Below are 72,089 nucleotides of genomic sequence, written 5' to 3' on the forward strand. Positions count from 1 at the left end.
ACTAGCACTCTCTGATGCGATCGAATAAGGAAGACCGAGAAACCACACAAGCTAGGACCGGACTGGGCTCTGAAATATCCAATCTCACAAACTAATTGGCCAAGTCCTGAACATCAGCTGCAATGGGTCTCTCACCAACAGGGAAGGAATGCAAGACTACCCATACTCACTACCTTTCTACTTAATGCATCGGTCACCACATTGGCCTTTCCTGAATGGTATAAAAGGGTAATATCATAGTCCTTTAGTAGCTCCAACCATCTCTGTTGCATCAAATTGATATCCTTCTGCTTGAACAAGTGCTAGAGGCTACAATTATCAGTAAACACCTCACAAGACACACCATAGAGATAATACCTCCAAAGCTTCAACGCGTGAACAATGGCAACCAACTCCAAATCATGATCAGGGTAGTTCTTTTCATGGGACTTCAACTGACGTGAAGCATAAGAAATCACTCTACCCTCTTGCACCAAAACACACCCAATGTCGATCCGAGAAGTATCACAATATACGGTATGAGAACCAGAAGCTGATGGCAAAACTAACACTGGAGTCGTGGTCAAGGTAGTCTTAAGCTTTTGAAAGCTCGCCTCACACTCATCTGAACACCTGAAAGGAGCACCCTTTTAGGTCAATTTGGTCAAGGGCGATGTAATAGATGAGAAATCCTGAACGAACTGACGGTAGTAACTAGCCAACCCAAGAAAGCTCTAAATCTCTATGGTTGGGGACGATATGGGACAACTCTAAACCGCCTCTATCTTCTTCAGGTCAACCTGAATACCCTCATTGGATACTGCGTGTCCCAAGAATGCTTCTGAACTGAGCCAAAACTCATACTTCGAGAACTTGGCATAAAGTTTCTCCTTCCTCAACTGCTGCAATACAACCCTCAAATGCTCGGCATGCTCCTCCTGGCTACGAGAGTACACTAGGATATCATCAATGAATACAATAACGAACGAATCGAGATAAGGCCAAAACACGTTGTTCATCAAATGCATGAACGTTGTTGGGGCATTGGTCAGCCTAAAAGACATCTCAAGGAACTCATAATGACCATATCGGGTCCTGAAAGTTGTCTTAAGAATGTTCGAGTCCCTAATCTTCAACTGGTGATACCTTGACCTCAGATCAATCTTGGAGAACACCCTCACTCCCTGAAGCTAGTCAAATAAATCATCAATAAGAAGCAAATGATACTTGTTCTTGATCGTGACTTCGTTCAACTGCCTGTAATCAATGCACATTCTCATATTGCCATCCTTCTTCTTCACAAATAGAACTAGTGCACTCCAAGGTGATACACTAGGGCGAATAAACTCCCTATCAAGGAGTTCCTGAAGCTACTCCTTCAATTCTTTTAACTCCTCCGGTGCTATACGATACGGTGGAATAAAAATAGGTTGAGTGCCCGACACCAAATTAATACTAAAGTCAATATCCCTGTCCGGCAGCATGCCCGGCAGATCTGCAGGAAGCACATCCGAAAAATCTCGCACCACCGTGACTGATTCTATAGTAGGAATCTCTATACTGATATCCCTCACAAAGGCCAAATAAGAAAGACAACACTTCCCAACCATCCGATGGGCCTTCAAGAATGAAATTATCCTACTAGGAACATAATCTAACGAACCTCACCACTCAATCCATGGCAACCCCAGCATAGCCAACGTCGTTGTCTTGGCGTGACAGTCCAGAATAGCATGACACAGAGACAACCAATCCATGCCCAATATCACATCAAAGTCAACCATACTAAGCAGCAACAGATCAACTCTAGTCTTTAATCCCCTAATAGTCACTACACACGACCGGTATACATGGTCCACAATAATAATATCGCCCTCCGGCGTAGATACAAGAACAGATGAAACTAGAGACTCACGGGGCATGTCCATATAAGGAGCAAAATATGACGACACATATGAATAGGTGGAACCAGGGTCAAATAATACAGAAGCATCTCGATGACATATGGAGATAATACCTGTGATCACTATGTCTGAAGCAATGGCATCTGGTCTGGCAGGGAGTACATAGAATCGGACTTGATCGACACCTGATCGGCCTCCCCCTCTAGGTCGTCCCTTAGCTGACTGACTTCCACTCGAGCTAGCTGGGTAGGTGGCGAAGTAACTGGTGCTGAAGTCGAAAGCTGACTCCTCTACTGAGATGAACCTCCTGTAAGGCGGGGACAATACCTCTTGATTTGACCCAAATCTCCACACTCAAACAACCTCTACCAGCCACTGGAGACTGAAGGGAGCCTCAAGCACGGGGATACCCGCTAGAAGGCTCTGACATAGATAAACCCTGAGCTGATGGTGCATGAGACGAAATTTGAGCTAGAAGGGCACTAAGAGATGAGTGGCCCTGCTGAGAACCGTTAAAACCATGGCCAGATGCTTCACCATGGTGAACTAGGTGGGTCATCTGAGCATGTTTGTAAGGACGACCTCTACCGAGGTGAAACTAACCCGTAGAAGGAACACCACCAAAGCTACCTGATCCACGAGACCTCTTGGCCTCCCTCTCAATCCGCTCTTGACTGCGGACCGACTCTATCTCCCGAGCAATGTCAACAACCTCATCAAAGGTAGCACCAGACACCCTCTCTCTGGTTATAAGCACCCGCAATTGAAATGTGAAGCCATCAATGAACCTCCTGATCCTCTCCTTGTCTGTGGGAACCAACCAAACAGCATGGCAGGCTAACTCAGAAAATGTCATCTCGTACTGCATCACAGTCATGTCATCCTGACGCAACCTCTCAAACTACTTGTGCAGCTCCTCTCTACGGGACTGCGACACATACTGCTCCAGGAAAAGAACGGAGAATTGCTTTCATGTAAGTGGCGCTACACCAACCGGCCTACGCCTCTCATAAGCCTCCCACCAAGTGAAGGCATCTCTAGTAAACTGAAAAGTAGTAAACGAGACCCCATTGGTCTCGAGAATACCTGTTGTATGGAGGATCCTCTAACACCTGTCCTAGAAACCCTGGGCATCCTCGCTGTGAGCACGTAATTTTTGCCCGGCTAGAAATACTCCTACAAAATAAAATAAAAATAGGTTTTTCTAAATTATTTTCATTTTATAGATTTTTGTTAATTGTTTTGCATTTAGTTGCATTTTTGTGTACATTCAATATTTTAAAATAAGGGAAAATACCCTAAAAATGTTTAAAATTTCATGCATTGCATTTTAGGTTGTTATTTATTTTTTTAAGGTTAAGACGCTAATTAGTTATTATTAAAAAAATCACAAAAAATAATGTTTATTTTAACATTTTTAGCTTTTAGTGTTAAATTAGTAATTTTCTTTCATTAATTAATTTGGTAAATAGTATAAATGGATAATCAGCTTAATTTTACAAATTAGAATGATTTAGGATTTTATTTAATTTAATTAGATTTTAAATCAAATTAATGCAAAACCGGACTAGGCCAGTGTTTAAACCAATCCCAATCCCAAAAATTCAATTCAAAAATACCCAAGCCCAATACCCTCTAAACCAGTCCAGCTCGCCACTTAATTAAACGACATTATTTAAGAGCCAGGGATCCTGGCCGTTGATCTTCAATAGATCCAAAGATCTAGAACTAGCCTGGCATTTGACATATATATGTCCTAACCCTTTCTTACCCCCCTCATTTCAAACCCCTCACTCTTTCATAGCTCTCTCTCTCTCTCTCTCAGCCGCCCCCAAAAACTTAGCCGCCCTAACACCCTCATCCCAAACCCTAGCCGCCTCTCCGCCCTCCGCCTAGAGCCGTCGCCGGAAATCGCCTACGGCGGCGGCGACAACTAAAACCACCCCAAATCCACCCTATATTCTCTCTTCACTCTTCCTAAACCTCACCCCAACAATCAAACCCCAAAAAAACCCATAAATTAGTGAATTTCAAACCTAAAACACCCCCAGAAATCCTAGCCCCGCCATACACCGCCACCGGAAATTGTCTATGACGGCGGCGGAACCCAAAAACCACCCAAACTTACCCCATACACTCCATTACCCTCCTAAATTCTACCATACCAACCGATCAACCAAAAACCCCTACCGAAATCCCCAAATCATAAATCTAAAAATCCAAAAACCCTAGAGCTGCTACCGAAAATCGCCTATGGCGCCGGCAAAACCCTAAATTCGCCTAAACTTCTACCAGACAACCACCACATACCCCAAAACCCCAATCTACCTATAAATCCCAAAAGTACCCCACTGAAAACTCCAGATCTAAGATTTTCAAAACCTGACATGTTGAGGTTCTTCAGGTTCATTCTTCATGTTCTCTTTCTCGGAAATGGTTCTTGGCCCGATCGCTTAGAAATTCACAAAGATGCCCCTCGTTGAACAACTAGGCTACCTCTTCTCTAAGTTCCCTGCAATCCTCGGTCATATGCCCATATGTACCATGATACTTGCACATCAAGTTGGGGTTCCTCTAAGAAGGATCGGTCTATATATGTTTGGGCCATCTAGTATCTCTAATTTTGCGAATGGTTGAGACGATACCTGAGGCATCGACGCTGAAGTTGTACTCTGATAATCGGGGTGCCTCCATCGGTCCCAAGTGCCTATCAAACCCGGTTTTGCTAATGAGTCCCCGGGAACTTAGACCTCGATCTGTTCTTCGATCATTCTGAGGTATGTTACGCATTGAAATGTTCCTTCCATCTTCAACGTATGGATAATATCTTTCCTTATTCGACCTTGACGCCCTGTCTGCATTTCCTGACTCCTTTGCTAGTAACCTGCTTAGATAAACTAAGCCCGAGGGGCCTCCCAATTGATCATCCTCGACTCTAATTTTTGATTGGTACCTATTATGCACACCTGCCCAAGTCATGGCGGGATACTCGATCAAGTTCTGATTCAGTTGCTTCAAAGTTATCGAACTTCGTTCATTTAGCCCCTGAATGAAGGCTTGTACGGCCCAGTCATCGGAGACTGGTGGTAACTCCATTCGTTCTTACTGGAAACAGGATACAAACTCTCTCAGCATCTCATTCTCCCTTTGCTTTATTTTGAATACATCGGACTTTCTTGTTGTAACTTTTATGGCACCGACATGTGCTTTTACAAATGAGTCTGCCAACATTGCAAATGATTCAATAGATTTCGGGGGTAAGTTATGGTACCAAATCATGGCACCCTTAGACAGAGTTTCCCCAAATTTTTTTAGTAAAACAGACTCAATCCCACCGTCTTCCAAATCATTTCCTTTTATGCCACAAGTACATGTGGTGATGTGCTCGTTGGGATCAGTGGTCCCGTTGTATTTTGGGATATCTGTCATCCGAAACTTCTTCGGGATGGGCTTCGGAGCCGCACTCTGGGGGAATGGTTTTTGCACGAACTTTTTCAAGTCCAGTCCTTTCAAAATCGGAGGTGCTCCCGGTATCTAGTCGACCCTTAAGTTGTATGTCTCCACCTTTTTGTCATTTTCTTCAATCTTCTTTTCTTCGGTCTCGATCCTTTTGGTGAGCTCTTCGAGCATCCTCATGATGGTGGGGTCATTCCTGGAGTTATTTCCGTTTGATCTCTCCGGTTCTGGTTCTGGTTCAGCAGGTCGAGTATTCTCATGTTCATCTACGCTCGGGGTCCTATTTTGACTCTGAAGTTGAGCGATGGCGATTTGTTGAGCCTGCAACATCTCAAATATCACTTGGAGGTTGATCCCCTCATCTCCCATTCCTTATGCTCTTTGGTCATCAGATCGAGCTTCCCTGCGTTCATTCCCTACGGGATCTGTGCCTGAGTCCGCGTTTAGAGCATTATCTGAACTGATATCAACTGGCTCCAAATTTGGCACTTTCTCAAGGTTGATTGGTGGTACACCAACCCTATCCGAGACCGTCGTTTCCATGCACATGTGTGTTTGCTGAGCTAGACATATCTTAGCCTGAAATTAAAGAATCTTTGACCAGAAAAAGTGTGAAGAATAACGTATGTTATCAAAAAACTAGCACTAAAATAATCGCTATTATCTTTAGTCCTATGGTGGGCGTCAAACTATTTACCTCGAAAAATATGAGTAACAATTAAAGGTGATTTGTGGCTTTAAACATATGTGATTTATTCCAATACTAGTGAATATATAAGTAATATTAGGGTTAAGTAAGAAGAATTGATGAACCAAACCAGTGTTATTAGAGCAACGGGGACCTCGAGCTTGATTATCTCGAGTGCCTCGAGGTGAGTTAAGAGCAAATAAAGTATGAACAATAAAGTAAAAACAATAAAGTTGAAGAACAATTGTGGAGCGCAGTAAATAAGAAAAGCACAGTAGAATGTTTTATTACAGTGAATGAGATGATCTTTACAAATGATTGGGGTCCCCTTTATATAGGAGGGAAAACCCTAATATGGTACATTTCCAATTATGGTAAAGAATTTTATTGGTACAGTTGTATAACAACATAGTACGGACTCGTACTATTTCGTACAAATCTTATCCCTTAATTTATGCCCTAATCCACATGTCCTTGAGAAATTCCCGCTCTTTCTTGAGTGTCATCGAAATTGTACTGTCTTCAAGGCAGATCATGACGGGTCTCCGATTTGCTTCTCAAGGTGCGTATATTCCGGCCAGGCTCGATTCTTACTTCGAGCTTCCGAACTCGAGCTCAGGGTATGATCAAGTCTTCGAAATCGAGCTCTCCGATTTAGACCGTATACAGCAGCTAACCCCTCTCATATTTTGTCCATGTCAGCTTTCTAGTCAGCAAGTCCTACTAAATTAGTAAGACACATCTCCATAAACTTGACCCATTCTACCCAATTGACCCAAGTGTAGGTGGTGGACATGCCTTAAACTACCATTTCCACTACTAGAATAGCTAGCTAATTCGTCCTCAATGGGCAACTTATGAAAAGATGAGCTATTAAAAATTGCAGCAACTAAGTACGGGGTCTCTGATGTTACTTAGTAGAAGAACTCAAAAAAAAGTGACAAATAGGCAATACTAACTGATTCCTCTTATTATTTTGAAAATAATGTAAAGATTCTCATTATTCTCTAGATTTTCAGAGATCCTAAATATATCTATCAGCTTACGGAAGAAATTAACTCAGTTTGATTCACCTATCAAAAGAGCAAAACGCTTCTCTTGTTCCCCTTTTTTGGGATTCTTCATTCTTTTTCTGGGGGGTTGGGTAGGGGTGTCAATGGTTCGGTTCAGCCTGGTTATTTTATAAAATTTGTACCATACCAATTTTTCGGTTATTCTATTATGTATAACCAAAATTAGACTTTTCGAAACCGTCTCAATCATGTCGGTTTCTCTTCGGTATCGGTACGGTTCGGTTAATTTTCGGTATTTTTTTAGTATCATGTAAAATTCACCAGTAGAAGTAGAATGCAATAACATACATTCTTTTAGCAAAACTCTCTAGATATTTTTACTGTTTAAAGGGTAATGAGTTAAAAAAGAAAAAAGAAAGATGGCTAGAGTATAGATCCATCAACTATTCTACAACAATGTAAAAGAAACCAAACAAAGCAAAGAAAATATAAATCACACGGGTTGAAAGATATACCAAGTTGGGACTCAAGAATAAAGTCTATAGAAGATTAAATATTCAAAAAGATAAGTCTAAATTATATGAAAGAAAACATATTCAATACATTGTAGTTTGTTACTCATAATCGCTAGAATACTTTGTGTCTTTCTAATAGAGATACTTGAAATAACTTAGTTTAAGTAGAAGTAGCATAATAGGTTTTAGGAATTAATATTTTGAGTTTAATTAATTATTGGCTTGTAATAGTTTTTATAATTCCAAGGTCCAAAGAAAATTTAATGCATTATTATTTTTAAACTTACTAAATAAATATATTTTTCACATGTAAAATTTATTCGGTACGGTTTGGTATTTTTTCGGTTTATTTTTATAAAATAAAAAACTTACTCTAATTATCGACGCGATTATAGATCTATATAAAAACCTATGGTTTCTTAAAAAGAAACCTAAAAATCGATTTGGTGCGGTACGATTCGGTCAGTTTTTAGTCGATTTTCGAATATCCATCGAGGAACGCCTTTTTCTTTCGTCCTACATATATCATATATTCCTTAAGAGTGCACCACCAACTTGAATACAGTATTGCACTTTGCATAAAGAATATCACAAATAGTAGAAAGGACTCGAAGGCCTCCGGTTATCCCAAGACAGTTATATGGATGAAAGAGGTAGTGAGGGAAACTGAGGGGGTCACTAGAGATAATGCCAAAGTTTCGAGGGGCATAGGCGGATGAGGCGGTGCTACGGCGGAAATAGGTTTTGAGGTTAAAGGGCTCATGCGATGAGTAGTTGGGTGGTGAAAATGGTGGTGTAAAGCAGGTCCAATGGATCAAGTTTATGGAGATGGATCTTATTAAGTTGCTAGGACCTGCTGACATGGACAAAATATTACAGGGGTTTGACTGCCACAGTAGAAGGCCAACCCCGGTGGCAAATGGGGCAAATGTAAATAATATACAAAAAAGTATAATGGGGCAAATGTAAATAATATATCATAGTAAATGGGTTATTCCGGACCTTTTCCCTATGTTTTAATCATCCATAAGATATAAAATTTCAAATAAAATAGGAGTCTTTTAATAAAAGAAAGTGGTGCATAATTTGGTAGGTTGACATCAGACAGTCTTGTTCTTACTTTCCCTTTTCCACGACAGTCTTCAAATCTGTACAGAAATCTCCCTCCAATTGCTCCGCCCTACTATATCCATACATGCTGTATGCGTACTCATTGATGCTTGGTGTGTAGCAGAATTCGCTAGTAAAGATTCAAGATTTACGTGGTGAAATGAGAGGCGCAGATTTTAAGTGGTAAGTTCTAAAATATTTTACCTTTTTCACTGTAAAATCATAATTCAAGATTTCTGTTTTATTATATGTGTAATATGATATTCTGCCGTATCAAATTCTTACTTTATTGAGTATATTTGGTGTTGAATTACGATTTTGCAGGTATGATGGGTTTTTCTTGTCAATGTTAGCAACTAGTATGTATCCTTTCAATATTTAAATTGTCGAAATTGGAATTACCACAGTTGCTGAATTGGGTTCTCATCTTTAGTTTCATTGACTAGTATCTTGGTGTTCTTGTTTTTGAATTGTTTATCTGGAGTCTTTTTTTTGTTCTTTAACTGTTTGTTTATTAGAATCATTGTGGCGATAAATTGGAAGCGGTACCATCTTTGTATATACCCTTTGCACATTTGGATTGTGGTGAGTATCAAGACGTTTAATTGAATAACTATTGAATCAATGATTTGTTTATCTGATATTTGGTTTAGTAGTATATTTGGGAATACTCAGTTTTTCCCTTTTCCTGATCCAGGTTGACTACACAACGGTATTTCTTTTCCGGCTCTTGATGTTTGTTGATAATGGACTTGCTGCTGGAATGGGATTGTAAGGCCTCCTCTCTAGGATATATATATTTTAATTTTTCTTTGGAAAAATCAATTCTAGTCTTCTCCTTCAATCTGAGCTAATTTTAGGAGTTTTTATTTTAAATTTTCTTTGGAAAAATCAATTCTTGTCTTCTCCTTCAATCTGAGCTAATTTTAGGAGTTTTGCTTCACTAGGAGGCCTCCAATTTTGTTATCAGTGACTTAGCGTTACTGAGGTGGTTGATGATGTTCTCTTTTGTGCATATAATATGAATATCACCTAGAGTTGTTACTCTGATTGCGTCTAGTATCCTTTTTGAAGAAAAATAATTACATTTGATGTCCAATTCTTGCACCTTTTAGTCAAAAGCTCAGATTAATGGATGGAGTAAATTAGTTAGTGGTGTTTTATTAAATCCTTTTCGGGCAATATATGGATCTTATGGTCATTTCCTCGCCTCATATTAGTCATGGTTTCAGATAACAAGGACTGAATTCTAGGTGTTATTAAAATTTTAGGGATTTGGGTTGGCAGCAGAGATATACTCGCTTTCGTGGAAGAATAGTTGTTCTTTCACTTCTTGCCCTGTTCCTGTATCCCTTTCTTTGGGCTTGGACCATTATTGGGACTTTATGGTTCACTAGTGCGAGAAACTGTGTAAGTTCACGTAAGATTTCATTGACTTTAGGTGTTCCGGTCTGAAATCTTAAAACTGAATAATGTTGAATTCTTTCAGTTGCCAGAAGAAGGTCAAAAATGGGGTTTCCTTATTTGGTTGCTATTCAGCTACTGCGGACTCCTTGGCATAGCTTGCATATCAACTGGGAAGGTTAGTTTCCTAAACTACAAACTGTTTCAAGAAGTTTAACCAATTACCCGATTCAGTTTGGACAACTATGTTGCCTACCTCTTCCCAAGAAACAGATAAGCTCTAACAAGGACAGTAACGTTTAACACACCCCAATTTCTAATTCTTTCTTGAGGCAATCTTGTCGTCTGTACACAAATAGAAGTACAGTTTAACAAATGACACACATGCATTTGTATTGATATCGATACTATATCTATTAAGTTTCAAGTTTCTCTCTGCAGTGGTTAACTAGAAGACAAGCCCATTCATTACGTGCTCAACAAGGAATTCCTACTTCTGAATTCGGGGTATGCTTTAGAATCTATGTTGTATCAAAGCAACTATTTTGACATGCATATACATACAGGTTGTTCTTTCTTTATTTTATTATCACTTTTATTTTTTGCTACAATTTTGTTGTGACTCTTACAATCTGTCCATATTAACTTAATTTTGCCTTTAAGGTTCTTGAAGTTCCATTTTCTTGTCTGGATGTGAGAAAACAATGATTGTGGAATGCATTGATAGCATTGCTTTTGTACTTGTATGGGTGCTCCCATTTGATTTCAGAATTGTGGGCAGTGAAGTTTCCTAAACCGCCTTCCACCGGCCCCCTCACGTAAGCTATTAATAATTCAAAGGAAAAAGGAAATCAAAGGGGTATACATTTTTCTTATATCTCATGGGGATTAATGCACTTCAATGATATTCAAATTTATTTTGGTTTCTGAGTCTACTTATCTATGATTTGACCTGGGTCGGTAAAATTAGGTGTCGTCCAATACAAGGGAGAGATAACATGGATCTTTCTTGGTGCTTCCGTTGAAGTTTTGAGCTAGCTACTGTCTCAAAGAGCCACTTAAGTTGATGGATTCATATAGCTGACCCAACTAGTTCGGGATTAAGGCGTAGTTGATTGATTGAAATTTGTTGCAATTAATCTTATTAAGGTGCAAATGTAGACCTACTAAAAGAATGTGTCTGCAAGTAGTGCCTCTTTTTGAAGAAAATTTTAATGCACAAATGATTCAAGAATATGATGCATAAACTTAATCATGCCATAACTGATTTGAGCAAGAAATCAGAGTGCTTTTGGAAAATAGATTTATGGAAAGATCCTAGTACTTGTGCCACAAGAACTGCTACTGCACCTGTCTGTCCGTTCAACACATTAATGGTTGTGCTCTGTAGTTGTCGCTTTTATATTTCTACCGTTTTGGTTATGATGTCATGGTCTTGTGGATCTTGTTGTACAGTATCGATCTTGATAAGCATGTGACATTCTTGGTTAACTAATGGTCTCCTCTTAAGGTTCAGATGGCCATTGCGTTTCAAGTCTTCTTAGGACTAGGATGATAAAATTCTGAGTGGCCTTACACTTTTACCTCAAAAAAAAAAAAAAAAAAAAAAAAAAAAACAATTCTGGTTGAATGGACTGGATAGTCACTATTTCCACTGGGAGATTTACAATTAAATAGAAGTGCTAGTTGTAAGATCTTTGGCATGATAAAATCTAATAAATCTTCACTCATTGGCAGTGCTAATAATTTTGTTTCGGTTAACTAATTTTAGGAAGACTTTTACAACGACATCAAGAATGAATTCAAATAATTTAAGCTATTCCGAATTTCCGATTGGCTTTATTTCTTCTTCTATACGCTAAGTGCAACTGGACTTTATGACTAACTTTAGGTTTGGTTTTGAACTTTGTAGTGTTGTCCCACATTGGTTGAGGGTATAGGCTGTAATCTCTTTGCATCGTCTTGGACATTCCTCACCTCATGAGCTTACTGCTGGGGTTGAGTTAGGTCCAAGATCCATTTTTTCTTAAAATTGGATTATCCAATGTTGGGCTCCCAGACCCATCCTTAATGTTTTGTTCTTATGTTATATTATCCACGCTCTAGACGCCCAAGCATGAGATAGTCCCACATTGGTTGAGGATATAAATTGTTGTCTCTTTATCGGCTTGGGACAATCCTCACCTCATGGAACTAACTTTTGGAATTGAGTTGGGACCAAGGTCAACTTTTCTTATTAACATAGTTTGACATCAATAATAGATTTGTTGATTTGCTTTTCATAAAATGATTTAGTAATTAGATATTTTTTTCTACTGACATGCTTAACATTTGTCTCAACACAGGTGTTGGTTGACATGATCAGAGTGCCAGATTGGACGTTTGCAGCAGCAGGCCAGGAGATGAGAGGAATGGGCCAAGATGCTACTTCATACCATCCAGGAGTTTATTTAACCCAAGCTCAGGTAATAACAATTTACTATCAACAGCTGGAACAAGCGCTCTTCATAAATATCCGTGCTACACTTGGTCAACAGAAGACCTTTTGTCTCCTCTTAAACTGGTGTTGTTTCTCTATTCGGCACATAGAGAGAAGCAGTGGAAGCACTTATTCAGGAACTACCAAAGTTCAGGCTGAAGGCTGTTCCTACTGACTGTAGTGAGTGCCCTATCTGTTTGGAAGAGTTTCGCGTGGGAAACGAGGTAACTGTGTCTTTTTTGTGTAAATACTACTTCATTGTACTTCCCTTTTAAAAAAATAAAATTTATGGTACACCCTTTTTCTTTCTTCATGTCCTTAAACATATTGCTCCTACAGAAGTTATTAACATTTTGTATATCATTCTCAAGGGTTTTCAAATCCATACCATGATGTATATCTAGCAAATTTAAAATTTACCACCTAGCCAATGATCTAGCCCTCTAATATATATGGAAGTCAAATTATTTCCGTAATATCCTTATGGAGTGGATTATATGTCATTGTGTGGGACTACTAGAGAAATGAACTAAAGGTACCTCATTTTCATTTAATAGTCAACTGATGAGAAAGGACGATTTGTTTAGGTTCATTGTAAGGTTGTCCCTGCTCTATTCGCTGATTTTTAGGTTTTGTGACTTAACAAAATTGCCTGTTCTTTATCGAAAACAGAATTGATTATTTAATAACTCGGCCTGCAGTTGATTATACTCGAGTAAGGGATCTCGAATATTGTGGTGGTTGAATGAATGCTGATTTAAGTTATAACTTATAAGCATAAATAGAGACATGTTTATTTCATGTTTCAATATGCTATCCCTATTTCCCTTTTAGCCCTTCTTGCGGTGTCAGAGAGATGGTAGCTCTCCTAGAAAGTCAACGCCATACCAGCATGATATTTTATGCTTACACAGCTTACATCCGTGCTCAGTTTAGGTGCTAGTGCCACCTTTTCTTACTACAAGATCATATGCAGGTTCGTGGTCTGCCTTGTGCTCACAACTTCCACGTGGAATGCATTGATGAGTGGCTTCGGCTAAACGTGAAGTGCCCTAGATGCCGCTCTTCTGTTTTCCCAAATCTTGATCTAAGTGCTTTATCAAATATCCGAGCTGACTTAGAGAATTCAACAGCCAACGTTGTGACAGAAGCTCGGTATATGAGATCTCAACCCTCCAGCCAGAGCTACCTGCTGAGATTGCAAGGTTTGCTCCGCCCAGTGCGCACGCAGGACGCTGGGGTGGGCAGTGAGGTAGATGCAACTTCAGGAACAGCTGAAAGCAGAAACCAAGCATTGACACCTCATCATCAGGGAAACATGGAGCCTGTACAAGTTGTGGTAGAACAGTCCCCAAGGGAGTAATAACCATTTCTTCTTTGGAGGTCCCTAACAGGCTGAAATGTCCAACTTGGTGATTTGTGGTAACTCCTAGCCATTGTTTTCTCATTGTAATCAAAATTCATGGATTGAAAAGCTAAAAATGCATTTGATGGAAGGAAATGTGTTGGCAATGATTTATACTCGTGGCGAGTTTGTTCTAGTATGAGCAAGTTTAACTGTGGCAATAATCTCCCGAACTCTCACTCCTATATGTTTGTTCACAACGAGTTTGATCCATATTAGCTTAAAAAATCTTGCGTAGGGTTTGTTCTGTGTTTTTTCTGTCAATGCTTAATTGTAGGATTTTATGTGTTGTACGGAAAACAGCTGGCTGCATGTTGATAATCAGCTCGATGCTATAAGAATATTGGATGTCCATTTGAAAATCGAATCTTAGTGATTACCCTTTGAAAGCACTTTTGGATGGTACTGAATTTACGAGGATCGTGGAAATCAATGTAGGGCCTCTGGCGTAGGATAAGTTAACATTGATAAGGCCATGGACTACAAGTAAATTGACACATGGTTGAGTATATGGTCCCACTAAAGCCATGGTTTCCGTTTAAATATAAATCTAAGCCACTCAGTATGATGTGTGTTCAAGTGTCGACAACTAATTTTGCATTTGCCATGACTGTACTGGAATTCAGATTATACTAAAATCCAGTGAATTTCTAATACTAAATGGTTTAACAAAATTAAAGTGAAATAAAAAAATATATATTATATATACACACACACACAGTGACGGTGAATAAAACAAGATTTATTTTGTACTCTAAAAATAATTGGGGTCACTGATTATTCTTCGGCAAGAGTAGGTGGCAGATACGGGGGGTTTATAAAAACACTTGTCTCCTGTTATTCTTTCTTTTATTTTGGATGCCTAGTAACAGAGAGAAATGCATCCTAAAATAAAATTTCTATTTCAACTCCAATCTTGTTCTTCGTATGAAGATGATGTTTATTTTCTTATAAGACATAGTACCTTTTAAATTATTTATAATCTATGACAAGTTGTGTGAATGCACATTCATATTCTTTATAACCAAAAGATCAACGTAGAGCCAAATGTTCTAACAACTTACAATTTAGAATTATACTATAATGGTTTTATACATCTATTCAATCGCTCTTCCCTTATTCACTAGACCACCTTTCTTCCAAACATTTTTCAAAAAAATAATTATTCTTAATATAAATATGAAGTTGAAATAAAAGTTATTTAATCATATATAGTATTTTTTTTCTCTCCACTTAATCATGTATAGTATTTTTTTTCTCCTCCCCCTCCAGCCAAGGGGCCAAATATGTCTTCAAATAAAGGAAGTATTGACAGGCTTCATGCCTGCCAATTTTCTATAAAACGCATGCTTATCTGCAACCACTGCTTTTGTCAGCTTATCCGAAGGATTTTCATCAGTGTGTATCTTCTCAACCTCAAATAATTTCTCTTCCACGATCATTCTTATTCAATGATGCTTTCTATTTATATGTTTGGTCTTAGAATGAAAAGTGGAGTGCTTGGTGAGACAGATGGCAATCTGGTTACCACATAATAAGATATATCTTGGTTGCTCAAAGTCAAGAGTATTAATAAACTCCTTCATCCATAATAGTTCTTTGGCACCTTCTTTGACAGCAATATATTCGGCTTCTGTAGTGGATAGAGTTATGCACTTCTGTAGTCTACCAAGAAACAGTCCCCCTGCAAAAGTGATCAAATAACCGAAAGTGGGTCTTAAATTATCAAGATTGCCTCCTAAATCAGAGTTTGTGTAACAAATAAGTTCAGGCTTGCCACTACCAAAGCACAGCTTCAAATCCGTAGTACCTTTCAAATACCTTATTATCCATTTTTTGCTTCCCAATGTTCCTTTCCAAGATTAGAAAGGAATCTACTAACAGTACCAACGGCATGTGCAATATCCGATCTAGTGCAAACCATAGCATACATCAAGCTACCAATGGCAGAAGAGTAAGGAATACAAGACATCTCCTTTTTATCTTTATCATTACATGGACTCTGACTAATACTCAGTTAAAAGTGTTTAGCAAGAGGAGTACTAACCACTTTTACATCTGTCATATTGAACCTCTTGAGTACCTTCTCAATGTATTATTTTTGGGGAAAAAATAACTCCTTTCTATCGATGTGTCGGTGGATTTGAATGCCCAAAATTTTCTTAGTTGGCCCCAAGTCCTTCATCACAAATGATTTGCTCAACTGCTTCTTAAGGACAGCAATTCTAGATTTATTCTTGCTAATAATAAGCATGTCATCCACATAAAGCAATAAAATAAAATCATCATCAGAGAACCTCTAGAAGAATACACAGTGGTCTGAAGAAGTTTTCTTGTACCCTTGTTTTTTTATGACAGATTCAAACTCCAAATACCATTGCCTTGGAGCTTGTTTCAATCCACACATGTTTTTTTTCAATTTGCAGACATAGTTTTCTTTTCCCTTAATTACAAAACCATCAGGCTGCTCCATATAAATCTCCTCATCTAAATCACCATGAAACATCTACACGGTGATGATCATTTTGGTCTAGATCATTATCTTCATTATTGTCTTGGGTTCCTTTATGTGCAATAGGTGCCTTAGCAATATAAACTGGATCAATATCAACTAAGCTCTTATTACTCTGAGAATCTATCTTCTCAACTTTGTCAATATCTTCAACAGTCTGGTCTTCAAAGAATATTGCATCACAACTTCTAATAAGTTTATTGTCAATTGGGATCATCAAAATGATGCCCAAACTCATATTGACCATAAATGATAAAGATGCACTGCTTAGTTTTGATATTCAGTTTCGATCTCTCATCTTTAGGAACATGCACACAAGCTTTACACCCAAAAACTCTCGGGTGATTATAAGAAACTTATTTGGCAAACCAAACTCTTTCTGGGACATCACCATTCAAAGCAACAATAGGAACAAGAGACAAATTGATAACATAAGCAACAGTATTAAGTGTTTTCGCCCAAAATGTATTTGGAACTTTAGTCTCTGAAAGCAAGCATCTAACTCTCTCAACTAGAGTTCTATTCATCCTATATACCAAACCATTCAATTGAGGAATCTTGGGCTGAGTTTTCTGATAACGAATTTCTTTTTTTTAATAGTTATCAAAAGGACCGCAATATTCACCACCATTGTCAATACAAATAATTTTAATTTCTTTTATGTCTGTCTCTCGTCTAAGGCTGAAATTCCTTAAACACACCAAGTGCTTGATCTTTAGATTTCAAAGGATATACCAAGAGCTTACGAGAATGATCATTAATGAATGTCACAAAATAAAGAGCACCACCTTTTGACTTTACTTTAAAAGGATCACAGAAATGAGAGTGTACTAGCTTTAATATTCGGGCTTTTTTGAAGGAGGATGGCTATAAAAAGAAACACTTTTCTGTTTGCCAGCAAAACAATGGGTGCACCTTTTCATCTTTGTTTGTTTCACTCCAGAAAGCAAACTTTTCTTAGCCAAATACGTAATCTCCTTCTCGCTTATATGACTCAATCTTTTGTGCCACAATTCTGATAAAGTATCACTTTCTACCAGATTTATGGAGTCATTAAGAATAGAGCTTATGTCATATATAATTGAGAAGACTTGACTCCTCGAGGCACTACTAATGAACCCTTGGTAAGCTTTCATAAGACATTAAAAAGGGCATTATATAACCTTCGTCGTCTAATCTTCATGCGGAGATCAAATTGAAAGGAAAGTTGGGAGCATGCTTGACATTTTGAAGAACTAACGTTGAACCATTATTAGTTTTCAAACAAATTGTATCAACACCAAACACCTTAACTTTACTGGCATTACCCATCTTTAACACTCCAGAATCAAAAGGAGTATAAGATGAGAAAAAGTCTTTCCTTAGTGTGGCATGTAAAGTAGCTCTAGAATCTACTATCTAGCTCATCTCACGGGATACCAAATTGATGACGTTTCATCATAAGCAAAAAGAAGGTCATCTCGAACAATAGCAACAACATTGTTCTCGTTATTTTCAACTTTCTTTCCTTCTCTAACGTCTTGCATCAACTTGTGGCAAAATCTTTTGATATGCCCTTTCTTTCCACAATGGTTATACGTAATATTATGGTATTTGAAACGTGACTTACTTCTGTTTTACCTCTGCTCCTCAAACCTCTTGTTCTATCTCTCCCCAGTATTCTATAATCAAAACATCTGCTTGTGAGGAAGAACACTGAGATTTTCCCCTTACTTTCTCATTCAATACACCACTCTTGGCATATTCTATGGTCACCTTACCACCAAGAGCTAGATTTGTCAAAGAACATGAAGATTTTCTCAAAAATCTGGCAGAGTATTAAGAAGCCAAAATCCTCGTATCTCATTATCAAAATTAACTTCCATTCCAGACAGCTGATCAAGGATGCCCTGAAAATCATTTATGTGATAAAGGATATGGCTGTCCTCCTTGTATTTAAAGGTCATCAATTACTTTAGCAAGAACAACTTGTTGTCCTAGTTTTTGAAGCATAAAGAGGCTCTAGCTTTTCCTACAATAATCTCGCATGTGTTTCATTCACAATATGGTTGCAAACATTATCTTCAACCCACTTTCACATATATCCACATACTTGCTGGTGCTGGAAATTCCAATTTTTATCCGATATGCTCTCGGGTTTATGAGCTGCAAAAAACGGGTAGATGTATCTTCTTCACGAACAACAAGTCTTTCATCTTGCTTCTCCAAACATTATAATTTCTCCCATTTAAACATTTCATCTTACTCATATTCGCCTTCATTCCGTAAAAGTCCTATATAAATAACTAAAGCTCTGATACCATTGTATGTCGAGGAAGAGGTAAATTCGAAAATAAAGAAGATAAAGAACACCAAAAATTAACATGAAAAAACCTTCAATTCACCAAGATCCAAAAAGCTCCACTATAACAATAAGATAGTTACAAAGTTCTTCAAATTAGCTACATAACAAGTTTCAAATATGGAGCAACAAAAGCAAGAAGAAATCAATTGAAGAAAGAGAAAAGGCCACAAAAATGGAGCTGTTGTTTGGGCCTCAAAATTGGATGCTACGAGTCTCTAAATCCAATCTCCATCGTTTCAGCCTGATCCAACGATTAATGAATCGGAAAACACGATTTAAATTGGCTGGTCGAAATAAAAAATTGCAACAAAACAAATACTTTTTCTTCTTTCTTGATGAAAGCTCTCTCAAAAATCACTCTTATGTGCTAAAGTCATTCAAAAACTTATACCAATGAGCCTAGAACAATTTTCCAAGCTTGTCTTATTTATAGATAATGAGTGGTGCTTTCTGTTAAAACCAAAACCAACTCTAAATATAATAAAAACCGTATCCAATTCTGAATAAAAGTGGAAACAAAAAAGAGAATAAGATTGGAAAAATGACATTATAGCCGCTGTAAAAATAATAGTCGAAAAATGTATAAAATTTGTATATTTTTTGTGTTATATACAAAAATTATATAAATTTTATACATTTTTTCGGCTACCAGATGTAAATAGTTTCTGGCGCGAGCTAAAAATAATAATACCGAGAATAGGATTAGGCCATTGGCCCTTTGGCCGGACAACATGAGCATGGCCCAAACACTGGCAACTTACAATTTATAATTATACTATAATGGTGTTATACATTTATTCAATCGATCTTCCCTTACTCACTAGACCACCATTCTTCCAAATATTTTTCAAAAAATAATTATTCTTAATATAATATCTATATATTATTAAAAGGAGAGGAAAAAGTCCTCTCCTTAAGCCAAGTGGCAGCATAAAAAAAGCAACATGGTATAAGTAGTTAATAATTAGTTATTGATTATTATTTTTAAATTTAAATATCCATAAAATAATAAAATAAAACATTTTATAATAATAAAATTAATTATTTTTAAAAAACTTATTCATACAAATTGGAGAGTAGTTTCAAGTTAGAATTTTTAAATTATTTTAAATAAAAACCTAAAATTACATAAATAAAAAATAGGCACTTTAAAATTTCTTTGTTTTTTAATAATTTTTATTTTTCTTTTTAAAAATAAAAAGTTTATTTATTTAGAAAATATTATTAAGAATAATAGAATAAAAGTAAAAAATATATATGTATCTTCTATTATATTATAAAAAGAAAGTTACAAAAATTTAAATAAAGTAATATGCTAATAAAAGTTTCTATTAACAATAATACTAAATATTATATAATATCTACATATTATTAAAAGAAGACGAAAAAGCCATTTCCATAAGCCAAATGGCAGCCTAGAAAAAAGCTACATGACATAAGTAGTTAATAATTAGTTATTTAGTTAATAATTAAATGCCTAGATAGGTCTCATTAATTTAATAGAGATTTTATTCATAAAATTTCAGATAATATTATTGAGAACAATCGGATAAAATTTAAAATTAAAAAAATATTTCAAGAGTATTAAAATATATATCTTCTATTACATTAACGAATAAGATGACAATTGAAATTTATTAAATCAATACGATCTAATTTGTTCAAACAATAATTTAATTAATATTTTTAAATATTGGTGCGTATCGCGCGGTACGACTACTAGTATGAAGTTAAAATAGAAGTTATTTAATCATGTATAGTATTTTTTTTTTCTCTCCATTTAATCATGTACAGTGAAATTGAGACATTGAATGGAAGATTAATACGCCGTAAAATCAGAAATCAGAAAATATACAAAAAGAGTAGGCCCCATTGGTCCTTGTCTTCCCCAAGTGCAAAACCACGTATTCCTCTTTGCTCTTATCAGCCGAGAATTATCCCTCTCATCTTCTATCCACAAACAAACTCCATTGAATAGAAACCCAAATCTCCAAGTCAAATACACACAGCGCAAAAGGAAGAAGAAGAAGAAGAGATATGGCTGTGGCCAACGCTTGGGCTGCGGCTGGACACGCCACCGTCCGTATACCTCCGTCGAGGCCTTCCCTCTCTTCTTCTTCATCAGCTTCTTTCGTTAATTTCCCGAATATATTATTTCTTAAGAACAGCAAAAATTCGAGGCTTTGTTGCCGATGCGTCAATGTCAACAGCACTTCCTCAACTCCCTCTGCTGATGAAAATTGCAACAATAGCTGCTTCGCTACTTCTTCATCCGATTGGGATTGGAACCGCTGGACCCGCTATTTCTCTGAAATTGAACAAGCTGAGAGCTATGCCTCTGTGCTCAAGGTACTTTATTCCTCTCTCTCTCTATCTCTCTCTCTCCGCCCCCCCCCCCCCTCTCTGATTTGACGTGGATTTGGTTGATGTATTTTGTATGAATCGGTAATATCTGTTGCTATTATTCAGAATCCATGTGGACTTAAGTCCGTATAGGATAGGTTTAGTTGTTGTTGCTACCAGTCCTTTTAGTTTAGTTAGCAATCTGTATATAAGAAGTGTAAGATTTGGAGAATTGATAAAATAGAATTCGTCCTAAAAGGCGCAAATTCTTGAGTATTGGAATCAAATAGGTCCAAATATAATGGTATAGATATAGAGGATTCATATAGTTGACTGTAAAAGACAGAGCTCCTAGGCAAGGAGGGACCTATCCTTATGTCAAAACCTATTTGCCCCATGCCTTTTAATTAATCCCTTTTTACTTATAGTTAGATGCTCAATTAGCCTCTTCGATTGTTGTTAAGAGACTAAGACCCCTCTATTCCCAAAAGCTGATGAAATAAATAAGAGGTGATTTATTATAGAATTTGTATGCTTGGGGTAGTTGTTGTGTCCTACTTAATTTGACATCTCTCATTGACTAACGGATCTATAAACAGCAAGAGTCTCCATGAGGTATTCTCCTGTCTAAAGTCGTAGTTTTGGTATCTCAACTGTTCATGCAAGAATTATAGGAAGTCTTTTCCAGAATAAGTGCCTCAAGGAGTTAAACAGGGGTATGTGCATATAATTATCCAAAGGCTGTGGTCTTCTTCGAATGTGGGACATGAGGCAAGGTCCCATTGTACCATTTGAGTCTCTTTAGATGAAAGACTTGAAAAGAGGTATAACCATCTTCTATGCAGATGGCACAAATTGTGACTGCCAGATTCTTCAACATCAAGAGTCTTGGTAGGTGTTGTCCTATCTACACACACCATGTCGCGGCATTTTACGTGAGATGTGGTGGGTTTTGTCCTGAAAAGATCTCACTATGCGAGAGGAGAGAGGGAACTTATAAGATGGCCAAAGTTGTAGTCCCCTTTCAATGGGGAAAGGTCCAATGGTATCAACAACTCTCAAAGAGGGCTTCACAATTCCATATTCAAGATACTTAATTTATCAAGTCATCAGCGCCTTGACCATCCAATTCAGTAAAATTACTGGAAGTGTGTAAAATTGACTAGTAGGGAGTTGACAGAGTTGATCTGCATGCAAATTCACACTGCAATGGATCTACTTTTACATTCTTAAAAAATGTAATAGTGTCCTCTGTAAAAGCTAATCTAGCGGTTCAAATCAGCACCAAAGTGCTACTTTTTCATTATTGCTTGTCCAAATGAAAGTCCTCGGTCCGTAAAAAAGAAGAGAACACTTGTTTTTCAGTTTGTTTCTTAGACTAGCACATATATGTTCTCCATATTTTAATTTGCATTTACTAGAGATAGGTGCGTAAATGGGAAATTTACCATTTTGTTGTTACATAATAACATGATTAAAGGGAGCAGGGGTACAAGTAGGGGCTTTTTGAATGGAATAGCTTTCTGGATGTCCCAGAAATAAGGCCTCCAACTCCTTTATCAAAAAGAAATAAGGCCTCCAACTCTATGTTATTGCCTTCATGCCCTCGATCCGACGGTCCTCGTTCTCCCACTTGGCAAGCTGCTATTGTGAACATCCCACTTCAGTCCCCTTGTGAAAATTTAGATATATTGTGAACCAGTGTTCTAGTCCATTCCACTGGCATCTAGACCGTGCAATGATCCAAAGCCACTAGCCGACCAAAGAAATGGTAAAAGCTATCTTGTCTGATAGGTCATCATAATCAATTGCAATTTGATTTTCTTTTCTGCTGTTTTCTATGGTATAAAGTGACTGCTAAATGCTTCCTCGTATATTAGCACGAGGCCCGACTAACTCCTTGTTTTTATTATTTAATAGCAATTTCTGTACGCTTCTTTGAAACGCAAGAAAAGTTGCTTTATGGAACATGTGGCTCCAACATCAATGAAATTTTGATGGTTCTCTTCTCTTTTATTAAAAAAATATATCCCAGGAATCTCTGATTCCTATGAGTTCTAACTAGTTATATGTTTTAAAGTTTCAACTGGAAGAAGCAATTGAGAAGGAAGACTTTGAAGAAGCTGCAAAATTGAAAGCATCTATCGCAGAAGCTACAGCGAAGGACTCTGTTGCCGAAATTATGTCCATGTTGAAGGTATTTATTGCAGTTAAAATAGCATTAAGCTCCTTTGCGTCGGAATGTTGGCAGTGATCTCTTTTCTCCTTCTGCTACCAGAATGCAATAGATGAAGAGCGTTATCATGATGCTTCAAGATTGTGCCGAAGTACGGGAAGTGGGCTGGTAATACTTATCTTCTAGCGCTTAAATCCATAGGCCCCTTAGTGAGTCTCCACTGTACAACCATATTACTAGCATAAGACCATGCATGCACCTTTTTGTTTATTTATTTATTTATTCATTCTGTATCTCTGTAAGACAGAGCTGTGTTTGCATCTTTGTACGTCTATATATAATAGATTGCCTTTTGCACCTTAGAACAACTATATAGCATGAAGTTCACGAGTGACCTTGCCTCACCTCTTCTTTTGCTCCAAACTGCAGGTTGGTTGGTGGGTTGGCTATTCAAAAGATTCAGATGATCCATTTGGCAGACTAATACGTATTACTCCAGGTGTGGGCAGATTTATTGGCAGAAGTTATAGTCCAAGGTAAGAATACAAAAAAGGAAGTAAAAGCTATAAGTTGTAACCATATATTCTTCTCAACGAATTCTATTGGTTGTTTCAGGCAGTTGGTGAAAGCCTCTCCTGGAACTCCACTGTTTGAGATTTTCGTTGTCAAAGATGGAAATAATACTTACAACCTGCAGGTGACTTGCAACTCTAACTGATCTAATTTACAAAGTCTTGTGTTATTCATTTTTATTTTTGTTTTTGAACTTTGCTGATGTCTACTGCTTGTCTTTCACTGAGCTACCACGAAAATGAGGATTCACATTATATTTTCTTGATTTGTAAATCATAATGCTGACACATACTCTCAAATTTATAATGTTATAAAGTGGACACTGAGCAGATATCCACATGTGCATCAAGTGATAGCTTGTTTGTATCATTATACCAATCTGACATGATTACCAGAACATTGTGCTTGAAGGTTTTATTGTATGTTCCCAAGACGAGCTCACTCACTGTTACCTCTTCCTAAATTTCATATCAGAAAACTCCACCTTTAGTTAGTATTCATATTTAGGTGTACTCTAATAACTATCAATGTCTTGCACATAATTTTAGATGTTGCTGCTGTTCAGGGTTGGTTCTATATGTTATAATGCCTCCCCGACTCTGTCAATGCTGTTTCTGATGTCTGTTATCACTGCCAGGTGGTATTCATGCAGCGAACCAAAGGAAGTGCAGCAAGTTCAAGTCCATCATCCGAGTCAAAGCCAATGAAGGGACCTTCAACTGCTGAGATTGAGAACAGAGCTGTAATTGATGTTAAAATAGATGAAGCTGAAGCAGAAGCAGAGAAAAGCAACGAAAAGAGCATAGATTTTGAGGGAGCTGCTGAAGAGGGAATAAGAAGTGTGATAAATTTTCTTAAAGATAAGATACCTGACCTGAAAGTGAAAGTAATGAAAGTTAATATTACGGAAGAAATAACAGATGATGGTGATTCAGTGAAGCAATTTCTGGAAGGAGAAGATGAGAACACTATTTCCAGTGAGGAGGCTGAAGAAACAACTAGTGATTTGGATGACATCAATCCTGATCGAGTTATAAAAGGAGGAGATAGTGGCACAAGTGAAGATGGAAAAACTGTAGACACCAAGCTTTTCTTAGGGGGTATTTTACATAATAAAGAAGACAATCCAGTAAAGGACGAGTTTGTTCGTTTACCTGCTGAAATCAAAGATGTGGAAAGAGATTCCTTTATGCTTCATATTCCTAAGAGACCTGGAGATCAAGATGGTGAAGAAAATTCTGCATCCAGCATTAATATTGCAGCTCTTGAAGCTCAAGGTGTCTCTGAATTAATGCCTCCTGACGTGGCAAAGGCATTTTGGAGTTCTGATAAAGTTTCTTCAAAAGTATGCAAACATCTTCCTAAATATAATCCTGACATTCTGCTTGCAGTTGTGGCCTGAGGATATCATCTCAGGTCACAGTAAGCTCTATCATTTGGGTTTCACTTCTTTTTTCTTTACAATTAGAGGAAAATTGTAGTTTGTATTCCATCATCACAAAGTAAAATGATGGAAAGTCAGCAAGCTACCCTGTCGTACTAAGAGAGTATCTGGGTCCTAAGTGAGAAAACTTGAAATGATTTCATCACCTTTTTCCAGACTGTTGCCTTTCTATTTTTTCCCTTCTAGTTCAAGATTTCGCTTTTGCATTGTCAAGATTTTATAGCTTCAATAATTTAGGTGTATTGATATATTGATTCATTGAATGTACACTTGATGTAGGTTTCCAGAAATGTGAAAGAGATATTAAAGCTTGCAGTTAGCCAGGCGCAGAAGCGATACAGGTTATCTGAATACACAAATTTTAGTCGAATTACAACCTCTCTTGGGGATTTAGATCCTTTTGAAGGTAAGACATTTCTCTCTCTCTCTCTCTCTCTCTCAAATATAAATACAGTCATGTCCGACACTAAAATGTACATCCCTCCATACCTCACTAGGCATCCATGCAAATACATTTGTGTATCTCCTCAATTTGTTTCTCTTTGACATCTATTCCTAAATAAGGAGAGAGAAATGGGGGTGAGGGGAGAGCTAGTGATGTGGGACTTTGTCAGTAATGTAGTTTTTTCTTAATTCTAGGTCTATATGTTGGTGCATTTGGACCTTATGGAACTGAGGTAGTGCAATTAAGGCGGAAATATGGTAACTGGAATGTAAATGATACTGAGAAATCCTCTGATGTCGAGTTCTTTGAGTATGTTGAGGCGGTAAAGCTAACAGGAGATATCAATGTGCCTGCTGGCCAGGTTCGTGTAGTTCAATCTGAAAAATGTTTACTGTTTCTTTTTATGAAAGCATAATGTAAAGGTTTTGATTTTCAGGTGACATTTCGAGCTAAAATAGGTAAAGCAAGTCGCTTAACCAACAGGGGGATGTATCCAGATGAACTTGGTGTGGTAAGTAAAGTTCGTGGATAATTGCCCCTTTGAGTCTGCTTTTTTGTGCTTGTCGTTAGCGTTGTGTTGGCTTTCCCAGGTTGAACCATGTCTTATTGCCTGTTTGGCCAAGCTTCCAAAATCGGCTTATTTTGAGCTTCCAAAATCTGCTTATTTTGAGAAGCGCTTTTTGTCCGAAGTGCTTGTGGAAAATTACTTTTTGAGAGTAGCAGTTTTTGTTTGGTTAATCAAATTGATAAGCACTTTTGCCAATATTAGAGCAGCAATTTGTGCTTGGCTAAGATTCCAAAATGCTTCTGGGGAGAAGCCAATTTTTCTAGCTTCTGAAAACAGCTTCTGCAATTACTCAGAAGCAATTATTTTTTTCCTATAAGCTTGGTCAAACACCTCAACTCTCTAAAGTAAGCAGTTTTTCAGAATAAACGAACAAAGAGCTTTTGGCTTCCCAGAAGCTTGGCTGAATAGGCTATTAGTTATCAGAAGTATCTTTAACTGTCCTTTTCGTACTATTTATTCTATGCTCTGGTCAACTAAACCGTTAAGAGATATTTCCTGAAATTATAACTGCTATTAACAGAAAACATTGAAGTTCTGTGATCATAGTTCTAAAGATGCCAGATGGATATCTCTAATTGGAACACCTCCTTCCCTTACCCCCCCCCCCCCAAAAAAAAAAAAAAAAAAAAGATGACTGCCAAATGGACTTCAGCATTGGTTTGAGAAATTTCTTTTACCATGTAAAACGCTAACCATCCAATATGCTACTTGGGTGAGGATTCCCAGATGGTGAGTGAGCCCAAGTGTTATGCTTCTAATCTCCATGCAACATTGCACAGGTCTCTTATTTATTGAGGTCAAAGTGATTAAAATCAAATTGGTCAATAATTGAATATCATTTCTGTACGAAATCTATATATGACGAAATATACTACTGAGTACAGGTGTCCTGAAAGTGGTGGTCTAGCGGTCAAAAAGCTGTAGCAAGAGTAACAACCTTAGTAACCAAGCTTCAAATCTTAGCAAAGATGATAGTAGGTGAATTCTTCCCATCAGTTGGTTACCCAATAGCTCTACTAGTAGGATGGCGCACACACTCTTGACTGTGTGCAAGTAGCCTGGAGATTATAGACTACTACTACAGTACTACTACTAGCTGGAAAAGGCTAAAACAATCGGCATATCACACACATGGTTTGTTTATTTTGTGCACATAAACCATTAGTTGTTAACCGTGATATCATATTGCACTGACCAATGCAACTTTCATGGTGAGCCCTAGTTTTAGCGTGACTCAGCATCAATAATTTGGCTAAAGTGGAAGAAACTATCGGGGTTGAAACATTATAAGATTTAAATCCTCCAGTTTAGATTGCATCAGAATTACAAGTATGACTCATCGTGTTTGGTTCTTCCAGGTTGCAAATTATAAAGGTCAAGGAAGAATAGCTGAATTTGGTTTCAAAAACCCAAGGTGGGTTGAGGGGGAACTTCTGCAACTCAATGGAAAGGTACTAAAATTGCTGTCCATCTTCCCTTAAATTTTCTATCTCACTGATAATAAAAAAAGATGTAGGGGAGAGGTCCTTGTTTCTTTCTATTCATGTGTTTGTTAATTTTCCTTAGGGAATGGGGCCGCACATGAAAGGTGCAGACCTTGGCTTTCTTTATGTCATTCCAGAGCACAGCTTTCTTGTACTCTTCAATCGTTTGAAACTACCAGAGTAAAGAGCAAGTTGGGTTAGCAGATTCCTTCTTCCAGCAGGTTTTTCCCTTTTGCCGGATAACTTATGTCGCATTTTCATCAGAGAGGCATCACCCTGCAATGTGACTGACAAAGTCAACCCTTTCCCCTCCCTTTTCGGCATAGTGAGTGCTTTGCTGTCCAATAATGGTCCATCCTTTCAGTTTTCCTCTTAAAACCTAAAACTCATATCTTGTAAGCATACTTTTGCCAAGAGATGATCTGGATATAATATTATAGTAGAGTTGAAATTCATATTAATGAGTTCCTCTTCTTGTACGGTCATAGAAAGTTGTCCATATTAGCTAATGAAGAAGATGGCATGGCAATGTTTTTGGAAGGCAGAATGTCACATCTTTTGGTGGCTTACTTTGCAATAAAGGCAGCTTCGATCTAGAAAAAAAACTTTTGGAGTACACTCTCTCCCTCTCTCCCTCCCTCCCTCCCTCCCTCCCTCCCTCCCTCTCTCTCTCTCTCTCTCTCTCTCTCTCTCTCTCTCTCTCTCTCTCTCTCTCCTGGTTATGGAATTGCAAAAAGAATTGTCCTTGTAAAAGCGAGTAGGAGAAAAGAATCTGATCCTTTCCTTAATTGTCAGTGAGTATCCAGGTTCAGGAATCACATGTATTAAGAGAAATATGTTCCAGTATTTAGAGTAAAGCTTCCTTCTCATGTATGAACTGTGAGATATGAGTCTGAAGGATTCAATTTGAAGTAGGAAGATATATTGTGAAAACAAGAATCTGTCTTTGCTGCACAAAGCCTACCAAAGGAAACCAGTCCTTTTTGAGACGTGATGCAATCTCTTGTCTGAAGTATGTTTATATCCCCTCGACAAAACTTTATTAACTTTGCTTGCTGGTGCACCGGGCACCGGTACTGAAGTGTCAACAAAGAAAAAGTGTCACAAGCTACATGTTTACTGCCAGGCATAGGTTAATTTGACAGATTAATTCAATCCTACACACAAATTCAAAGTTGGTTCGGGTCGGCTGTATAAACTTTTTTTATTTATAGGATGAGTTTAACTTTTATGTGGTGGTAGTGTAAAAGGAAGTCTTAAAATTGAGGCATGCAACCTATTAAACATGCTAAAGTATATAGTTTAAGTAATTTTTTTTTGGTATTGTCGGTTTTTACACTTTAAATCCCTAAATTACTTTTGTGAATTCCAATATACCCCACGTCACTTTTTTTTATTTGATTTTGGATCTATCACGCCTCAACCTTCTAGGATGGACACATCACTCGATACCTTAACTTGATCGAGTGGACCAATCTGTCATGATATTTTTTATACTTATTATCATGACCGGATGATATGGTATAAGTTCGTAGGCTTCGCTGTCACTGTTTGACGCCAAAAGATTTTGAAACCTTTTTTATTAAATTAATTAAAGAAGATGAAAGGGTAAATCTCAGCTAAATAATAAACTCTAGAATGAGGAACATAAGGGATGAACAAGGTAAATAATATTTATTGATCTCGTGGAACCGAATGATTAAGCGTCAAAAGAACGATCACCAAGAATGTAGAATAAATATTGTAATGGATGCACTTAGTCGAAAGTTACAAGGTTTTTTCCTCACTATATACAAGGGACAACCCCCTTCTGAACCTTAGAAAACATATCATAGGGAATATTCAAAAGTATATTCCTAATGCCTCCTGTTAGACCTACACTACTGCAAAAGTCATGCGTTCTCTATCCGCTGTCGGTAGTCCACGTCTTTCATAGGTCGTCCAAATTTGGACCCATACAGTTAGTCCCTCCGCTTGTCGAGGTTGCGGCTTGATGCGTCCTCGATAAGCGGACATCACCCATACCTGTGGAGAAATTTGATTTTATGAAACGCCATGAGTTGGCCAACAACGGAAGGTTAGCGTGCTCAACGATACCCCTGGTGGTGTGTCTTATCGGGAAAGGATGTCACTTCCACGTGTGTCATCATTATGCGTGTTTTCAGGACAGGGGTTGAGGGCTTGTCGCTTCGATTTCGATGCCATTCTGTAGCCTTCCGCTTCGATTCTGGCGCCACCCAATCCTATAAATAGGGGGAGGGTTTGTTTTTTCAAAAACTCTTGGCCATTTCGTCTCTGGTTATTCTTTCTTATCCCTCCCGTGTTTGCTCTAACGATTCCTTTGCTTCCTTTTTTCCAATCTTCGTTCTTAGCTTTTTCTATTACATTAACACATTTTCCGCCGTAGAGATGCCTAGAACACATCGATCTCGTGAGAGGGTTTCCGACGCCACCCCGTTGTCCATGGCGCTCCCCCTGGTGGTGAGGACATGATGGTGGAGGAAGGGGACAACTTTCCCACCGTGGAGGAGTTATTACCGAGACACCCTATGTCTCGAAGCAACTTTCTTAAGGATCCTCCTCCTACTCCTGCCCCCGTACTCTCTGAAACTAAGCAAGTCCATATCGGCGCTCTCCGTGCAAAATATAACATTCCCACTCATATTGAGATGGTTCCAGCGGGAAGGGACTTCGTGGAAGTCCATAGGCCTGGGTATTGTGCTTTTTATGAGTACCCCTTCGTGATTGGTCATTCCTTCCCCCTTCTCCCGTTAGCGGAAGAATTCTGTCGATTCTATTTGCCCAACGAAACTTTCCCCGCACACACTTAAAATACTCGTGTTGTTGACAAAATACGCAGAGTTGGCGGGGTGCGAGGAACCGTTCACCACCTTTTACACTTGTTTTCTCCCAGCTTTCATAGGGGTACTATGGTACATATGAGGCACCGTGGGACAAAAGGTTTGGTGGTCGGAACCGATAACCGGGCAAGTCATAAATTTTGGCATAAGTAATTCTTCGTCAGAACTGAGAACATCGTGTCTGACCCCGCTAGATTCCCGGAGCGGTGGAACGAGAATCGTAAGTGTCGCCACTTGTTTACTCTTTCTTTTCATTTTCATTCACCTTAGTGTTTATTTGTTTCTCGTTTGCAGCTATGGGGTGCCCACCTCACCCTATTGCAGGTATAAGGGATTGGGTAGCCCGTCTGCTGTCCCATGTAGCGGAGATTAGAGACTGGCCCGTTTTCGTGAAGCGCTTTGGGCCGAAAGTTTCATCTGGTAAGTATCTTCCTCTGTATCTCTCTTCGACTGTATACCGTCGTCTATTGATACGACTCTTTATGATGACAGGTCGCGGAGCTTCTAGGCGGAGGGCCCCAGTCCTTGCATTTCGTCAAGTTGTCGCCTCCTCAGGAATGCAATTCACTTTGGATGATTCCGCCCGAGAGGGTCGTGCTCAGTTGGTACAGGCGAGGAAAACCTCTCGGGATATGGTCATGAGGGGGGAGATCCCTTCTTTACCAGTCCATCACCTCGTGGATGAGTCCTCTAATAGGGATGAATCTTCGTTGATAAAGAATAGGAGAATAGAGCTTGGGCAGAGCGTGGACGTTAATACCGGTAAGAGTAGGATGGGTGCATCGGAGATGGCACCGGTACCCACATTTGTGGCCGACACCATCTTGGCGGGGAGGTCTCCCCAAACAGAAGGGGTTTACCAAGGAGGTGGTTCCGTGCACTCCGTTGAGGGTGGCGCATTGTCTAACGTCGGAGGGGGCCTACTCGTCGAGGGCGAAGGCTCGGATGTCGACCGGGGAGATGTTCGTGAGTTTTTGGAGTGTCACACTCACGTAGAGGTCAGAATGGAGGGTTCTGATCGACACATAGTTGTCCCTGGGAACTACAACTTGTTGTCGGATTGTGATCAGGTGGCGTCTACTTTAGCTCCTTTATGTGCTGCCCCTGAGAACAAGGCGCTCAGAGCGATGAGCAATACGGAGCTATCCCGGAGCGTCTCTGGCATGGCCCTGCAGATAGATATCTTTCTTTTCATTTCGTCGTTGGGTTCGTGTTATTGTTTTTGGCATGTCCTTTTGTTTTAACTTTACTTTTTGTGCCAGACCTTTATCATGGAGATTGAGCACGAGCGCCGAGAAAGGAGGAGGACGACCCTCTATGGAAAGATGTCTTCTAAATATCAAGAATATCGCACCAAACATCGTGCGATGACCGACATCTACAATCAAGATCCTGACTTCAAACTGTTCCACGAAGGGCTCAAGCAGAGGGAGGATCAATTGGCGCGTAAGGTCGAGGAGTTAAGGGAACGAGACGAGGACCTTATAAAGGCTATCACCCATAACAGTGAGCTCAAGGCATCCCTTAAAGTGAAGGAAGATGAGCTTGAGCTAAGTAGGGGGTAATGGCCGAGAATTCCGACTTCCAAGCAAAGGTGGCCAATTTAACTGTCGAACTGGATATGAAGATGGCGGAGATCAATGAGCTTAAAGGTGAGCTGGGTGTGAGTGCCGATAGATTGGAGATTGTTATCTCTGAGGCGGCGGTTTTGGAAGATGCCCTCTGTGTTTGTAGGTCGGAGCGGACCAAGGAGAAGAAGGCGTCCGCACTTAAGATAGCGGGGCTTGAGGGGCTTGTTCAAGGGCTAGAGGTCGAACTGTCCGCATTGAACAAGCAAATGGTGTCGCGCCCCCTTTTTCTCTCGCGAAATAGGGTTTATGACATTGACAACTCTTTTAACGGGTATTAAAAGAGAAGAATCGCCAGCTAATGATTAAAGTGCATTAGGACACTAAGAAGAGTTTGATTTAGGAAAACCAGAGATCGAGTAAGGGCTTGAAATTATCCCGAAGGGAAGGTGTTAGGCACCCTTCAGGATCCACTAGTGTGGTTCCCGGCCATACTATAATTGTGACTTTAAGTAAGCAAATAAGAGTTTCAAATATGAGGGGGTTTTCACATAAGGGTTGCAGATAGATAAAATTAAAATAAGTGAAAGGCAAGCTGAAATTTGAGAAAAACAGTTTAAAATTTTGAAAGGTAAACAACGAAATAAACAAGTAAAGGAAGGGGGGTCCTAAGTTTATAAATAATATGGATCACCCCACACAATGTCTGGTAATCGCTTCTCGACGAGGGGTTACACGTGACATTATCGCGTGATCATCACATCCATATCTACCCTTTCCCACCCCGTTAAGGTGTTAAAACGCGGAATAGTCTCGTTTACTTATTGCATGCTGTTACTCGCCCCAATTCTATCATCCACGGAGGTGCTTGGGACTACTAATCCTATAATGGTGGAAAAGTTGGCTTATTTGTGGTTTCAAAATGGTGAAACACTTTTCCAGAGCAGTACAAGAGGGGTAAATACATAGAGGTTTATTTAAGGACAAAGTCTTGATAGTACATGGTTTGTGCAAATAAGGAAAGGAATCAGTTAACAACTAGTAAATCAGAAATTGAGGATTTCGTATGAATGAACCATGTCAGAAAGATGGGAAGGATTTCGACTTAAGAAAATCAGTACCAATCAACTAAACTTATTAAAAGGAATTCTGAATCAATCACAAGTTGGAAAACCATTTTGAAGAAAGATTCCTCATATATAAAAGCACACAGACACGTTAAACATGAAGAAATTTGTCATGCTATTCAATAGAAGAGCATAGTGTAGGAGAATCAGAATTGTGTGCAAACAAAAGAAGTTCACACTTAGTTCATAGACCCAGAAATAAGTCTAAAAGAGTCAAGGGTCCTCAAACAAAACCCTAGTTTGATCATATGACCAAACTCGGAGGAAACCCCCAAATTCTAGGGTTTTCGACTCGAGTCAAATACAGAGATGATGAGGCAATAGGCTTAGAGATTTCCTTTCAGAATCTCATGAGAAGACAAGCAAATACAAATAATATTCAAAACAGATAGGCATAGGAGCATAATGAGAGAATAGTCACGACAGTAAAAGAAACATGTTTAAGAAAACCTTTTAGAAGGGACTTAAACAGAGTTCAGTAGAAGGTAAACAAAACTTAAGAACTCAGTAGGAAATACATACAGTAGAAGAACACAAAAATACCGGAAAAGCATAGCAAAGGATTATATAGGAAAATACAGCAAGATAAACATGCGAGCATGGTACAAAACATAGTAGAAAAACAAAGCACAGAAGAACATGCATGATAAAGGAAAACATAAGAACACAGTAGAAGAACATGCGTGGTAGAAAAGAAAACATAAGAACTAGTATAGACAAATACACACAAAGAAAAGAAGAAGAAAAGTCAGAGAAACATTTTAAGCTATTCAGAAAAGGGCCCTAAATCGGAAAGAAGTATTTTTTGAAAGAAAAATTAGGGAAAACGTTTAAAAACTTAAGTAGACACAGATATAGAACAAATTTAAGAAAAAAATCAGAGAAAACCTCGAATAGCTAGGGTTTCAGAGGAACCCTAAAGCGAGAAAGGCTTGGAAAAGGTCCGATCTGAGTCGGATAAGTGAGAAATAGGCTCAAAATGCTTGGATATGCCGGAGCAAGGCCGGAGAGGCCATAGAACCTTGAATCGGAGAGGATCTGAATGGACACCATTGAGGTCAGACCTCGAAACTTCGAACACCAAGTGTTTAAGAGCAGATGGAGATGAGTTTAAGCCATCCATGGCCTGAGAGGCCATAGATTCCGGTGAGCTGAAGGTAGAAGACGGTAGGAGATGATTAGGGTTTCAAGAACCTTCGAGAGAGTTTGAGAGAGGGGGGTATTCAGAGGCGGCTGATAGAATGAAATGAGTTAGGGTTAGGGGTGTGGACGGATTTAAAAAGGAAAGGGGAAATCGTGGTCGTTGATCAGATTGATCAACGGCCTGGATTAAAAGGGGTTTGGGTCGGGTAGTTTTAAATGGGTTAAGGGTTGGGTTAAATGGAATTGGGCTGGTCCAAAATTGGGTTTGAAATTGGGTCAATTAGGGGAACCAATTTTGGCTATAATTGAAACAAAATGGGCCAGATTTTAAATAGCCACTTTTTACTTTTTATTTTATAAAAATAGTAAAATGACTTATAAAAATAAATTAAAGGTACTGAATCAATTAATGATATATAAATATTAATTTAAAAATATTGGAACCAATTTCATAATTATAAAATGCTATTAATCTTAAAATAGGCTAAAATTGCAATTATATGCAATTTAGCTTTTAAAATACCAAATAAATTTGTAAAAAATGTATAAAAATTACCCTAGCTATATTTTGGTATAAATATGAGAATAAAGTAAGTTATTCACCAAAATAATAATTTTGGGAATAATTATTGGTTTTTGTACTGCTAAAATGGGCAATAAATCAGTTTAAAAATATTTTAGAAATTAGAAAAATTATTGAAACACTTGGACATACTTATATATGCATATATATACTATTTTAAAAGTAGTTGCATGTAAAATTACATAGAAAAAAATTGGGTATCAACAACTGCTCCTCTTTACCCGGGAAGGATGAAAGAGTTGTCGGGTAAAGATATGATGGCCAATTTGACTGAACGAAACGGTTTGAAGAACTTGACCGTGCTCTAGTTTCTGAGCTGCCTACATATCCCTGGTCTTACAGGAATTGGGCCATATATAGTTCAGGATCCGTCGGCGGAATATGCCGATGGAGATTTCTTCAAAGACATACGCGATATTTAGGTTGGGATGGATGGTTAAAGTCTAATAGGGCTGCGGGAACTGGAGCGAGATCGCTCCTGCTGAGATGGCTGTTGCTAGCCGGTTTACCTGCAAATAAGCAACACAAGTGTATGTTGTGCGAAAAATTAAACATGATGCAAGTTCCCGTCGGACCATGAATGCTATCTTTGGACGGTTAGGATGACATCCTCAAACCATGACGTCCTGGGCCATGAAGCGTATGATAAGGATTCGCAGGCCATGAAATGATGTTCTCGGGCTATGAGAATGATGCCTCCGAACCATGATGCCTTTGAATAATGATATGCAAAAAGATAAAAGGGGTCCTTAGGCCATGAAATGGCGTTCTCGGGGTATGAAAATGGTGCCTCTGAACAATGACGCCTTTGGACAATTTGGCGATCTTTCAGCTCATGAGATGCAATAGGTAGCGATCTTTCATCCAATGAAATGTAATAAGTGGCGATCTTTCAGCCGATGCAGTATATAAATGAAGCAGCGATATTTCAACCATGCAGATGTAAATAAAGCGGCGATCTTTCAGCCGATGCAAGGTATAAATGAAGCGGCGATCTTTCAGCTGATGAAATGCAATAAGTGGCGATCTTTCAGCCGATGCAAGGTATAAATAAAGCGGCGATCTTTCAGCCGATAAAATGCAATAAGTGGCGATCTTTCAGTCGATGCAAGGTATAAATGAAGCGGCGATATTTCAGCCATGCAGATGTAAATAAAGCGGCGATCTTTCAGCCAATGCAAGGTATAAATGAAGCGGCGATATTTCAGCCATGCAGATGTAAATAAAACGGCAATCTTTCAGCCGATGCAAAATGTAAAGGTGGCGATCTTTCAGCCATGCAAATGTAAATAAGGTGGCGGTCTTTCAACCAATGCAAATGTAAAGGTGGTGATCTTTTAGCCATGCAGATGTGGAGTTGCCAATCTTTCAGCCATGCAGCTGGAGGTAGAGCTTAACCTCGGAAGGCAGAATGGTAGCCTTATGCAATGTAGAAAATGCAGATGGAGACAGAACTTAGTCTCGGAAGGCAGAATGGTAGCCTTATGCAATGCAGAAATGCAGATGGAGATAGTGCTTAGTCTCGGAAGGTAGAATGGTAGCCTTATGCAATGCAGAAATGCAGATGGAGACAGTGTTTCGTCTCGGTAGGCAGAATGGTAACCTTATGTAGGAAGTAAAAAGGGCAAACGATAATAGAGTTTTCTTAGCTGATAGCGGATTGCGGTATTGTGATTGTTGGGGATATCGTGCCTGCTGGGGACACTGTTGTGTGCGGATAACAGTCTCGAGCAAGTGCAACGGCTCGGAGAGTTGTATTCCTGAACTTTATGAGTGAGCGTGTGGTATATTTGATGATTTTGCAACTCAAGTGCCTACATCCAAAGAAAATCGTGAGTTTTGTAAAGGGGGAGGTTAGTTCGTATCCCTACTGGCTTTGCTTGACCTGCTCGATTTTGATCTGGTGATACTGCCCGTATCATTGGGGTAGCGTTGCTAAACAGAGCGATTTCAGAAATAAACATGCATGATTTTAGTAAAGTAAAATGTAACATAAATACATAATTGAGAATAGTTTTCTTTAGATGAACCGACGACTGCGACGTGGTTCAAGACATTGCAACTTCTCTTACTCCGAAATATTTTGAGGGTCCTCCTCAAAATTCTGCCCCAATTTACTATTTTGCTGCTTCTGACGGGTGCTCACGGCGAATGGCTGAAATCATTTCGGAATTTTGAGGGTCTTCCTCAAAATTCTGCCCCAATTTCTAGTTGCGGGGGGAAATGAATATTTTATTGAATTGTGACTGAACCCATAGGGCTTCCTACGTATCCCCTCTTAAACGGGAATCAGGTCAGACGTAGTTCAAATTACATCATGAAAGAAAGCATAAAGGTTACACATAGTATCGCTTGACTGCGTCTATCGGATTTGGCCAAACTTCTCCATCCAAACTCAAAGCTTTCGACGGTTCCCAAAGGTCCACTATTGGGGAAATTAGTTTGTGCTTACAAATGGGGCCTACTTGGTTCGATGTCGATTTCCAAGTAATAGATGTGTCAGCATCTTACAACTTGCTGTTGAGACGTCCCTGGATTCATGACGCTAGGGCTGTAGTGTCAACACTACATCAGGCACTGAAGTTTGAGTGGAATCACCAAGAGGTTATCATTCACGGCGACGGTAGCAATCCCATATACAGTCGCCAAACCATCTCAGCGATCGGAGGAAGAAGAAAGATAGGCGGGGAAACCTATCACCACATCGATCGAGTCAACGCCGTTGACAAAGACAAATGGTGGGACAACAAAATTGAAAGCATATTGAGTATGGACCCTGTTCCAATGTTCTAAGTGTTACCAACAGACAAATATTGAGTATGGACCCTCCATCAATTAGGATCCTAGTGATAAAATAATCTTCACATTGCACGGTGATGTGCAACGCTTTGTTGTGGCCCAACCCTTCTGGTGGCAGCTCATCTTCATGAAAAGTAATCTTGTGACTTTCCAATACCTGCCCTACCATGTTTTCTATTTCTCCTCCGGTGATGTTGCTTGGTACATATGCCTCACTCAGCACCTTCAACAAGGCATTCTTATGTGCATCGGAACTTTGCAGCAAAGCTAGGATAGAAATTTGTGCCGGTGTTTTGTTCAGCTGACCAATGACTGAGTATCCCTTGGCTTGTACCTTTCGCCAGAGATCATCGGGCCCGGTTTCAGTGATAGTCGGCCGACCATAGGCTTGCTTACTCGACTCAGCTAAATGCTCCAGAGTATAAACATTGCCGGTTCTTATCATACCCTGTGTCGCAACTGTTTCCCCGAACTTGGCTTTCCTTTTCCTTCTCGTCTCGGCTGTGTAATCCTAAGGTATGGCATTTGTATGGAACGGTGTTACGGCCAACATTGCTACTGGAATGGGCACCTTTATTCCGAATGGAGCATGTGTTTTGGGAGGTAAAACTACAACTTCAAACGGTGCGGGTGCGTTTGTTGGAGGCCCAAAATCGACCTCAATTGGTGTTGGCATCTTTGTAGGGGGTTGTGCTTCAAACTCAAGTGGTATGGACATATTCACCTCGGTGTCCCCAGAAGGCTGGATCTGAACTATAATTGGATTAAGGGTGACTGTCGGTTTCTTTGGATCGTCACCTTCCGCGATCAAACCGATCGATCCCTTGGGGTCCTAATCATCTTCCATATCAATCATGTGAACGCCTCCACCCTTGTGGTAGGGCAGAGGGTTGTTGCGGACATTCGGATCAGGCTCATTTCCCACAATAATCTTGTTATCAATTAGTGCCTGGATCTTATCTTTTAGAGAATGACATTCATCAATGACATGCCCTTTCATGCCAGAATGGTATGCACATGATTTATTTAGATTGACCTATTGGGAAGGGTTTTCAGGGGTTATAGCAAAGATGGGGGTGACATAACCAGCAGCTTTGAGCCTTTCATACAGATGGTCAATTGGTTCAGCAATATTGTTTGGGAGGTCTACGGTCGAAATTCGGTCGGGGTCTAGGAAAGTTTTGGCGAGTGGGAGGTGATTGATAGTGAGAGTGTTGAGCATTGTAGGCTTGGTAGACATGTGCGGGTTGGGAATATCTGGGTGAAGTAGGCTGATATGTGGGAGGTAAAGGTGATTGGTAAGTAGGTGGTGGAGTTTGGTAAGAGGGCGAGGGTGCTTGGAAATTTGGAGTAGGTTGATATGTGAGTGGAGGCATCGGGTAGGTTTGGTATTTGATAGGGGATTTGGTTCTCTATGCAACCATTACGGCACTCACGTCCCTTTTCTTGGACGTGCCACCAGACTGTAGAGCCTTGTTGGTAGCCTGCAAGGCTTCAAAGTTTGTGACCATACCACTTTTGATGCCTTCCTCGATCCTCTCACCTAGCTTGATGATGTCGAAAAATTTCTAGCTTTCAATCAGCATCCACCTTTCATAGTACTGTGGGTCTTGAGCTCGGACGAAAAACCTGTTCATTTGTTTTTCTTCTAAAGCCGGTCTGACCTTAGCAGCTTCTGCTCTCCAGCGAGTAGCATACTAGCGGAATGTCTCCGCGGGTTTCTTCTTTAGGTTCTGGATGCAGAACACATCTGGCACATTTTCTGTGTTGAACCTGAACCTGTCCATGAAATCGGACGCCATGCTTACCCAGTTCAACCACTTCTTCGGATCTTGGTTAATGTACCAAGACAGAGCGTCTCCCTTCAGAATCCTCATGAAAAGTTTCATGCGGATCCTTTTGTCCTTTCTTACTCCGACCAGTTTGTCGCAGTATGTTCTCAAATGAACTCTCGGATCTCTTGTACCATCGAATATCTCGAACTTCGGAGGTTTGTATCCCTTGGGCAGTTCAACATCGGGCTGTATGCAGAGATCTTCATAGTTTAGCCCCTCAATTCCTTTGCTTCCTTCGACGCCCTGAATTCGGCTAGTCAACTTCTTAAGCTCTTCAGCCAGACTCCTGATGAGTGAGTCTTTATCATCAAACTCGGGTGTGCTTGAAATGAGTTGGGTGGAGTGTGGCATGGTTTCCACATAGATGGGGGTGTTATAAGTGTGGAAATGGTCATTTGTGGAGTTCACCGATTCTGGGATGAGCAGTGGAGTATTGTTGGAAGTATGACAGGTGTTGCAGTGGTGGTGAGGAGCGGGATAGTTTTGTGATTTTGGGATGTTTTGTGGAGGTGTGGGGTTCTGAGCGTTAGGAAAATTGACATCTGGGGTGGTGAGGGAAAATGATAAGCTCTCCAAGTTCCGGACCTGATCAAGTTCCTCCTGAAATTTCAACAGTTTTTGCTCGAGTTGGGACGCACTTTCTTTGGAGACCTGAGTACCATGAGTGACCTCTACCTGTTCAGTTGAGTTGTTCAGATCCTCCATCTTTTCTTTGTTCTTGTTTTTGACAGGACATGGAGGGGGAGTGGGTGGAGGGCCCTTTGATCTTGTGGAATATGATAACGATGCCAGAGTACACGAACTAACCTTGGGGGAGGGGAATAAATAAACAAAAATAAAAACAAAAGGGTAACAAGTCAGTGAGGATTATAAGAAAAAATGTTGCGATATTTAAACACATAGTGCAAGAATGTAAATCATGTCCTAATTTGGGGAACCTCTTTGTGCCCGAGGTAGGCCTAGCGACAAGTCGATTTGGAGATCTTATAATGCTAAATGCCTCATTTTATTGATAAAAAGTAGACGAATCCCAAAGCGACACTAAATAATAGGAAATAAAATGTCACTAGTGGCCATGGGCCTTATTACATTCATAAAACGAAAAGTAAAGACTCCTATCTACTTGGTCGCAGAAAGACCTTCCCCAGACTCGGCATTTTTGGCTCCATCGAACAGCTTCACCAGCTCGCGAAGTCCCAACAGCAAGTAGGCTCTAGCCAGGTGTTCACCCTCGTTTCCCTCAACATTCTGGCAGTCCTCGATCCTCTTGATGAATTTCCTTTCCAGCTCCACTAGACCCCGTTCCAAGTATCCTAGTTGCTTGTTGGTGCTGACAGCCATGTCTTTCCATTCTTCAATCAGCTTTTGGTGGGCTTCTTGAATCTCTCGGTGTTCGCTTTCACATTCCCGAATCCTATTGCGCAGTTGGTTGTATTTGACCTGTGCTTCAGCCCTTTCGTCGATGATTCTGTGACCTCGAACAAACCCAGGTTGCCCCAGACCATTGTGATTGTTCTCCAGTCATCCTGAATAGTATGGGGTGCAGCCAGCATGGTATCTGTCTAGCTCAATAGTATCTCTCCCCATGATGATCTTGCAATGCCACATATGCTGAGCTTGGCACTTATAAGGACTGTCACCAGCTTGGAAGTCGGCCCAGAAGTGATTCATCTTGTCGACCCTTGGTATAACCTGTTTCCTACCAGCCTGTCTCATAACCAGGAGAGGGACATAAGGGTAGGTTCCTCTCAAACCGATCAGTATCAGAAATAGTGCGTCCCTGGATCAGGCGATGAACTCTTCAGTAGGGAACCACTCGAACATCCATTGTATTTGATCCTCAGTCAAATTTTCAAACAACTCCACCCATCCATTGGCATCTTCTGGCTGAGCAAACATGTTGGGCATGTAGTTCATTCGCCTTGGTTGATGGAAGGCTATATGATCGTCCCAGTGTCTATGCTGAATCTCTTGCCGATATTCACCCCTTTGGAGATGCTCCATGAGCCAAAGTTGGAGTAGCAAGTTGCAACCCTCGAAGTGTGGGGCTCCTTGTTGACACTTTTTCAGGGCTCGGTATATCTCTGCGATGATCATGGGCACTATGCTAAATGGTTGTCCCCCAATTCCCTCTATCAAAGTTTTGGTGACCATGGCTAGCCTGGTGTGGATCCTTGCTTTCTTCATTGGAAACACTATCATCCCCAAAAAATAGAACATGAAGACAAAGACCCTTCGGTGAATATGCCCCAACGATGTAAGGGCAAACTCATCCGGATAAGTATGGTAGGATTTGCTATGACCGTACCTTTCGTACAAATAATCAAAGGGAATGTAAGATTCCTTCAAACATGTCAAGTCTAGATTCTTCCTTAGGCCCATCATTTTGAGGAAACCTCTACCCTTGCTATTTTCCGGCATTAACAAACCCGGAGTCTCCCATGGTATACCAGTCAATCCTCCTATTTCCTCTAGCAGGGGTGTTATCTTAATCTCCCCGAAGCGAAACACGGACCTATCATAGTCCCAGAACAAAGTAGCAGCTTCTATGATTTTGTTGTTGGGTTGGACCTCCAGGAGAGAAGGTAGATTTCCTAGGTATTTTCGGACAAGAGTCTGATCACTGGAATGAAGATCCTCCCACCAGCTTAGCAACCTTGGGTGAATGTTTGTGACCATGCCGAATCTGAGGACTTCGTGCCTCATGTTTCTGCAAGACAAAAGGGTCAGTCCCTTACCCCCACCAGACTCGACTATTAAATACCAATAATTGGCATAAAAGCATTTAATTCTCCAAATAAATGCACAAAACGTGATAGTGTCCGTTTGGGTTTTTGGGAAACCCAGTGGACTTTGGTAAGGCTATCTTAAAGAGTCATTATGCGGACAACATAACTGACTTGGCTAGGTTTGACCATGATGCATGCACAATTAAACAAATTAAGGTTTCTATGGGATTTTTAGACTGGTACCCTTTAGCGGACAACTCAAGAGGGAAAGGCACTGAACCGTCGACTACACCGTTGATCGACTGGTTTTACTGCAAATACGCCTTTGCTGGATTTAAAGGGTGAAAATATCGGAAGAGCGCAACCACTCATTATAAACGTTGCTATGGTATTTGTTTGGCAAGAGTGGAATATGATGTTGAAAACATGTTTATGCAATGATTAAACAAGTTGTCACGTATTTGCACGTTCATAAAGTAATAATTACAATAATTTAAAACAGTCATAAAGGAGTGCAGTAGAGGAAAGCAGTAAAGGAGACAAGGGAAAGAAACAAGAGACGAGTCAGTTTCGCAATCGAAAAGAAAATTAAATGCTTAAAAGAAATAAACAAATAATTGTGCATAAAGAAGCATAAATCACAATAATAGTCTGAAATGGTAAAAGCCTAAATTTCCCCAGCAGAGTCGCCATGTTGTCGCGCCCCCTTTTTCTCTCGCGAAATAGGGTTTATGACATTGACAACTCTTTTAACGGGTATTAAAAGAGAAGAGTCGCCACCTAATGATTAAAGTGCATTAGGACACTAAGAAGAGTTTGATTTAGGAAAACCAAAGATCGAGTAAGGGCTTGAAATTATCCCTAAGGGAAGGTATAAGGCACCCCTCAGGATCCACTAGTGTGGTTCCCGGCCATACTATAATTGTGTAAATAAGAGTTTCAAATATGAAAGGGTTTTCACATAAGGGTTGCAGATAGATAAAATTAAAAGAAGTGAAAGGCAAGCTGAAATTTGAGAAAAATGGTTTAAAATTTTAAAAGGTAAACAACGAAATAAACAAGTAAAGGAAAGGGGGTCCTAAGTTTATAAATAATATGGATCACCCAACACAATGTCCGGTAATCGCTCCTCGATGAGGGGTTACACGTGACATTATCGCGTGGTCATCACATCCATATATACCCTTTCCCACCCCATTAAGGTGTTAAAGCGTGGAATAGTCTCGTTTACTTATTGCATGCTATTACCCGCCCCAATTCTATCAGCCCCGGAGGTGCTTGGGACTATTAATCCTATAATGGTGGAAAAGTTGGCTTATTTGTGGTTTCAAAAGGTAAATATACTAAGGCAACAAACAAAACATGTATAGCAAGTATTGGGAAAACACATAAACAGGTATGGCTCAAATAAACCTCCTCAAATCAAAGAAAAACATCTAGTTTAGCATGTCTTGCATGTACTAATTAGGGTCTGATTAAAACTTAAAAGGGGAGACCAGGCTAATTTATCACATATTTTCAGATAAGAAGTCCGAATTAGGCCTACCCGCTGGTCGTAATTAACAAAGAAAACTGGTGCAGTCATAACTTTTATCCTAAGGCTTGCCTAAGTGTTAGAAGAAACCTATAGGCATGATATCTACTGGTTTCAGAAAAGATGAAGTGCACTGATTTTAGAAGAGGTCGTCAGTTATTCAGGGAAGACGAGTTTTGACAAAAGATTCTAAAATCGACAATGATATTGTCGATTTTAGACTTATAGGTGAACGAAAATGTTTCATACTAGGTTGTTAATTCCTATAGGCATGCTTTCTAGGTGTTGTTGACTTTAAAAACATTGTTATTGACATGCAAAAATCCTATAGGCAGGTCATCTATATGCAGTTAGTTATTTAACTCCTATAAACTGGTTTGCCTAATGACAGATGCACATGCAAATTGCAGGAAGTCCTATAGGCATATTATCTATAGGGTACGCAGAATTTTAGAATTGACTTATGGACATGGTCTCTATATAATACAGAAGTGCAGAAACCTATAGACATGGTCTCTATATAATACAGAAGTGCAGAAACCTATAGACATAGTATCTATATGAAATGCAGAAGTGCAAAAGTATAATAATTCCCTATGAACATGATATCTATATGAAATGCGGATGTGCAGAAGTATAATAATTCCCTATGAACATGATATCTATATGAAATTCGGAAGTGCAGAAGTATAATGATTCCCTATGAACATGATATCTACCCTTTTGCAGGCATGATTCCCTCCCTTTTCACAAGCCATCCCCAATAGTTATTACAAGTTATTACAGCCCGGAATGAAATAAGAAAAGCAAAATTAAAAGTACAACCAAAGGGGAGCCTAATTCAGACTCCATGTCTGAAATATGAGATGAACTAACTCTAAAGATCATGATCCAAAGCCTTTCTCTCATCTTTGGATGTGTCAGAGTTCCCTAAGAGTCTCATATGGACTCCGGGCAGTGCTCACACCCAAATATTACCAGATTAAGAACATAGTGCAGTGTGGAAGGGCCAGCCCTCAAGTGTCCAAGTTCAGAGGGAACTAAAGGTCCCAAGGCAAGGCTCACAAGAGGGGGGCAGAACCTAGAAACTAGGAGAGAGTGCAAGTGCAGAAGTGAAATTATGAAAGGGGAAAGGGGGGAAAAGGGAACAACTTAAAAATCAGTGCATATAGGGGTATAGAAGAGTAGGGAATTTGCAAGAACACAAGAGAAGCAGGCTGATGGGCATACTCAGCAATGGGATATGCTGGCACACCCTCCAGCCTGTTAGAGGTTAGGACCTCACTGGTTCAGAACTCAAGTCATGGGCAACAACTCATGTTGCCATGCCCTAAGTCACCACTTACAAACATATAGGGGTAATGGGGTAGGGAGCAAAGATTCATAGTAGAAATATGCAGTAGAACATAGGCATATAAAGTTAAATATTGAACTCTACATAAGCAGTAAGGTAGCCATGGATATAAAAACTTTAAGTAAGTACATTGGGGTGATGCTGAAACTAAAATTAGGACATACCAGTTTCAGAGAAAACAAACAAAGAGAAAGCAGTAGTCTTGTAAAGCCAAAGTGCAAACGAGCAATCAGAATGCTATGAGTTTAGAAGAGGATTGTGAAGTGTAGAAGTATTGAATTGAAGGTGTCCTAAAGTGCAGAAGGGTCGTGCCCTTTTATAGTGCAGAAAGCAAGTAGAAATAGGTAAGAAAAATAGTTTGGAAATCAATTACACAAGGTCTCCCTTTAATTAAGGGATTCTGATTTCAAACGGGCAAAATAATTAAGGAAAGGGGTCAATCAAACACTTTTCCAGAGCAGTACAAGAGGGGTAAATACATAGAGGTTTATTTAAGGACAAAGTTTTGATAGTACACGGTTTGTGCAAATAAGGAAAGGAAATCAGTCAACAGCTAGTAAATCAGAAATTGAAGATTTCGTATGAATGAACCAGGTCAGAAAGATGGGAAGGGTTTCGACTTAAGGAAAATTAGTACAATCAATTAAACTTATTAAAAGGAATTCTGAATCAATCACAAGTTGGAAAACCATTTTGAAGAAAGATTCCTCATATATAAAAGCACACAGACACGTTAAACATGAAGAATTTTGTCATGCTATTCAATAGAAGAGTCTAGTGTAGGAGAATCAGAATTGTGTGCAAACAAAAGAAGTTCACACTTAGTTCATAGACCCAGAAATAAGTCTGAAAGAGTCAAGGGTCCTCAAACAGAACCCTAGTTTGATCATATGACCAAACTCGGAGGAAACACCCAAATTCTAGGGTTTTCGACTCGAGTCAAATACAGAGATGAGGAGGCAACAGGCTCAGAGATTTCCTTTCAGAATCTCATGAGAAGACAAGCAAATACAAATAATATTCAAAGCAGACAGAGCGTAGAAGCATAATGAGAGAATAGTCACGACAGTAAAAGAAACGTGTTTAAGAAAACCTTTTAGAAGGGACTTAAACAGAGTCCAGTAGAAGGCAAACAAAACTTAAGAACTCAGTAGGAAATACATACAGTAGAAGAACACAAAAATACCGGAAAAGCATAGCAAAAGATCATATAGGAAAATACATCAAGATAAACATGCGAGCATGGTACAAAACAGAGTAGAAAAACAAAGCACAGAATAACATGCATGATAAAGGAAAACATAAGAACATAGTAGAAGAACATGCGTGGTAGAAAAAAAAAACATAAGAACATAATATAGACAAATACACACAAAGAAAAGAAGAAGAAAAGTCAGAGAAACATTTTAAGCTTTTCAGAAAAACCCTAAATCGGAAAGAAGTAATTTTTGAAAGAAAAATTAGGGAAAACGTTTAAAAACTCAAGTAGAGCACAAATATAGAACAGATTTAAGAAAACAATTGGAGAAAACCTCAAATAGCTAGGGTTTCATAGGAACCCTAAAGCGAGAAAGGCTTGGAAAAGGTCCGATCTGAGTCGGATAAGTCAAAAATAGGCTCATAATGCTTGGATATGCCGGAGCAAGGCCGGAGAGGCCATAGAACCTTGAATTGGAGAGGACTGAATGGACACCATTGAGGTCATACCTCGAAACTTCGAACACCAAGTGTTTAAGAGCAAAGGGAGATGCGTTTAAGCCATCCATGGCCTGAGAGGCCATGGATTCCGGTGAGCTGAAGGTAGAAGACAGTAGAAGATGATTAGGGTTTCAAGAACCTTCGAGAGAGTTTGAGAGAGGGGGGTATTCAGAGGCGGCTGATAGAATGAAATGAGTTAGGGTTAGGGGTGTGGACGGATAAAAAAAGGAAAGGGGAAATCGTGGCTGTTGATCAGATTGATCAACGGCCTGGATTAAAAGGGGTTTGGGTCGGGTAGTTTTAAATGGGTTAAGGGTTGGGTTAAATGGAATTGGGCTGGTCCGAAATTGGGTTTGAAATTGGGACAATTAGGGGAACCAATTTTGGCTATAATTGAAACAAAATGGGCCAGATTTTAAATAGCCACTTTTCTCTTTTTATTTTTATAAAAATAGTAAAATGACTTCTGAAAATATAATATTGAGTCAATTAATGATATATAAATATTAATTTAAAAATATTGGAACCAATTTCATAATTATAAAATGCTATTAATCTTAAAATAGGCTAAAATTGCAATTATATGCAATTTAGCTTTTAAAATACCAAATAAATTTGTAAAAAATATATAAAAATTATCCTAGCTATATTTTAGTATAAATATGAGAATAAAGTAAGTCATTCACCAAAATGATAATTTTGGAAATAATTATTGGTTTTTGTACTGCTAAAATGGGCAATAAATCAGTTTAAAAATCTTTTAGAAATTAGAAAAATTATTGAAACACTTGGACATACTTATATATGCATATATATGCTATTTTGAAAGTATTTGCATGTAAAAATATATAGGGAAAAATTGGGTATCAACAAATGGATTCTTTGAAACTGGAGGACGTACAACGACAGTCACAGCCTTCTGCATCTTATGCTCCAGCTGATCCCATCATTCCTCGACGTCTATATGAGTTGTGGGTTCACGTCGTGGCTCAGCTCAATGTGTACAAGGCTCTTCATGTTGATGGGAGGGCGTCCGAAGTGGAGCTTCAGGATGTATGTGCCAAGGCTCGCGTAGCTCGTGATGCATGCGGGTATGATCCTCTTATGCCTGACGGAGATGATATCAATTCTGACGATGCGAACAGACTCACCTCCGACTCTTGGTACGAAGACATGTATGCCACCGGGAATGATATGTAGTATTTGTTTTGTACTTACTTTTTGCTTCGCGATTTTTGTAAGGGCATCTTTGAGCCCTTTTTAAAGACAAATATTTGTAACATATTTGCTATGGATGGAGGTCGTTTTGGTCGTACATCTCTGAGTTGTTTTCTTTCTTCTTTTTTTGACGACTTCTGCCATAGTTACATCGCTTCGACGCTTTGTTGAAATGCTACACTTATTATATTGAGTTTAGTTGAACTCTTTTGGTTGGCAACGGCCTTAACCGTCGGGATATTATTTTCGAGTTGGCGTCGAAGTAGTATCCCGTTATAGTTTGAGTGATACCAAACTCATTTTTTGTCGATGGCCTTGGCCATTGGGATGTTGCTTTCGAGCTGGCACTGAAGTAAGATCACGTCGTAGTTTGAGTGATGTCGAACTCATTTTACGTCGATGGCCTTAGCCATTGGGATGTTACTTTCAAGCTGGCGCTGAAGTAATATCCCGTCGTAGTTCGAGTGATGTCGAACTCATTTTTTGTCGATGTCCTTGGCCATTGGGATGTTGCTTTCGAGTTGGTACCGAAGTAAGATCCCATCTTAGTTCAAGTGATGTCAAACTCGTTTTGCGTCGATGGCCTTAGCCATTGGGATGTTGCTTTCGAGATGGCGCCGAAGTAATATCATGTCGTAGTTCGAATGATGTCGAACTCATTTTTTGTCGATGGCCTTGGCGATTGGGATGTTGCTTTCGAGATGGCGCCAAAGTAAGATCCCGTCATAGTTCGAGTGATATCGAACTCGTTTTACATTGATGGACTTAGCCAATGGGATGTTACTTTTAAGCTGGCACCGAAGTAATATCCCGTCGTAGTTTGAGTGGTGTCGAACTCGTTTTTTGTCGATGGCCTTAGCCATTGGGATGTTATTTTGGAGCTGGCGCCGAAGTAGTATCCCGTCGTGAGGGTGGCATTTTATTTTATTTTTTGGAGTGTCGTGGATGCCAGTTTCATTTATACATTACAGATGTGTGTTGCTTTCGTATACATAGTGGAGTGATTTTATTCATATGTCGGATATACATGTCGACTTCGTACATATAATGGAGATATACATAATGGAGTGATTTTATTCATATGTCGGATATACATGTCGACTTCGTACATATAATGGAGATTATACCTAGTCCCTTCATTGCTCGGCCTGGGGATGTAATCGGTAGGCGGGGCAATGAACAATACTTCGAACCTCGAGATGTCCCCCTTGTCGCCTCATTAAAAACCTCCCCGAGAAAACCAAATTGGGACAAAACTCGGGTGAGGGAAAAAGGGTACAACTCGGGCAACGTCTTTTTTCAGAAGTGGAAGTACTTGAGGTAGGCGACATTCCAGTTATTTTGCAATAGCTTTCCTTCCATTCTTTCTAGCTGGAATGCTCCTTTACTTGTTGCTGCTGTGATTTTGTACAGCCCGTCCCAATTTGTTCCTAGTTTCCCTTCATTCGGGTCCTTCGCTGCTTGCGTTTTGGCCTTTAGTAGGTAGTTCTCGACTCTGAGTGGTCGTACTTTGGCCTTCTTGTTATAGTACCTTTCTGCTTGTTGTTTTTGGGCCACCATTCTTATGTGTACCATATCCCTTCGTTCTTCGACCTCATCCAGGTCTTGTAACCTACTTTCATCGTTGCTTGATCCACTCTCATTGGAGTATCTCAGGCTAGGTTCCCCGACCTCAACGGGTATGACTATGTCGGTGTCATAGACCAGTGAATACAACTTCTCACCTATGCTGGTCTTCGGCGTTGTGCGGTAGGCCCACAGCACTTTTGGTAGTAGTTCCAGCCATAGCCCTTTGACATCTTCAACCTTTTTATTTAATATGTTTAATATTGTTTTATTGGAGGATTCCGCTTGACCGTTGCCGGCAGGATGATATGGCGTGGAGAGTATCCACTTGATATGCCATTTTTCGAAGAACTCAGTCATCTTTTTCCCGACAAACTGGGGTCCATTATCGCAACTGATTTCTTTGGGGATGCCAAAGTGGCATATGATGTTTTTCTAGATGAACGTGATAACCTCTTATTCACGTATTTGAGCGAACGCACCTGTTTTCACCCATTTGGAAAAATAGTCAGTTAAAACCAAAAGGAAACGTATCTTACCTCGCCCTACTGGGAGGGGCCCGACGATATCCATCCCCCATTTTACAAATGGCCATGGAGAGTTGATAGACTGTAGGAGTTCCCCTGCCTGGTGTATCATAGGGGCGTATTTCTGGCATTGCTCGCATTTCTTGACGTACTCTGCGGCCTCTTTTTTCATAGTGGACCAGTAGTATCCTGTACAAATAAGACACCTAATAAGGGCTTAGTTACCGGTATGGGCGCAGCAGTGGCCTTTATGCACCTCCTCGAGCACACGCCTTATTTGATTGGGTCCGAGGCATTTACCTAACGGGCCGCCGAACGTCCTTTTGTAAAGGTCGTGGTTTATGAGACAGTATCTGGCTGCAGGTATTCGGAGCTTTTTGGCTTCTTTTTTATCTTGTGGTAGTGTTCCTTCCTGTAGATATGATACGATGTGATTATGCCAGTTCTAAGTTAAATTTATAGAATGTACCTCGACTTGGTATATTGATGAGTGGAGAAGGGTGACCACATTCTCCTTGGTGATGTTTTTAGTTACTGCTGCCAGCTTGGCGAGACCATCTGCTTCGATGTTTTGTGCTCGAGGTATTTGGTCAAATCGACATTCGTCGAATTCTGGCAGCAGTTTGTGGATTTCAGTTTGGTATTTCTGCAACCTTTTGTTCTTTAATTTGGAAAGTCCCAGTAACTTGGTTCACAACGAGTTGAGAGTCGCAGCGGAGGATGACCCGCCGAGCACCATACTTGAGGGCCAATTTTTATCCTGTAATTACGGCCTCATACTCGGCCTCATTGTTAGTCATTTCAGGACATCGTACCGATTGGCGAATTACTTCTCCCATTGGGACTTTGAGTACAAGTCCCAGTCCCGATCCTGACGCGTTGGATGCGTCGTCAGTGTAGAGGACCCAGAGGTCGGATCGCTCAGATGAAGTACGAAGCACTGCTTGCTCGACTTCGGGCAGTATCTCTGCACTAAAATCGGTGATGAAGTCGGCGAGCACCTACGATTTTATTGTTGTTCGCGATTGGTATGTTATATCATGCTCGCTCAATTCTATGGCCCATTTGGCCAACCTACCCGATAGTTCAGGTTTGTGTAGGATACTCCTGAGAGGAAAGGTTGTTACTACCTTTATGGGGTGGCACTGAAAATATGGTCTAAGCTTTCGTGAAGCTACGACTAGCGCCACAGCCAGTTTGTCAAAGTGGCGGTACCTTGTTTCAGCGTCAATTAGGGTTTTGCTGATATAGTAAATTGGAGACTGCGTACCTTGGCTTTCTTGGACTAGAACTGCCCTTACCGCGACTTCGGATATGGCTAGGTAGACTAGGAAGCACTTGTCTGGGTTTGCTTTGGCGAGTAAGGGTGGCGAAGACAAGTACGCTTTTAGTTTCCTCAAGGCGTCGACGCACTCTGCATTCCACTAGAGCTCGTTGTCCTTCCTTAATACATTAAAGAATTTATGGCACATATCCGATGACCGTGAGATGAACCTCGACAAGGCTGTTATCCGTCCCATCAATTTTTGTACCTATTTTTTGCTGGTCAGTGTTTCAGATATTCCTTCGATGGCTTTAATCTTTTCTGGGTTGACCTTGATGCCTCTTTGTGAAACTTAGAAACCGAGGAAATTTACCGAGCTTACGCCGACGGTGCATTTTTCGGGGTTTAGTTTCATGCTGTACCGTCTCAATATGTCGAAGGCTTCCTTGAGATGACCGATATGATCTTCTTTCCTCTTGACTTAACCAGCATATCATCGATGTAGACTTCCATTGTTTTGCAAAGTTGGTTTTTGAACATTTTGGTGACCAATCTCTGATATGTTGCCCCCCTCCCCCATTCTTTAGTTCAAACGGCATCACTTTATAGCAGTATGTTCCCTGGTGAGTGATGAAAGTGGTTTTCTCCTGGTCTTCTTCTTCCATAAGGATCTGATTGTAACCCGAATAAGCATCCAAGAAGCTTAGTAACTCGTGTCCTGTTGTTGCTCGATGAGCTGGTCGATGTGTGGCAATGGAAAAGAATCTTTCGGACATGCCTTGTTTAGGTCCGTGAAATCTACACATATTCACCATTTTCCATTTTTCTTTTTCACCATGACCACATTGGCGACCCATTGAGGATATTTCGATTCCCGGACGGAGCAATTTGTGAGTAGCTTATCGACCTCTTCGCTGACGGCTTCGTTAATTGCGACGTTGAACTTCCTTCTCATTTGTCGCACTGGAGGATATAGGGGGTCGACGTTTAACTTTGGGTAGCGATATCTTTTGGGATGCCTGACATATTTGCATGGGAGAAGGCAAACATATCGGCATGGTCAGTCAAGAACTTATGAAATTTACCTAGTTCAGAGAGGTTGTGCCCGATATAAGCCTTTTTTGTGTTGTCATTGCCGTCTAGCAGGATGAGATCAAGATTTTCTATCGTTGATTCGGGTGCTTCCACGATGTCGGGGTCCTTGATAATGTTTGTTCGCACGTTAAGTTTGGCTCCCTACATTGCTGATTGCTATGCTTCCATATTTGCTCCTTTGAGTTGTTGGGTGTGTGCGCAATCTTGGGCGATAAGATAGCATTCTTGTGCGGTGTGTTGCTCCCCTCGAATGTTGAATATTCCCCATGGGGTAGGAAACTTGATCACTTGATAGAGATTGGAAGGGATCGCTCGCATGGCGTGTATCCACGGGCGCCCTATGATGGCGTTGTAGGGTGGTTTCCTGGTTCATGATGTGAAATGTCATTTCTAGGGTGACTCCTCCGACTAGGACGGGTAGCACTATATCTACAGAAGTTCGTTCAACTGCATTATTAAAACCTGTTAGCGTTATACAGCGCGGTATTATTTTATCTTCGAGTCTCATCTGCACGAGGACTCGAGGATGGATAATACACGCGCCGCTCCCGTCATCTACCATTATTCTTTTTACATCAGTATCTGCGATACGTAAAGTGATAACAAGAGCATCGTAGTGAGAGAAAGACAAACCGCCAACATCCGACTTATCGAAGATGATATTGTCTTCGAGGTCATCATACCGTTCGTGAGTGATTGATCGTTTGAGTTTATGTGTGGTGGTGAACTTGACATGATTGATCGCTACATCATCGCCCCCGCCGATGATCATTTGTATGGTACGAGCGGGAGAAGGCAGTTTTGGAGGACCTTGGGGTTGTTCGCGTATGCGGGCAAAGTTAGTCCGTCCTCGATCGCTCAGCAGCTCCTTCAGGTGACCCTGGTTTAGCATTTGTACTACTTCCTATCATAGACCTATGCAATCTTCGATCTTGTGACCCCTTTCTTGGTGAAATTCGCAGAAAGCGCTTCACTTTCGAGTGTTGGGGTCTGACCTCATCTTTTGCGTCCATTGCACCTTTGGACTATGTTTCTCTAAGGCGTACACTATTTCTGAAGGAGAAACACAAAAATTGTGAGTGGATAGGAGTGGAGGCATACCTTTCTCATGTCTATGTGGTGACGTATGTTGAGGGAGAGCGTCCGTGCGTCGTGGTGGAGGCGGCGCGAATGTCCTAACGTAGGGTTGATACCTTTCTCGACCGGAGCGGGGCCCCAACTGATCTCTTCGATCCTCGTTGCGACGATCTTTCCTTGCTTCGGTTTGGAATGACGTCAACCGTTGGGTTAGGACATTTAGATCGTCCTTGTCGGCTCGTACCTCGGTGCAGTAGGCGTTATGGATTTCTTCCCAAGTAGTTGGAGGGTATTTCATGAGCCTGCTCAGCAATTTTCTGGTTGCCCTCGACCTGTTTCTGTTTAATCCGTTCTGGAAGGCTTCTACTACCATTCCTTCTGACACATTCGGCAAGCTCATTCTCACCCTGTTGAATCGAGCTAAGAAGTCCCTGAGTCCCTCGTTGTGCATCTGTCTTATGGCAAATATATTATTTACCCTAGCATCTACCTTTTTGGCTCCTGCATGGGCGGTGACGAATTTGTCTGCCATTTCCTCGAATGTTGCTATCGAGCGTGCTGGTAGTTGAGAGTACCATGTCAAGGCTTCCCTTGTTAAGGTTTCTCCAAACTTTTTTAACAGCACCGATGGTACCTACGCTTTTGAGAGATCGTTGCCTTTTACGGTTGTAACGTAGTGGATAATGTGGTCTTCTGGATTGCTAGTGTCATCATATATCTTTAAGTAGGGTGGCATTTTGAAGGTCTTTGGAATGGTGTAAGGGGCTGCTTCTTCACTGTATGGTTTCTCGATGAATCGACCAACATCACGTTTTGGCAGCAACTTTGGAGCGCCTGGTATTTTGTCAACTCTCTCTTGGTGTTCTTTCATTTGGTCACGGAGTGCCTTATTCTCATTTTCCATCTCCTCTATTTTCTTGAAAACGGTTGCAAGCATATCATTGCCTGCGGTATTAGCAACATAAGTGTTACCTGTACGTGGGGCGTCTTGCTCACCCTCGTTTATCGTGACATCTGCATGTGCCACATTCCTATCATCCATTTGGGTGGGTTTATCAAGGATGGTGTTCAGAGCGCTTGTTAGTCATTCTTCCAGCAGTCTTCTTACTACCGGTGGCGCCTCTCCTGTTGCAGATGTGGAGGCTTCCCTTTCGCATGAAGCAGTCACGCTTCCGTGCGGGGGAGGTGAAGTGTCTCCACTGGGTGTGATGTTTGGTGTTTCATTTTCGTGATCCTCTCTGCTGTCTTCGTTGATGGTGTCTAGGAGGTTGGCTGTGACGCTTACTATGGCTTTTTGCCTTGCATCTTCTTTCCTTACCATTGTTGGTTTGTACCAAGCTCGGAAAAAGTGATTATCCCTTTCAGGAGTCTAGATGAAACTATAATCTTAGTTAAAGAAATCCCCATAGACGGCGCCAAATTGTTTGACCCAAAAGAATTTGAAACCTTTTTGATTAAATCAATTAAAGAAGATGAAAGGATAAATCTCAGCCAAGTATAATAAACTCTAAAATGAGGAACATAAGGGATGAACAAGGTATATAATATTTATTGATCTCGTGGAACCGAACAATTAAGCGTCAAAAGAACGATCACCAAGAATGGAGAATAAATATTGTAATGGATGCTCTTAGTCGAAAGTTCCTCCCTTTATAAGGTTTTTTCCTCACTATAGATAAGGGATAACTCCCTTCTGAACTCTAGAAAACATATCATAAGGAATATTCGGAGTATATTCCTAAAGCCTCATGTTAGATCTACATTACTGTGAAAGTCATACGTCCTCTATCCGCTTGTTGGTCGTCACCGTCTTCCATAGGACGTCGTGTTGTAAAGATTTCATCTTTTATCGTATTGGTCAGTAGCCGTGGTCGTCCAAACTCCAAATTTGGACCCATACCGTCACGCAGAACGTTAGTTTTAATCTTCGTTGGTGCACTTTAGAATCCTTCGAAATTTTGCGGGGCTTTACAAGAGCGTTAATGCTTTCTAACTAGACAAAAGTTTATGTTAATTGATAAGATACTTGAAATGTATTGTGGTCCACACAGGCTAGATTTTAATGAATCAACTTTTAATTGAACTATAGGTTTATGCTTTTCTTTGATTGGCGACGCTGCTACACTTAATCTTTGCTCTTTTTTCCAACCCACATTTGGCTTGACAAGCTTCTGAGAGTTTTGCTGAATTAAAATAAAAAGGGGACATCTGTACTTCCACAATAAACTTGGACAAATAGCACCTTAATAGGTATAAAAACAATGACATTTTTATATATAGCGCCCAAATACTGGGCGCTATACATTAACGTTAACTGTGTCGTTAATGTATAACGCCCAGTATTTGGGCGCTATATATAAAAAGCTGACAGTAACAGATATAGCGCCCAAACACCCGGCGCTATACCCATTTTTTAAAAAACGAGTCGTCTTCTTCAAGACGACGATTCTGCTTCTTCTTCCTCAATATTTTATACTTTCTTCTTCTTGGTCCCCCACTCCCATACCCGCTGCCCCACTATTTTTAAAAAAAATAAAATTGGGTCCCCCGTCACATAAAAGGTGAAGAACGTAGGTCCCATATTCGAGTAGAGCTTCGTATTATTGTTGATTCACACTTCCGGAGTCAAAATTTCAATCTATTTGCTTTCCGAAAATTCTAAATCGAGGTATTTCGGTTTATTTTAAGTTGAAACTTTTATAATAATGCATATTATTTGATTTGTATGTGTTCTATTTCGGTTTGTGTTATTTTTTTTAAAACTAGTATGTTAAATTTATCCGGATTTAATATTAGTGTTTTATAAAAAAAATATAAATTTGTCAAATAAATTTGTCTGTTAATATCCTGATTTATATATATGTGTTTTCATGCCATTTTGTGTTTTATTTGTAATTAAATTTATTTGTTGTTTATGTTTAGTTTAGATTATTTTTAGCGTAGTAAAATCTAGACCTTTTTAGCATAGTAAAATGTAGACCCTTTTAGCGTAGTAAAATTTAGAGCCTTGTAGCGTAGTAATGTGTAGTATTTTAGCTTAGAATTCCTTTTGTTTAAGTATCTTATACTGGTAGTTGAAAATGCAAACTTTGTACAATTAAGTTAATAATTGTATCAACACACATAATTACTAATGTTAATTTGGTGCCACTGGGCCTCAAAATATCGAGCCCGGAACCCATAGGTATATATATATATATATAATTTGTACAATTAAGTTATTAAAAATATATATATATATATATATATATAATTTGTACAATTAAGTTATTAAAAAATATGAATTTAAATTATAAAACAAACACATAATTATTAATGATAGTTTGGTGCTATTGGGACTCAAATATCGAGCCTGGAACCCATAGGTATAATTTTTGTATAACGCTAAAAATTGTGTATCTCAAAAAATTAATATTTAATATACAGAATAAAATACAATTAATGTTGTTTTAATTTACAGATGACGACATGGACGCGACTATACATCCCGGCCCTCGGACGTTGGATCTATTATCCCTATAGCCCCAACATAGATCCGAGTATATATGGGACGGACAGTTGCTTACGCAGACTTTTCGGGCCAGGAGAGTGGATCTATTGTGGAACTTTTTGAGTCATAGAGTTCTACATCCCCGCGTGGTCCATTACCTGGAGAAGATGGGATTATATAGGATTATTATGATTGGCCGGATACAGCTCGACTGGGCTTTGATCACGGCCTTGATTGAGCAGTGGAGACCGGAAATGCATACTTTCCATCTGCCCATCAGCGAGGCTACCATCACACTCTAGGACGCTGAGATTTTATATGGCATGTCCGTTGATGGCTTACCAGTTTTACTGCCTGCGACCATGAGATATTATTCGCGGCAGTCTTATTGGGATATGTTGCACATGCTCACGGGTTTCAGGCCGGAGGACGAGACTGTAGCGTCTAAGTCCAGTCGTATGTAGTTGGTCCCCATTAGAGACCACCTAGAGCAGATCCACCATACTATCACCGACGAGTCAGCGGAGGTGGATGTACAACGATATACGAGGCTGTTGTTGCTCCTTCTACTTGGGGGGAGGGGTCTTGTTCCCGAATACTTCGGGGAACCTAGTGAGCCTCCGTTTTCTGCATCATATTGGCCGGTTCGAGGATACAACCATCTACGCTGGGGTGGTGCTGTCATCTCATATTTGTACAGGCAGATGTGCCTGGCTTGCATCGGCACATAGAGAGACGTTGGTGGCTTTCTGCCGCTTCTACAGGTGACAACATATTCAAATAATATGTCCATTAGTTACAATTCTACCTAGTTATAGTTAATCTTATACTTTACGTCAACTTTGTATGTTAGGTTTGGGCCTGGGAGCGATTTCTGCAGTTTCAGCCACCTCTACCACAGCTGCCGGCTAATGTAGAAATTCCGCATCTCCCTCTAGCCTGTAGGTGGGTTATGCATCGTACTATTGCACGAGAGTATGATGCCCACCATAATCTCCCCCTCTGCATGGATGTGTTGGATCTGCTGGAGGACGCACAGGTGAATATCTAACTAAACTTACATGTTATAGATTAACTTAGTGTTGCGCATACTAACGGTTTGTGTTCTTATTTGATAGTTCATCTGGACGTCGTACAGCGATGAGGTGATAGGTACCCTGCCAGCGTATTGCACGTTCGGCCGACATATTTGGAGGGCTTCTGTCCCGCTCATATGCCTCGATATTGTCGAGCATCATGCCTCCGAGCGGGTATTTCATCAGTTTGGCCTGCCGCAGCCTATACCGAGTCCGCTTACATGGCTTGCTTTACATTATGAGAGGGATGATCGGTCCAGGGCGGACGACACATTTATGGCATGGCTTGGCGAGTCGTTGGGTACTTGGGAAAGGCGAGGGGAATTGACCCCACCTCCGCAGCACTTTCTCATTCAACGTTATATGGCATGGTACCGCACTATTTCCCGACTTTTTATCGGGAACCCAGTTCATCAGGCATACGGTCGGTACATCCCATATGCGGGGAGACACGAGGCCCTGGTATGTTTTCTGTTATTATTAATTATATACTTGTAATTTAGTGCCAAATATGTAGTTTATATTTTTTACTTTGTGCAGGCGATTGGATTGCATATCGTCTATCATATGGGGCAGCAGATGCAGAGTTATGTCCACGATCCTGTGGCCATGCAGGAGTATAGTCGTCGATTCATGGATGTGGCTGCCCAGACACTGCAGCGAGCCCGATCGGATCAGCGTTTGGCACACGAGGCTGATTATATGGACCCAGTGCAGTACCAGCGAGGTCGTGGTATCCCACGAGCTGGACGTGCCCGACGAGCTGGTGCTGCCGGACGACGTGGTCGTGGGTGGAGAGGAGGTGGTCCCCAGCAAGGGGGCGTTGAGGCTCCTGCTGATGATGTTGCTGCTGATATGCCAAGTGGCATGCATGAGACGGACATGTCGTCTTACAGCCTTGGAATTTATCACACTCCAGTGCCATCGCAGGTGACACCATCGGATCAATTATTGATCATGGGTTTGGATATTCAAGGAGTGAATTGGGGTAGATACTTCCCAGGCCCGTCTACCACTAATGAGGATCGACCGACCCGAGAATTTTATAGTGGGCGCCGACTGAGTTATGGCTCCACATCACATGTGCAGGTATGAGTTTATTAGTATTGAATTTGAATTTGTTTTAAATGTAACTTATTTATTTTCTTTAACTTTATTAATTTCCTTTTTAAGGCTTCATGCGATGTTGCGACAGATGACTACATTCAGGATCCAGACACGATGATGGTAAGACAATATAAATTATTGTGAATTGTTATGTAGTTTCCTATACTAAGTTTCATATTATTATGCAGCCTTCTACTGGACCTGACAGCACCACCGATATATGTCATCATGTGCCGCATCCGGCTATAAGGAGACGACTTGATGATGATGATCCTGATAGCGCACCCGGGCGGGAGGGGATGCGCCTCAGCCCAACGGCTGCATTGAGATACACCGAATGCGGAACACATTGATTCGGCCTTCCTTTTTTTTTATTTGGTGTAAATAATATTTTTGTATACATTAACAACAATATTTAATCGAATATGCCCATTACTTTTTTTAGTTCCCCATTCGTTTGATAGTTTCATATAACAACACAAGCACTTAAAATTAACTTTCACTTCAATTAAAATAAAATTTAGTACAACAAACAAGGAAAACATTACTACAAGCACAAACACAAACATAGCAGGCCAACATAATAAAAATACATGAAATATGAAAACTACACTAAACACATACATTCCAATGTTTAGCCCCGGTTGCCATTGAGTGAGTACGGGTGGTTCAACTTGCTCGTTTTCACTGCACAACCAACAAAAATATAAGCTACTGAATTAATAAATGCTTTCCATATGGCTATATCACTTCACTTACAAGTCGTAATGTGATGAAATTCCATGATGGACGTTTTCAATTAGGTGATGACTACCGGATGGGCCACTTGTAAAATTCATATCCGGTCGGTACCCCCTATTAAATATATGAGCGTTAATACAAATTCAATACACCAAAAATATACATAATTGACACAAATGAAAATTGAAGTTTACCACTCGTCTTGTGAATTATGAAAAGCAGGGTATAAATTATTTTCTCGTTGCTCATTCGCCGGCGGTGATAAGTTTAAATCAAAGAAAACTCTTTCATCCGGAACCTGTCCGACAAAAACTGCTCCAGAATAACCACCCGATGACTGGGGGTTGTCTCTACTACGCACAACCTCGTTTTTTGGAACGTCTTCGAGCTTTACGTACATCTCCAACATTGTGATTACAAGAAATTTCTGGCATTCATCTGGAGTCCTCAGAAAATCACTCAAAGTTTCATCATCGTCGATGTTAAACTCCGAGTAAAAAGCGATCCCTTGCGGAGTGACGAAATACGGATATCTTTCGGTTACTTTAAGTATCACTGGACGTTTCCTCACACTCATTTTTTTGCATAACAACGATATCAATTTATCGTACTCCATTGTAAGTGGCAATTTAACATGACACTGAGCAGGTAAACTGTAGCCCACGGAGTTATTCTCCATCACAACCTCACCCTCCCCACCCCCAATATAATGAAACTCTTATTCTACGCTCTTCAGACATAATGAAAAAATGCTGGAGAATTTAACAACAATAAACGTTTCAACAAGAGTATGGAAATGGCTAGCCGGAAAATTTCTACGCTATACACCTTTTGAATGAATTTCTATACAATCCTAATCTCTTTATATAGAAAATGACTAGCCGGAAATTATTATTTTTTTATATATAGCGCCCAAAAGGTGGGCACTATACGCTTTTGAATTATTGAAGTCGTGAATTATTGGTGGGGACAGGAAAAAGGTGTATAGCGCTCAAATACTGGACACTATACATAAAGTTTTATGTATAGCGTCCAGTATTTGGGCGTTATACATGTTAGTGTCAGCTTTCTATGTATAGCGCCCAAATACTGGGCGCTATACATTAACGGCAAGTTAACGTTAATGTATAGCGCCCAATATTTGGGCACTATATATAAAAATATCAACTTTTTTTTTTATATCTATTAAGGTGCTACTTATCCAAAAGAACCACGTTTTGGTTCCGGACTCCGCAATAAACTCTTTACTCAAATGATTCGAATCAAATCCAATTGAAAAGCTTGAAATCAATTGAAGAAAGGGACTGCTAATGACAAACGTCTATTATTCTACTTTAACGCGTGTTGGGAATTAAAAATACTTTATGAGCCCTCCAAAAGATAGAATTGAGGTTTCTCTATAAATTTAAAGCTTCTCGTTACAGTACAGGAATAGGAGCTAGCCTTTATCATGATACATTTCACTTTGTCGCCTTAGGCTTCGTTTGTTCATAGAGTATTTTCGATTTTTTTGTTAAAAAAAAAACGTGTTTGTCCAAGAAAAAGTTGTAAATTTTTGGAGATTTTTTGAAAATGATTTTTTCAAAAATCAAAAAGTAATTTTGACCATGTTTTCAAGTTTTTTGAAAAAAAAATAGTATTATTTTCCACTCACATGTCCAACTATAATTTCAAATTCCAAATTTTATTTTTCAAACTTACCTTGTAGTACTACTTTTTTCAAAAGTTATAATTTTTATGTCCAAACTCTTACTTAATTTCTTGGTACAAGTGTGCAAAGTCCCTTTATGTCTCTTTCTTATCTTTAGTGGTCAAAAGTACGAGGAAAATCTAATAGCAGTCACTTAGACCTAGACCTAGACCTAGAATTAAAATGCAAGTTAGTAGTAGAATTATTTATTTGAATCAACTGATTGTGAATCAAACTTATGGATGTCATATCCTGGAACAGAACAAACAAAAAAAACAAAAGAAAAAGTGGTCAGAGCTCATCCCCAGTTATAAATACGACGACCACGAAAACTTTTGAATGCTGAACTTAGGGAAACCGTTTAACATATGCATATGTTCATCAATCGGAAATGAAAAAATGAGAGACCAAATTCAAAGGGAAGGCAACTTTTCTAACAGATTAAAGAAAGTGGAGACAGAAAAGAGGGGGTGGGGTTGGGCGGGAAGCGCAATTATTACTTTATTATCTCGAGATCAAAAGAGATAAAGTGGGAAAAAGAAATGGCATGAAATCTTTGACTTTTTCTAAGGTTTCTTTGCTCAAATTTTGAAATATGCCTCTAAAATGACTACAAGGTTTGTTCTCGACTAAAATTATATTTCACGGTTTATAGTACGGGCTGTACATGGATCGAATTGGTTCAGTTTTTATCAAAATCAAATTAATTATATCGGTTTGAATTGGTACAATTTTATTAGGTTTTTTGAATTTTTTTGTTACATAAATATTATTTTAATCTTATTTTGTTAAAATAACAGATAAAGTTTTGACAAGTGAATATATGTTTAGTAACAATTAAAAAAAACTAACAAATATATGATCTATTAAAATATTCTTATGGGAAATTTTTTAGTAATACATGACAGATATTTTCTTAGCCATCTAACAACAATTTTTTTATGTACAATTTCAAGGTTAACAGAATTTAATAATTAAACATAAAAATCAATATGATACAAAAATAATGATATATGTTTTACTTAATGTTAAATAATCAAAATACCATTTCAAATTAGAAAAAGATATAAGAATTTAATAGATTTTGACATATAAATATGGAAGAACAAAGAGATTGACTCATTTCAGGAACATTTGATAACAAAGCGATGATGTAACTCATTATCTAAAGTAAATAGAGAATCCCAAATATTTCTAGAAATTTTTTAAAGAAAATTCTATATAAAGTCTTAAAAGTATATAAACTCTAAGTTTTAGTGGCACATTTTTATCGCACAAGACACCGATGCGAGTCTCCATTTCATCCACCTTGTTCCGATACGATGTGTTATATCCTCATCAATCTCCCAGTTTTCTTATATGACTGACCCAAGGTACTTGAAGCTCTCTCTCTCTCTCTCTCTCTCTCTCTCTCTCTCTCTCTCTCTCTCTCTCTCTCTCTCTCTCTCTCTCAGGGATGACTTGTGTATCAAGCTTTACATTCATGCCCGCTTCCTGGATTACGTTGTTGAACTTGCACTCCAACTATTCTGTCTTGGTCTTGCTCAACTTGAAACTTTTAAACTCTAGGGTCTGTCTCCACACCTCCAGTCTCTCGTTAATACCGTCTTTTGTGTGAGAGCACGTGATTTTTGCTTCATTAAAACTACTCCAAAAGAAATCAAAAAGAAAACAAAATTTTCTTGGTGTACAGTTTTTAGGATTTGCGTGGCATTTTTGGATAATTATTTGTGTTTTTGTCTGTGAATGTTTATCTTGTTATAATTAATTGAAATAATAAAAAATATGTGGCATGTGCACTTAGGATTTTTATTTCTTACAACTAGGAATTAATTAAACCATAATTTGGTTTTAAAAGAAGGAAAATCACAAAAAAATATGTAATTGTTGTAATTTTGTCATTTAAATGTGCCATTGTGTGATTTTATTTTAACTAAATGTTTTAACTTGTGTGTTGTTTGTTGTTAAGGGTTAATTAATATTTTTGTAGATCAATTTTGTTTTACAATTTATTTCTAGAGTTGTTGTTAATTGTTAATTAAAAGAAGGAAAAGAAAAGAGTTAAAATAATTAGCTGAGTCGGACTGGGCCAGGCCAAAATCAGGCCCAAAATGCAATGCAATGACCCAGTCCATTATACCTGATCTCTCAGATAGCCTAAACGACGCCGTTTAGGCGTCTTCAATCTGAGCCGCTGATTGAACAGATCAAACGGTCCAGTGCAGCCCTGACTTGGTTTGAAACGACACTGTTTCAAGTGTTTAATCCGAGCCATCCATTTTCTTTGATCCAACGGCCTCAAGGCCTCACCACGACCCGATCCACTTCACCCCGGGCCAACCCATTCCCCAACTTAAACCGAACGACACAGTTCAGTTAAGTGAGTTAATCCAGGCTGTTGATCGTGCTTGATCCAACAGCCAAGATCAATCCCCCCTTCCACTATATAAGCCTAATACCACCCCAGCCCCCCAAACCAAACACCCCCCCCCCCTTTTCTTCCATGTTCATCGTCTCTCAACTCAGAGACGAACTAGGGCTAACCCTAGCTGCCACCTTACCCCGTCGCCTGAAACCCGGCGGCATCAACGCCGCCGGCCACCACCTTAACACCATAAGACCATCTGACCACCCCCGTTCCAAATATGTTACTCGTTTGGTTCGAATCTTCCCCCATCTTCTCGAATCTTCATTTGAAGATTCGAGCCAAACGGAAACCTACACCAACCAACCCCAAATTCATACCAGGCAACCCCCAGACCTCCCTCATGCCATAAATAACTTTGGTCCCGTTCGAATCTGGCTAGAAACACTCGAACCCCAAATCGAAACAAACAGAACCCTAGAAAAACCAAAACTGGTTTCTGTCCGAATTTTTAAGAGGTTTTGAGTGTTTAACTGACCTTAGTCGAAGTGTTCTCAGTTGAGAACACTCGATTAAGGTCCTTTTGACCTCAAAAGAAGTTCAAATTCGAGTCGATTCAAGTTCGTCTGTTCTTTGTTCTATCTAAGGTATTTTTCCTTTTTTCTTTTATTCTATTTTTCTGATGTTTTAAGTGTTTGTTTATGTGTTTAGTATGGTTATATTAATTTTTCAGTTTTGTCAATTGTTATTTCCTTCTCCATCAGACCTTTTTATTTGGTCGATTTGTTTCTGTTCTTTGTTGTGAATAGTTATAGGCTGTGTAATCGATTCGAATAAGTTTGTCGATTAGTTATTTTAAACCTCTGTTCTTGTCAATGCCGATTGGAATTGCTTGATTATCTATTTTCAGATTGATTGTTATCAATTGTTGTAGGTAATCGGTTAATTAGTTCTCGTCGATTAATTCTTTCTTGTTTGTAAACCAATAAGCTCGTCAAATGGTTGTTGCGTATGGACACTTAGCTTCAGGGCATTGTCAATAGGCTGACAATGAACCTGCATTCATGTTACCTGCATTCATGTGCATTTTGATTCAATTGTCAATTTCATTTTAACTGATTTTGTTGAGTTCTGTGTGGTGATTTAAATTCAGTTCATTTGTTTCAAATGGAATTCAACCTTAGCTTCAATTTAGCTGTCAATAAGTCTGGTTATAGCTGTTAGTCAGGTTTAGTTTCAAATCTTTGTTAGCTGGAACAGATTTCAGAATTAAAGGTTTTAATACAGTTGAATAATTGTATTAGGGGCAGTAATATTAAGGGGTTTCAGGGGTAATTTGGGAATGAAACAGTTAGGATAATATTTTAATGTTAGTGTTTTGTTAGTGGGATATTAGTATCTTTAAATTAATACGCTAATGGGGAACAAAAGGGAATAGGGGGCTGAAAATAAGGAAAGGTTTTTCTTAGTGGATTTAAAGTGGAATAATTCAAATTTTTAGTAAAAAAGGGGGCAAGGCAGTAAGGGGAAAGGAGGACAGGTCTGTATAAGAGGGTAGAAGGTATGTAGGAGGGGGACTGAATTCTGAAAGTTGGGAAAAATTGAAAAAGAATAGCTATTTTTATTATTTGTCTGGTTTAGGATCTGAAATTAGAAAAAAACTTTCTTCCTTTTACTTCTGCTCTATACTTGGGGAAGTATATAGTTGCTGGCTATTTGTGGCTACACTGCTGGTTGCCATTTCTGTTTGCTACTACTGCTGCTGCTGACTCTCTTCTTCTTCTTCTTCTTGTATTGACAATACCAGGTGCATGCTTCGAACTCCTTTGATGTAGTTCCTTGAGGTTCACAAAAAATGGAAATATTCATAGATTTGTGTTCATTAGTAGGCTATCTGTTATTTATAATTGGATGAATTGTTAGTCAGTTATACCTAGTCAAGATTGGCTATGTGTTTTGTATTATATGAACAATGGAGACATAAGGATTGTAATTAAGAGCTAACTAAACTGCTATGTTCATGTTGACATGCTTTTAATTTACAAATTTGAACTGTTAGGCTCATGTTGATATGCTATTAGTTTATAACTTTGAGCTACTAGGTTGTTAGTGTGCCTTACCTAAACATGATTTGAGCTAGAGTTTGTGGTTATAACTGCTGCACCAGTATTTTAGGAGTAAGCTTACTTAAAGGATGATTTTGTGATTGTTGGCACTAGAACGTATTCAGCCATTGGTTAGCGTATCTTTTTGTTGGTAGGCTTAAGGTAGAACTCAATTGTTATAAAGTTTTATTGGCCTTCTAGATTAGTTGGAAGTTTGATTCCTATTATGGCTCCACCTTGGTGACTGATTGAAATATGTTTGTGATTTATTGTTTACTGCTAATTGACAAAGGGTACACTCTATTTTTTTTAATGTCTATACCATGTTCTTTCCAGGAGTCCGGGCAACAAAATTCATTAAAAGGAAATATAACAACACATTTCTTCATGCTTGAATACTAGTTTGTTATTGTTATAAAAAAGGGCTTATGTCTAAAGCGACAAAAATAGAGGCGAACGAACTTGAGATTTTGAATGACATCATATAATATTTGTTTGGTTGTGCTAATATTGGTTCTGAATTATTCTGTTAATGAGCCATTTCGATAATTGTTTAAGCCATAAGGCCATTATGAAATAAGGAATGCATAGCCTTGCAACTCATTTGGGCCAACTGCCAGCCCAATGCCATTTCAGCTGAACGCTTAGCTTCAATTTAACACAAACCCAATAGTTATTAAGTTAGTTTGAACATTAGCCTAAAAATAATTAGAATTCCTTTAAGCTCACCTTAATTAATCAGACTCTTTCAATTGGTTTGAGATGTGCCATATTAGCCAGGCCAACAATTATGGCTCTCCCTTAATTAACTTTAATCCTTTAGAAATCAAGGGGTATCATCTAGTGAATTTTTCATGGCTGTGCAAAGTTAAAAACGCGTAGTGGCTTTTTAGGGCGATGTTTTAATAAAGTTATTTTCATAAACTTGGGTGCACATTTATGTGACCCAAATCCAAAGCTCAACGGAGTCGAAATGTGTCGCTAATCACGGGTACATTGATTGTGACGTGGTTCGAGATGCATGTCCATGACGTTGTAAATTCCTTTAAAAAAATAATGAATGAGACGAACCTCGACAAACAAGAATACATAAACTGCGGGGCCCTCAACGGACAGTTATTTCGAATGCTTAGATTTCGAGACAGGCCGCATAGCAAACTTTACGGTTTTTCTCAAAATAACAACGCGTTAGTATCTTTAGGCGCGCATTTAATAATGTTATCTTCCTAAACTCGGGTGCACATTTATGTGACCCAAATCCAAATCTCAACGAAGTTGGAACACATCGAAAATTGTGGGTACATTTATGTGGCGCAATTCGGGATGCATTCTCACGACGTTGCAATTCTTTGAATAAATAATAACAAAAGCGGTAAACAGTTAAAATTTGCACATAGGTTCATAATTGTATAAAATCAGATAATCAAGCCGAATATGACAGTTGAGCGACCGTGCTAGAACCACGGAACTCGGGAATGCCTAACACCTTCTCCCGGGTTAACAGAATTCCTTATCCGGATTTCTGGTGCGCAGACTGTTAAACAGGGTCAATATTTTCCTCGATTCGGGATTCAACCGGTGACTTGGGACACCATAAATCTCCCAAGTGGCGACTCTGAATCTTTAAATAAAGTCCCGTTTCGATTGTCCTTTAATTGGAAAAACTCCCTCTGCGCCCCTTTGCGGCAGCGCGGGTAAAAAGAAGGTGTGACAGTGTGAATCAGAACTATATCATCTGCAAATAACATACACCATGACACCTCCCTTCGAAATGTCGTGTCAATGCATCCGGTGCCAAGGAAATAAAAACAGACTAAGGCCTGATCCTTGGTACAACCCTATCACAATTCGGAAGTGTCGTGTCAATGCATCCGGTGCCAAGGAAATAAAAACAGACTAAGGCCCGATCCTTGGTACAATCCTATCATAATTCGGAAGTGTCTTGCCACCAATTGTTCTTACCCGGGTCTTAGCTCCATAATATATGTCTTTAATCAGCCTAATGTAAGCGACCGACACACCTTTAGCCTCCAAACACCTCCATAGAACCTCTCTCGGAACTTTGTTGTATGTGTTTCTCCATGTCAATGAACACCATATGCAAGTCCTTCTTTATTTTTCTATGCTGGTCTATCAATCTCCTTACAAGGTGATGACTTCTGTAGTCGAACGATCTGACATGAATCCGAACTGATTTTCAGAAATAGACCGCCCTATAATTCGCTGCACCTAATATTGATATTGACCCAATCGATACAACATATGTGCTTTTATATGCATGTTTTTAACTTATTACTCGTGATTAACCGATTCAATTTTTACCTTACTTTTTATGACTTAGTTATGATAAATTAGTGGATTTGATGTAAACATCAACGGACAAGAAACATTTAGGTGAGATGGCACGTATTCAATAGCTAATGCATAGCCGTGTCCCGCGTAGGTGGAAGGATGGTTAGTTAAATATAGTATTTTTTATTGAAAATTATATTATGTACTTGGGTCAAAATTACTTTTTAAACATATATATTAGACGATTTATCAAATTGACTTCGCCACTACACCAACGAAATAGTCGAGCTTTATACAAGTCGTCTCATACACTACCACTACCACTATAAAAAATTACTAATATAGAGCTCAAGTACGAATAATTTATTTCCTACAAGGAAAACAGCATCGTATTTTAGCCATTCAAGAACTCCACGTAAAGAATCACTTTCCATAAATATTCACACCGGAGCAGAAAATCCTTAGCCAGATCATCTCTCTATTTATTACGTACTAATATCAACCAATTGGTACTTGCCACATCACACCTGGCACAATCTCATTCGAGAACACCATAACAACTATGGAACTCATTACACTCCAGTTATTATTCAAAGACTCGACAGAGACAGCCCACTTTCTTTTCCAAAGTATTTTTCACAGTTCCTTCCTTTTTTGTGTTTGCTCTTCATTCAATCGATACTTTTTTCCTCTCTCAATAAAGCTCAGATCTTTTTCATGAAACCCATAATGAAAAATTCAAACTCAGAACACAATTCAAATTCCAGTCATCGGAATCTCCAAAAACACAACAGTCACGTATCAATGTCGGACACCGAGTCACAAGTGAGTCAAATTGACTCGTTCCACTCACCTCTTCGGTCCGACTCACCATTACGTTCCGACGACCCTTTCACTGAACCCCACCCCCCTAAATCCCCCTCTAAGGCAATTGTTAAGTACTTCTCCCCGCTCAGATCACCGCATAAACCCTCGTCGGAAAATTTGAGCTTGCCGACGCCGCCGTCAGAACGGAGACCGCCGGTTGTGTATTTTAGTAGGGCGATTAGGGAGGATGCGGCGCCTGGGGTGACGAAAGTGGGCCCGGTCCGGGGTGCTGGTGCTGACGTGGAAGCTGGCGAGGTTGGCGGCGAGCGGCGGTCGAGGGCGGCTGTGGCGTCGATTACAGGACGGTCGCAAAGGGATGTTTTGCTGAACCGGGCGGCTTTAGGGTTTAGGGTTTGTGAGGTTATTTTTTGCTTGATTTCGTTCTCGGTTATGGCAGCTGATAAAACTCAAGGCTGGACTGGTGATTCGTTTGATCGTTACAAAGAGTACAGGTTCGCATTTGCTTTTCCTTGCTTAATAGGAGTATCTGCTTATTATTATCCCTTTATTTATTTTGTTTTTGTTTCAATTGTAAAGATATCATTTTGAAGTGGACTTTAGTGGCTAATACAGCATTGCATATAAAGTTTGGCTAGTTTTATAGATGGTCACTCAATTTTCACTTTATTGCACTAAAGTTAACGGAAATATCTCTAAACTTCACTAAGTATTACGAAAGTCATTATACTAAGTCACTTAAGTTTGCCTAATAATCACAGAAAGTCATTAGGATGAAACAAAAGATAAATTTTATATGATACTTAGACAAAGTTGATTTACTCTTTGTTTACAAAAGAATTATTTAGTAATTTTCTGTGATATTTAGGCAAAGTTGAGAGTTTTTTTATTACAAAAAATACTTTAGTAACTTTTGTGATACTTTGGCAGAGTTGAATAATTTTTTTTGTCACAAAAAATGGTCTTATGATTTTGGTGCAACAAAATAAAAGTTGGGCGACCATCTGTCAAATTTAACACATAGAAACTTGTATCTAGTCTAGTTGTAATTGGAAGATAGTAGCAGGTTTTTTTTCCATTATAGCAGTAGTTTGTGAACTAGCTTGTGTGCAGCTTAGCTGATAGATTTTAGCCGTAGATCACGAGTTTCTGTTGCTTTGAAGTTTTCTTCCATCAGAAGCAAATGAATTCTATTTCGGTTGATCCAAGGGATTCCCAGTTGATTTCTTCTTTCATTTTTTCCCCTGTTTCTATGCAGCATACAGTTATCGGATTCAACTGAACCCAGTACTTTCGACGTGGAGCATAAATTTATATGTAAAAATCACTAAAATTATAATAAATAATATATATGAATCCATAACTTTAAAATATAATTGGTTCAATGCTAGAAACTTTAAATGTTGAACCCATAGAATTAAAATTCTAGATCCGCCTCTGATTTCTACGTTTACTATTTCCCTATGAATTACTTTCCTTATGTAATGTTAAACCTAATTTTTACCACAGGTATTGCGTAGCCGTTAATGTTATTGGATTTGCATATTCTGGATTTCAAGCATTTGATCTAGCATACAGTTTGGCAACTGGGAAACACTTCCTGTCTCACCATATGCGATATCATTTTGATTTCTTGTTGGATCAGGCAAGTAATACCATTTCAGCTGGTGTACTTCCGTAAACATGTGTTTGTAGTTTGAGATGAAGTTGGTAATCTGTAATTGGTTTTGCTCTTAGGTATTCATTAGGCTCTTAAAATGTTGCTAACAGGGGAGGGTGCGGAGTCGTGATATATCATGCTCTACACAGATCCAGCTTCTAAGTGCTTGTGTAGATTTTAGTTTGAAGCTACCAAAAAAGTTTCTGTGGAGTTTGTGCGGAAAAGAACTCCATGTGCCTTATTTAGGAGCTATTAGATTACTTCATTCAGCTCTTAATGCAGAAGAAAATCTTTTCAGTGCCTCCTCTAGGCTTTGGACAACCTCATTCAAAGTTTTTGAATCGCACTGGTTAGGATAGAATCAGAGGTAGGTTTACTAATCTGAACCACTGTCCGTCTGAGGCAAGCCCAACAACCGATAGCCAACAGCATCAATTATAACACATAGCTGTTCATAACTTCCAAAAGATCTTTGGGACCATCCCTTTTGAGCAAGAATTCGGAGCTAAATAACTTGTAGCCAAATTCGGGGCAAGAATTTAATGAACTAGGAAAATATGTGAAATTTGAGATTATCAAAGCACTCTTTGCCCAATAAGTGGTAGGACACTACTAATCCCGACTAACAGTTCACTGTCCTAATATGACATACTTTTAAGTAAGAAGTTTCACTCAAATCTACCAGGTACATCTGATGATGGAGCATAAGGGGTCCTCCTTTTATGCAGCGTACTAAGTACTTCCCAAGTGTATAGTTTCTATGTTGCCAGTTGAAAGCTTCTGGATCAATTTAATTTGTTATGATTGTGCCTGTTACAATCCAAATGTTAGCTTTATTGGTGTTGCTGCTGTTCTATGTATTATATGCTCTGAAGATGTTCTTTATTTCTTGCATGTATCTGTGCAGATATTGGCATA

The 72,089-nt window shown here is 39.4% G+C and overlaps 4 protein-coding genes across 5 annotated transcripts in view; 3 read left to right on the forward strand and 1 right to left on the reverse strand.

Moving 5' to 3' along the window:
• Positions 1–8,104: 8,104 nt before the first annotated feature.
• LOC107822655 (E3 ubiquitin-protein ligase SIS3) lies at positions 8,105–14,315 on the forward strand. 2 transcript variants are annotated; one of them, XM_016649211.2, is made up of 10 exons: positions 8,105–8,848; positions 8,990–9,028; positions 9,184–9,250; positions 9,363–9,436; positions 9,937–10,075; positions 10,155–10,247; positions 10,511–10,576; positions 12,415–12,534; positions 12,659–12,772; positions 13,525–14,315. In XM_016649211.2, the coding sequence occupies exons 1-10, from the start codon at positions 8,826–8,828 to the stop codon at positions 13,909–13,911; spliced, it is 1,122 nt and encodes a 373-aa protein (XP_016504697.1). In that variant the 5' UTR covers positions 8,105–8,825; the 3' UTR covers positions 13,912–14,315. The 2 variants fall into 2 exon arrangements, with proteins under 2 accessions (XP_016504697.1, XP_016504698.1); XM_016649212.2 differs by having other exon boundaries at positions 8,642–8,848; positions 8,990–9,024.
• Positions 14,316–20,660: 6,345 nt separating this feature from the next.
• Positions 20,661–28,303, forward strand: LOC107822654 (protein EXECUTER 2, chloroplastic). Its single transcript, XM_075219590.1, has 11 exons — positions 20,661–21,158; positions 23,233–23,349; positions 23,431–23,496; positions 23,758–23,864; positions 23,944–24,025; positions 24,539–25,246; positions 25,625–25,751; positions 25,985–26,151; positions 26,227–26,301; positions 27,717–27,809; positions 27,925–28,303. Exons 1-11 carry the CDS (start codon positions 20,847–20,849, stop codon positions 28,024–28,026), a joined length of 1,956 nt encoding a protein of 651 aa, XP_075075691.1. The 5' UTR covers positions 20,661–20,846; the 3' UTR covers positions 28,027–28,303.
• A 21,287-nt stretch (positions 28,304–49,590) lies between these two features.
• Positions 49,591–50,217, reverse strand: LOC142163288 (uncharacterized). The gene has a single exon (XM_075220559.1). It carries the CDS (start codon positions 50,215–50,217, stop codon positions 49,591–49,593), a length of 627 nt encoding a protein of 208 aa, XP_075076660.1.
• Positions 50,218–69,221: 19,004 nt separating this feature from the next.
• LOC107807026 (CASP-like protein 4A3) overlaps positions 69,222–72,089 on the forward strand; it is a 3,377-nt gene continuing 509 nt past the window's right edge. The window contains exons 1-3 of the mRNA XM_016631305.2: positions 69,222–70,005; positions 71,021–71,156; positions 72,079–72,089. The exon at positions 72,079–72,089 is cut by the window's right edge and continues 509 nt beyond it. Of these exons, the coding sequence (XP_016486791.1) occupies positions 69,404–70,005; positions 71,021–71,156; positions 72,079–72,089 (749 nt within the window). The 5' untranslated portion in view covers positions 69,222–69,403. The remainder of the gene's footprint in view (positions 70,006–71,020; positions 71,157–72,078) is intronic.

This window comes from Nicotiana tabacum, chromosome 8 (assembly GCF_000715075.1).
Source record: "Nicotiana tabacum cultivar K326 chromosome 8, ASM71507v2, whole genome shotgun sequence".
Classification (NCBI taxonomy): domain Eukaryota; kingdom Viridiplantae; phylum Streptophyta; class Magnoliopsida; order Solanales; family Solanaceae; genus Nicotiana; species Nicotiana tabacum.

Coding starts and splice junctions, on each gene's coding strand:
- LOC107822655 (XM_016649211.2), top strand. CDS start 8,826: ATGAGAGGCGCAGATTTTAAGTG. Junction 9,437..9,936: donor CTTGCTGCTGGAATGGGATT/GTAAGGCCTCCT, acceptor TTAAAATTTTAG/GGATTTGGGTTGGCAGCAGA. Junction 10,248..10,510: donor CTTGCATATCAACTGGGAAG/GTTAGTTTCCTA, acceptor TTCTCTCTGCAG/TGGTTAACTAGAAGACAAGC.
- LOC107822654 (XM_075219590.1), top strand. CDS start 20,847: ATGGCTGTGGCCAACGCTTGGGCTGCGGCTGGACACGCCACCGTCCGT. Junction 23,350..23,430: donor AAATTATGTCCATGTTGAAG/GTATTTATTGCA, acceptor TTCTGCTACCAG/AATGCAATAGATGAAGAGCG. Junction 25,247..25,624: donor CTGATAAAGTTTCTTCAAAA/GTATGCAAACAT, acceptor CACTTGATGTAG/GTTTCCAGAAATGTGAAAGA.
- LOC142163288 (XM_075220559.1), bottom strand. CDS start 50,217: ATGACTGAGTTCTTCGAAAAATGGCATATCAAGTGGATACTCTCCACG.